The 60,007-nt window shown below is 35.9% G+C and overlaps 2 protein-coding genes, 1 non-coding gene and 2 pseudogenes across 3 annotated transcripts; 1 reads left to right on the top strand and 4 right to left on the bottom strand.

Annotated features, from left to right (window-relative positions):
- Nucleotides 1-14,871: 14,871 nt before the first annotated feature.
- On the bottom strand, nt 14,872-17,391 carry LOC107611415 (protein FAR1-RELATED SEQUENCE 5-like). The gene is made up of 2 exons (XM_016313342.1): nt 15,109-17,391; nt 14,872-14,997 (listed from the first exon to the last, which is right to left on the bottom strand). Exons 1-2 carry the CDS (start codon nt 17,389-17,391, stop codon nt 14,872-14,874), a joined length of 2,409 nt encoding a protein of 802 aa, XP_016168828.1.
- A 3,191-nt stretch (nt 17,392-20,582) lies between these two features.
- LOC107611414 (non-specific lipid transfer protein GPI-anchored 14) lies at nt 20,583-23,457 on the bottom strand. Its single transcript, XM_088496992.1, has 3 exons — nt 22,902-23,457; nt 21,670-21,762; nt 20,583-20,989 (listed from the first exon to the last, which is right to left on the bottom strand). Exons 1-3 carry the CDS (start codon nt 23,233-23,235, stop codon nt 20,826-20,828), a joined length of 591 nt encoding a protein of 196 aa, XP_088353118.1. The 5' UTR covers nt 23,236-23,457; the 3' UTR covers nt 20,583-20,825.
- An 11,397-nt stretch (nt 23,458-34,854) lies between these two features.
- LOC148549738 (protein FAR1-RELATED SEQUENCE 5-like) lies at nt 34,855-42,423 on the bottom strand (annotated as a pseudogene).
- Nucleotides 42,424-45,843: 3,420 nt separating this feature from the next.
- Nucleotides 45,844-47,685, top strand: LOC148549737 (uncharacterized; annotated as a pseudogene).
- A 4,562-nt stretch (nt 47,686-52,247) lies between these two features.
- On the bottom strand, nt 52,248-52,355 carry LOC148549736 (small nucleolar RNA R71). Its single transcript, XR_015897499.1, has one exon. It is a non-coding gene; the product is annotated as a small nucleolar RNA R71 (small nucleolar RNA).
- Nucleotides 52,356-60,007: the final 7,652 nt, after the last annotated feature.

Here is a 60,007-nt window from a genome sequence, read left to right as displayed (position 1 = left end):
TTCAGTTTCAGAAACACCTAAACTCTATGACATAGCACAATAAAGAAAAAATTGACTTTTGGAATAAAGAATTTCACAAAAAAAGTGACTATTCATTAAAGACTAACAACATTCAGAAATTAACCCACCTATAACCTTGGTGAACCTAAATTAATACACTTGTCGAACCAGAATGTGCTTATGGCTAAACAGAAATATCTATTAATAAAAACTAAAACTCGTATAATCCTCTTTTAGATAATTCATATCTGGTGCATTGTAAAGACTGGAGCTTAACTGAATCGATGATCCAGCATCTAAAAGGTTCAACTACAAAAAAGATATAATTAATTGTATATTAGCAAAATGCACAACTGAATTTTTACCTAATCGAAAGCAAGTCAATTTTACCACGCTTGGAGCTGTCTTTTTCTTTTTCTTCATGGCATTTTAGATCTTTTTTTCCAAGTTTGATCCAAGTCTGTTCTTGGGCCGGCCTCTTGTTTTGATGCGTGGCGGGCTTTGAAGGTCGTTCACATTGCTCAACGTCGTTTCTTCGTGGGATAACAAACTTTTTCCTATAATTTTTTTACAGACTCCTTTTTGCATACCGAACCGAACACATGCTCATGGTGAAATAACTCTATAATACTTACCGAATCGAAAAGTTACTCACAATGAACGAAAGATAATCCATTATACAAAACCAAATTCGAAACAACTCTGTCTACAATTTAGATATTATCAATTCAATTCAATTCAGATTCAGATCACCTCAGTCCATTCAATTCAATTCAAATAAAATTAGCAATTGCATTCCGTTGAATTTGATTCAAAATTAAATAATCCAAACCTCATCAAATTGATGCATTTCAGAAGAATAATCCAAATCGCACTCATTCAACTGATTTGAAGTTGATTCATTCATTGTTTCAACTCAGAAGTCCAGATTGAAGAAGAAAACGAAGAAGAAGAAGAATGATGAAGCTAATTACGTCAAACTCAATCCAGATCTATAATGCAGAGAAGAAAAATGCGAACAGAGGAGAACAATGAATTTTATTAGGTTGAAGAAGAAGAAGAAGAAGAAGAAGAAGAAGAAGAAGAAGAAGAAGGAGAAGAAGAAGAAGAAGAAGAAGAAGAAAAAGAAGAAGAAGAGAACAAGGTTTACGTTGAGAAAGGTTTATCACGCAGCAGAAGGTTTACATTATATACGTTATATGAGACGCGTGTATAACAAACGACTGTGAGGTTGGGGAACGCGCGTGTGGAGAAAGTTACTTGGATAACATCCATGTATTTTTTACATGGATGTAGAGCTTTTCTCAAGTAATCGGTAGTTTCAGTGCAATAATATAGTGTGTGAAAACTAGATTTTCAAAACTAGTTTATAAAAATTAATTTTTAAAAGTTATAACATCTATATTTGGTAAATGAAATTAAAAATAATTTTTAACAAGTACAAACAACTATATTCGTATTTGGTAAAATAGCTTTTAAATTTTAAAAATACTATTAATATTATAGACATAAATATAAGCCTTAAATTTGAAAATTAATTAATATATGAGATTTTATTAGACTTTTTTTAATTTTGATAAGCACAAATTAATTTCAATTAGGATTACAAATAGGATAGAGATCTGTCCTCGTGGAGACTTCTAATCACCTAATTTTTCATTCCGCAATTACACACTTTTCTCTCCTAGGGGTTTCTCCACACTATGAGCAACTAAACCTCTATTGTTAAGGTTATGAGCTCTATTTACTTTGATGGATTAATAATTATTTGTTCTTCTACTCTTGATTAATGAATTGATTCGTGTTTAAGAATTGGTTTCGTTCTTCATCCTACGGATTAGTGATTATTGGAAAATAACTTTAATCTAATTTGAATTCTCTTGAATCTTGAAAAAGTTATATCATTAGAATTACAGCTTGAAACCACTTTCTCACAACTCCTTAATTATCTGGACTTAATGTGGTACATGACATATAACTGTATCATTTTTGGGTTCTTAGGATTTTGTGTGGCTTATAAATCAGAAATTGTACTTAACTTTCTAGTACAATTGATTAATCAAGGAATTGACAGTTGGTTGGATTAGAGGAGATTGAATTGCCTAGAAATAGGAATTCAAGCACCTAGGGTTTGCTATAAACTAAATCATTGCATGAGCAGGGTAGATGACATTAAATATTAATCCGGACATCTGAGCATCTCCAAAGCCTTAAGGGTTTGCTATAAACTAAATCATGCCAGTTCTCATTTCCTTTTTTTTCCATGTTTTTAGTTTGGGTATTGAGAGATTTTGATAATTTTGGTGGTTTAGATACAATCTAACATTGGATAATTGTTGGATTTTACCCCAATCATCAATGGCTAAGAAAAGAAACCATTAACCCTTTTGAATCTTCCAGTTTTATGAGGTTAGGGTTTTGAAATTTTGAATGTGTATGAAATTATATGGAATTAGATTGAATATATGTGAAGTTGAATTCAAATTGGTAAAATTGAAACAAAATTGTAATGATTGAAGATTAATGAATTGATTTGAAACCCTTGGAAGCTTGTCAAGTGGACTTCGTAGGCTTGGAAATTGTGAAAACGAGGTTGTGTGGTGTTTTATGGCTTGGGAGGAAATCAGCTAAGGTATGATTTTAGTTTCTTGTAGTTAATTTATAATGTTGCATAAAAACTTATGTTAGTTGCCTTAGGATAGGCTTGAATGTTTGAATGGTTAGATTTTTAGTGGAATAAATGTATGTATGTAATGAGTATGATGCTGGATGTGGTAGTGAAATGGTGGGATTTATTGCAAATATTGTGTATATATATATATATATATATATATAATGAATATGATGTGGAATTGATAATAAAGTATTAGTATTTTGGGTGACTAAATGATTGATAAGTAGTGAAATTGGTATTTGGTGAGTTATGATAACTAGAATGAGACATGCGCGATGCGCGGGCGGTAAATTAATGATAGTATATAATAAATATTAAAAATGGCTATGTTTTGTAGAATTAAATTAAATATGTGTAAACTAAAGTTAAATTTAAAAGGTGTTTTGTTTAAAATAATTTGTAGTACAAAAGATTTGGATGTTGGAGTTGTACAAAGTGATATTTTTATTTGGTAGTTTCATTTTTACATTTGTTTTGGTCGATGAATTTAGTCTCCTTATTGTGCTAGTCGTCCTTTTTCTGTCGTAGATTCTTGTGAAGGCATGTTCTTTATGAATTGTTGAGTTGTATGTATTTTCTATTGTGTTGTATCTGCTTTACTTGTTATATCTGTACTCTATCTGTGCTTTCTTTATTTGATTTGTATGTGTTTGTATCTGAGAGATACCTTAGTGGTGGAGGAGTGTTGAGGGTTGTTTTACTTTTGGCAATTTGAAGTCTTGAGGGAAATAGAAAGAGAAGAGTTATATTAGAACTAAAAATTCGTAGATAGAGTACCAAATTTCTAGTTCAGTATAACCTTTAAGTTAAAATCTGAGTGTCAGAGTTCTAGGAATGCTTCTGCCTTTTCCGGGACCTTAGTTATATATTATCTATGTGGACACCTTAATCATACTGAGAACTCCCGATTCTCATTCCATACATATTTTGCTATTTTTCAGATGTAGGTCGAGAGGCACCTCGCTGAGCATTCTGGAGATCTTTTGGAAGCGAAGAACTCTTTCAAGGCTTGGTGTTTTGTATTTTGTTTTTGTATATAGATGTATATATATTCTCTTTTTTTAGGGGTTTTAACTCCTACATGTTAAAACCCTTCAAAATACCCTAAACGATGTTTATGTTCTATTTGGGTATCAAAAATAAAACGACGACGTTTTACCCGTCCAGTGTGGCTTTCAATGTGGCCTCTGTCCAACCACGTCATCATTTTGTCACTGGAAAGTATCTCAGGGATGACCGTTGTTAAGTTGGGGGACAAATTTTGGACAATTTTAAGTTTAGGGATGATATTAAGACTCGACTGCAACTTCAGGGACTACTTTGAATATTAACTCAAGTTTTTCTTTGGTTTAATTACTCTGCAGGTCCCTATAGTTTCACCGAATTTTCAATTAGGTCCCTATACTTTTTTTCTTTTCAATTGGGTCCCTGTACCTTATTTTTTTTTTCAATTAAGTCCCTGTCGTCAGTGTACCGTTTGAGATAACAGAATATTCTTCATAAAAAAGGAATATTCTTGGCAATTAGCTGTAGAGGCTTGGTGAAGTAATCTGAATTTTTTCCTAATACCCAAATAACCCCTCACATTTCATTCCTAAGAAAAAAAGAAACCCTAAGTTTCTCCTATCTTCTCCGTCTCCTGCCTCCATCGACGGCGTGTGTGTCTGCCATCGACTGGGACAGACGGTTGCTGGTGTCCCCTCCGTTGCCTTCTCTCTGCGCTGGGCCCTTGTTCGTTGTTCTTCTCTGAGGTCTGCTCCACGATTTGTCCGGCCAAGGCGTCTTCCTTCCGTCGCGGTGAAAGCCCTCGCCTGGAGTCACCGTGCCGCACGTTGAATGATAAGGACTATGTTGTTGATGGCTGTAGGGAAGGTAACGGTGTTGAGATATGTTCGAATGATAAGGACTATGGCAACGTGCGGCACGGTGACTCCAGGCGAGGGCTTTCACCGCGACGGAAGGAAGACGCCTTGGCCGGACAAATCGTGGAGCAGACCTCAGAGAAGAACAACGAACAAGGGCCCAGCGCAGAGAGAAGGCAACGGAGGGGACACCAGCAACCGTCTGTCCCAGTCGATGGCAGACACACACGCCGTCGATGGAGGCAGGAGACGGAGAAGATAGGAGAAACTTAGGGTTTCTTTTTTTCTTAGGAATGAAATGTGAGGGGTTATTTGGGTATTAGGAAAAAATTCAGATTACTTCACCAAGCCTCTACAGCTAATTGCCAAGAATATTCCTTTTTTATGAAGAATATTCTGTTATCTCAAACGGTACACTGACGACAGGGACTTAATTGAAAAAAAAAATAAGGTACAGGGACCCAATTGAAAAGAAAAAAAGTATAAGGACCTAATTGAAAATTCGGTGAAACTATAGGGACCTGCAGAGTAATTAAACCTTTTTCTTTTGATTCTTGCGTGTTTTTGAGCTGAAAAACTCCTGCAAATATAAAAATATTATTTTAACTCTTAATATTTGATTAATTATTAATTATTATAAAAAGCATAAAAATTTAATTAAAACTTAAAAAATATAAATAAAAATAAATTCTAAAAATTATTTAAGATGACGTGTTATCACGCATTACCACCCCTTCTCGTAAAATTTATTTGGAGCAAGTGCTTATAATATTGCGTGACAAGAAGGGGGTATTCGAGTATGCTTGAGCTATGCTACGGGTCTACCATGCATTGCTTTGATTTTGTTGTCCGATTTTTAACGAATTTAATGAGTTAAATCTCAGAGTGATCTCTGAACTTGCACTCGAGCCTCAAAGTCGTCCCTAGATTTGCATTGGCCCCAATATTGTTCCCGAATTTAACAAAGGTGACTCACGGTCGTCCCTGAAGTATTTTTCGGGGAATATTCCCAAACAACGTGATGACGTGTATGGAGAGCCGCCACGTTGGAATGGTAACGGCTATCTGACGTGGCTGTTATCATTTTTTAACTCAATTTAGTCCCTACATTATTTTATAACCCTAATCCCCAATTTATTATTAGAAACCACTCTGTTTCTTCTTCTCTGCTCTCTTTCATCTTTTCAGCCATTGTTGAGCTGCCATTGTTGAGCGTGATTTGAGTGGGTCATGATGGGTAGAGGCAACAACCATGTTAGTAGCTCTAGTAACCGACGATCTGAGAGAAGATATGGGTGGAGAACCGTCAGAAGTAATGACGAACGCCTTCCAGATAGGAGTGGGTGTGGTAACCGACCCGTCCTCAAATGGTCAGGAACGGAGGCGAATCCAGGGAGACCATTTTATGGTTGTCCTAACTACAATGTAAGTGATTTTTATTTATGTATACAGCTAGCGTCGTTGCTCATTCAATTTGTAACATTTCTTCTCCATGGACATGAAATGTGGTTGCAAAGTGTTGGCAAGAGGTGGTGTGGTCTCTTTATGTGGGCTAACAAAGTTTTGGATGAAGAAGAAGTAAATGACAGAGATAATCGAGGCTTTGAACTAGAGGAGTGGAGGATGAAATTAGCTTGGAAGATTGGAAGCTTGGAGTTTGAAATTAAGGCTCTAAAACTAGCATTTTGTGTGTTGTTAGTTATTGTTTTGGTGGTAATTGTGATTGTTGTTTGTGTAGCATGGAAGTAGTGAAGGCCATTGTAAGACAAAAGTTGTGACTGTTGTACCCTGTGAACAAATGAAAAGAAGTGATAACACCATATTCTATTTTATTGTTGTTGTTGCTAATTATAATTTAGAAATTAAGAAATATGAAGCTAAGGGACAATAACAACTTTTTAAACATTCCATGATAATATGCAGCTTATACTAATTATTTTCAAATTTGTCTGTGTCAAACTAGACACCATCAAAAGGCAACACAGAGTATTTAACTTACAATCCAAAACACATACACCTGACACATGGATCTAAGAAAGCATAAAGTTCAATGTCTAAAACCAAAATGTCTCAACAGAAATAGCAAATGGTCATTTCTTGAATTTTCTTGGTGGTTTGAACCTCGGGGTTGGTATAAAATGCAGGACGTTACGCAACCTTGAAGCTATAGCCGCAGATGCACCAACTATTGGATCGATACGAGCAGTTGTTTGGGGGAGTGTTTGAAACTGGAACATTGGGTGGTGGAGAAGCATTTGAAACATTTGGTAGAGGAGCACCGGTTGCTGGTGGTGGGATTGAGGCTGGTTCAGATGGTGGAAGTTGTCTTCTTTTTTGTGGGAGTTTTGGTGGTCTTGCCTGGACTTGCAGGTCAGGTGTTGCAAAAATTCACAGCTGCATATTCTCTTTCCCAAGTCTACTGCCATGTTGGTTGGCCATCCATGGACCTCGAATTGTTCATAGTCTGCATCTCTGGACCACATTGGCACCCAATTCTTTGATTCATTCTTGATCTTTTCCAAGCGGCTGCGTTGAACAAGGGGGCAGTAAGCCAACATGGTTCTTTAATTTCATTTTGTTCCGGGCTATCGGGACCCAAAATGGTCCCTCACCTTACATAAGTGACATCAAAATAGTCCCTACACATACATAAGTGACATAAAATTAGTCCCTGCATATGTATAAGTGACAGCAAATTCATCCCCACGATTTATTAAGTTCTACTCCTATCCCATTCTATCAAGACAGGCAACAACAATGTGTGAAACAAACCAGTAGATATAAAAACAGAATCATGAAAGCAAAACATGGCTACAAAAAATACATCAACCTAAGGAGTTCAACCCTTACTAAAATATAATAAACAGTAAATAGCAAAGACATCGTTACCTTTTGCATGTCCGAAATGAAACACCACCCATTTTGAAAATAGGAAATGTGTTGTCATCCTCAACTTCAGCAAATTCATCCTCTGAGTTAGCTAGGGGGTGTCTTCATTTCTTCGGAATGCCAAGAATCTGCCAAAAACGAACAATAAAAAACGCAACAAGAAGATACAAAGAAAATCCTAACAAAAATTTTAGAAAAACAACATAAGAAACATGATGAACGAATGAATATATAACGACTTAACAATGTACAAAAAGCCATGATCAATAAAAACAAAGGAGTGGACGGTAGCTATTTTGTTTCTCCTTTCTATTTGGTTACCTCTAACAATCAAGATGCTTCCCGTCAGATCACTACGTGTGTGATAGAGACGAGATAATTAGAATATGCTTGCTTTCCTTGAGAGAGAAGGTCAACAATGGCAGAGAAGACGAAGGAGAGCAGAGAAGAAGAACAGAGTGGTTTCTAATAATAAATTAGGGATTAGGATTATAAAATAATTTAGGGACTAAATTGAGTTAAAAAATGATAACAGCCACGTCAGATAACCGTTACCATTTAAAGGTGGTGCCTCTCCATACACGTCATCACGCCGTTTGGGAATATTCTCCGGAAAATGCTTCAGGGACGACCGTGAGTCACCTTTGTTAAATTCGAGAACAATATTGGGGCCAATGCAAGTTTAGGGACGACTTTGAGGCTCGAGTGCAAGTTCAGGGACCACTCTGAGATTTAACTCGAATTTAATCAACCTTGACCAGATTTAACCAAATTTTTTCTTATATAGTTTAGGCGAATTCTCCCATGCCTTTAATTTGCTGCTGAAATTGCCGAAAAGTAACAAATGGGTCCCAGTAGTTAATTTATTGGGTTAACAGGATAGCGTCGTTAACACTGTAGCAAGTTATTATTATTTTTTAATTTAAAAGTAACTCCACTAAGGACTAGGATAGATAACAAATATAATATTTTATCATGATTCGTGGATTATGAAAGTTAAAAAAAATGTTATTAACAAAATCAATAAATTGAATTTTTAATAATAATTAAAATAAATAATAATAACATCAACAATAATGTTAATAATAAAATGTAGAGAAAATTATACTTTCTTTTTATGAGAAAACTAAAGTGACATTTCCTTTTCTTTTATTTGTAAAATATACACTTTCTTTTTTTATAATTTTTAATTTTTTTTAATTTATTTTAAATTTTTTGTGTTTAAATTATTTATTACAAAAATATCCTTTAACAAAAATTTTATTTTTTGTGATTAAATTTTGTTTACCAAAATACCGTTTAATAAATTATTTTTTACTAATTAAATTGTATTTTTACCAAAATATTCTTTTAAACATTTTTAATGATTAAATTAATTTTTTCTAAGATACCTTTCAATAATTTTTAATTATTAAATTATAATTTTGTCAAAATTTTTGTTAACAATTATTTTTGTATTTTACTATTAATTTTTTATATCAATGTATATTATTGTAACATTAAATTATAAAAATCTTACCACTGTTAATATGTATAACAATTAATATTAATAAATAATTTGTTTCATAGAATTATTAAAAATTATTAACAACTTTATCAATACTTAAAAACAAGTCGAGATGGATAAATTCAAAATTTTAAAAAATTAACATCTCATTCCTTCACATCTTTACAAAATAAGTTCCATAATAATTAAAAAATTATTGAAGGGTATCTTAGAAAAAAATAATTCAATCATTAATTTTTTTAAAAAAATATGTTAATAAAATACAATTTAGTCAATAGAAAGACAATTTATTAAAGAGTATTTTGGTAGACAAAATTTTATTACAAAAATAAAACTTTTGTTAAAAAATATTTTTGTAAAAAAAATAATTTTTTTTTAAAATGGATAAAATTAATGGTAGTTAACACAAAAAATTTTAAATGGATTAACGACGAGATTTTTTAAAAATTATAAGGAAAGAAAATGTATATTTTACAAATAGAGGAGAGGAGAATGTCATTTTAATATCTCTTAGAGAAGGAGAATACAATTTTCTCTAAAATGTATTATTAACAAGAACGGCAATATAAAATTTATTATAGTGTTTTTTTATTATTTTATAATAAAACTTATTGAAAGTTTGTTAAGGATAAAAATAAATTTTAAATATTATTTTTAGTAAATAAAAATTTATTGAAAATTAAAGTGTTGAATTTAAATATTCTTAAACATGTATTTGACGATTAGAAATTAATTAGTATTGTGAAGAAGGTATTATAAAAAAGTGAGACTTTAAAATAGCGTTTGAAAAAGAGACTGAAATTTAATTAAATGTATGTGTTGTATTTGGTGTAGGATGTACATGACTGAATTATATCTCAGTATTTTATTTGGTTCAAAATAAAAATAGAGATTGAAAATACATAAAATGACTAAGTTACCATAATTGTTTTAAATGAAAAAATAAAAAACAAAGAACCCTAACTTAGGGGTGAGAAACAAGCAAAAATTTGTCGGGTCGGCTCGCATAACTCGCCAAAAAGGTAGGCTGAGTTAAAAATTTGAGACCGCTATACTAAAAAAGGCCACCTAACCTACACCGCTTAATCCATGCGTTTTGGCGCGTTTTGGCCGGACGAGGTATGTTGACCTGGGCACCTGGCAGACTTTTAGCTTTAAGGTGATACTTGAATTTAGGGTGTTGTTTTTGTGCTTGTATTTGGAATGTTTATTCGTTTTACTTTAAGTTATAATTTGGACAATGCGGCACGCACCTGAGCGAGTTGCTGACTGCTTCTGTTTAATAGAGCTAGTAAGAACGAGGCGACAAAAGCAGTAACACAGGAATTACGAGGTTGTGGTGGTCCTGCAGGCGGCGACAAAGCCGAGGCTTTCATTAGGTTTTTTAATAGGTGTACAAATTCTTGTGTCTCTACTTTTTAAAGTATTAACAGAAATAAAATTTTGTGTCTTAAAATTAAAAATTTAATTCTAATTTTTGGCTACTAAATGCAATACTAAATTTTAATTTCCTAGAGTCAGGTAACAACTTATAAGTAATTGATTAGTGTTTCAAACTCTAATTCCATGTCTCAATTATTCTTATACTTCCAATTAGCATGAAATTCTCATTCTTTGTACGTGTTTATCCAAATTTTATCTTTGAAATTTATTTAATGACTATGAATAAGAATTTAATATGATTGACAATTAAAAAAAATATATTTAAAAAAAATAAATGACGAACAATTTTCTGAAATATTTTTAATGTGGTTTTTTGGAATAATCTTTTGATGTTAATCATAATAAAAATTGCATAATAATTATATAAATTATGTTAAGTAATTTATTTTATTTTGGAAATAACGTTTTTTATTTATAAATTAAAAAAAACATTTTTAAAATCAATTGATTATATAGCAATATTAATGATAATAATGAAAAGTTTTGTCACTAATAACTTTCACATTATAAGTGTTACCTTACCTAAAATATAAGAGTAGCTTCTTCCCTCCAAATATATCCATTAAAATATCTCTTCCCTCCAAATACATCATCCGTCTTCATTATTAGAACTTAGAAACAAAACCCAAGCCCTAGCATGTTCAGTTAGAGTCAAAATGCTAATCCCAACCCCCACGAGTTTGGAGTTTCCCCAAATTTATGCTACTGGGATAAGCTCTCTGTTTGCGTCCCTCTTCGTTGCCCTTCTTCCCTTTTATTTGCTTGCTTCTTCTTCGTTTGCGTTCTTCTACACGCCTCGTCTCTGCTAGGATTGTGAAATAGTAACTTCTAGCCCTAGGTGCCACTCTGTCCGTCGTGCGGTCGCCGAAATAGGGAAGAAGAGGACGAAGGAGAAGGCCACGATACAGATAAAAGTTGTCTTCGCTGCTTCTTGCACCTCCAGCACGCTATTCTCTGCCTTGTGCTACTTGAAGAAGAGGAAGGTTTTTCCTCACTATTTAATTTAATAAATTAGTTTCAACAAATGTTTTGAGGATACAGTAGTTATTTGATTAAAAAAGAAAGAGAAATAACGTTGGTGATTTTGGGAATTTGCTTAGTTATTTGTGGGTTTGAGAATACTAGTAATCTGGTATGAATGGCTTTTCATGTTTACATTGATAATATAAAGAAGAAATCAAATTGATTTAGCCTGATTCATTTAGTTCTTAAGCATAATGTACTCCATAACTCCGGAACGAACAAACTTTTGTAGAACTTGCTAGGACCATGGAAGGATTTGCTGCAGACTTTGGACTTTATGGCAATTCGACATCTGGTTTTGCTTCATCTCGATGGGATTGGTCATTTCTCTCCAACGCATACGTCAACAACAGTGCTCCTTTAACTCGATTGGATCCAAAGTAAGTAAATCCATCTTTATCTGATTGCTGCGAACATGTGTATCCTTTGAACTATGATCCGTGCCTTACAATCTTCGTCATGCAAAACACAGAGATAAAAGTAAGACCGTGGGATTGGAAGCTGAGTCAAAAGTAGTAGCTCAAGATTGTGGGAAATGTTGCAACAATTTCATGCCCATGCAAATCGAGATACAAGGACTAAAGGAAGAAATGAAGCGACATAGTCAAAAGATGGATGAAATGGCTGTACTACTAAGATAACTTGTGTTGAAGGCTGATGCAGACCCATCCGTTGATGTCAAGACTGTTGCATCAACAACCAAGTCAAAAAGACGATCCACTTCAACTGGGACACCTAAACAAATTATCTCTGGAAAAAAAATGATAAGTTGACGGTAGTTTACTTATATCTCTTATGAAGTTGGAGACTTGGTTTCATTTTGTCAATGTACATCCTTTTGGAACCGTAATTTCTTCTTAAAATGGTTGTGTTCCAACTGAGGACTTCGTTCTCAGACAAAGATGAGGCCAAAGACCAAAAAGAAAGGACACCACAAACTAACAAAATTGGTCCATCAAGACTTGCAACATATATTGGTGAAAGACCTTATGTCGATCTAACTGTGCAGGGATTTGACCCAAACCAAGCAGAAGTAGGTGACAAAATTCCAGAGGTACGTATGTTCATGGAATGATGGTACAACTATAACTTGGAGGAATTTTGGTTGTCTCAGATTATAATTAATCGTAGAAATCTCAAGTAATTTCAAGTTGTGCATTATTTTAAATGAAGTTGTGATTTATGCCACAGAACACCATGTTCACATTTTATCCTCAAAAAGAAATGCGATTAGCAGGCACCGACCTTGCAGTAGCTGCGTACATTTTTGGAATGGTAAAAGACAAAAGGTAAGCGCATAACTCAGATAATTTTGGATTACTGCCTTATGTAATATATTTGAGGTAAAATAATATGCAATAAATAGTTAATGCTAGTGAACGGTTATATGCTTTGCACAGAGAAATCTTGGTCTCGGACCTACATTGCTACGGTGATAAGGAAGCATTCCAAACTCTGGTCCCTGGCCGAAGATTTGTAGACGATGTAAGTATCTAATAAGGGTGGCATTTAATTTTTATGCATGATTGTTTCAATCGATTAACCTCTTTGGTAAATGAACTTGTATATTTAAGTGTCGCTGTGATATTGTAAATATTCGCATAACTTTAAATGGATTTGTCACCCGTTTCATGGCTAAATTTATCCTTTTTAGATTATAATCCTTGTTGCAACGATGCTTACCTACAATTCTGGTCGCCTAATATGGTATTTGCCTCCAACGTTTGCGGTAAGAATTAATGCGTATTTTAAATCCTACTTGCATGCCTCTTATCTCAAAAAAATTACTGGATTTGGATAAATTTTAGCAATTTGCTTGTGGCCGTGGACATTTCCATGGTGTAACAGCCAAATGGATTAGGGATAAATACATGGCTAAGATAGATGAGGTGTTGAAGATATATGTGCCTATTTGGCATGACAACCATTGGTCTTTACTGATCATTGACATGTTGGCAAAGTAGCTCCTGTACTTGGACTCCGCACGTTCGGCTAAGCAAAGAGATTCACATGTCCTGCAGACTAACAAAGTGGTAAATTACTTATTGTACTAGTGCATGGATAGAGATTACCGGTCAGACTTTCAGTCTTGTTCTAAACTTGTATTATTTACAGGCCTTGTTCTTGGAAGAGATAGTCTTAGATGAGTCTTGGTATGCTTGTAAAAGGCATGAAAGGCCAACCATCTCTGAATTTAAGCTAGTGGAACCCGAGCTCAATCAGCAAGAAGTTGGAACGTAAGCTTTTTTTTTATCTTCCTAGTACAAAATAACAATCTTGTATAATACTAGATAGTGTTTGTCTTACTCTTACGTATTGGAATCACTATTTACATTGACTAAACAGAAATGATTGTGGAGTGTGGGTCTGTCAATGGATGATTTTATCTCGATTGTGGGGGTCTCACAATGTAGAGGTATCTACTCCTTTATGGTCCTTGAAAAATGTTTTGTTTACCTCAATTATACAATATTTATTTGTGGCTCACTTTGATAAAAAGGTACATTGTCTTGTATAACTATGCAGAAGGTTACTGAGTACACTAGAATGAAGTTGGCGATTGACTTGGTGCTAAAATCGCATAATGAAATCTGTCAAGATATTATCAATAAGGCAATGAAAAATTGGAGGAGACTCTCCCAAGTTTAGGAGCCTTTGCTGTCGGAAGAACTCCTACCTTAGAGCCTTTAAATTTTGCACAGATCCATGTTGAAGTGATGATAGCAACACATATTTTGTTGGGTATTTTTGTTATGCACAACTAAAACCTCAAGACTAATATAATTAGAACTTAAAATTCATTATATTTCGAATAATGTGAAATTAAATCAGAACTTGAAATTGACAGTTCACTCAAAAAACTTCTAGCATAAATAAGTGCATTATCATCAGATTATTCCAATAAAATACTTATACTAAGAAGTAAATATGAAAATGCAACCTCTCATATAGCTCCACATTTCCAATGGAAAATGGCAATAAAGATAATAATAGTTATATAATAATTAATACATGTAATTACATGATCCTCTCAGGATATAAGAGAGTAATTGATTGATAATATAATGTCTACATTACTAGCGAGCCAAAATAATAATTTGCTCAATTCTTAATAGCGTGGCATATTAACACGTGTATTCCATAGATTTGCAAAAGACATCACTTGAGTCCTCACCGATTGTTCCTTGCATGTGCCATCATATCTTAATATAGAATGCACACATTAGCAAATAGAATAAAAATAGAACACATATCAGTAAATAACGGTAAAAAACATGCAATTAAATCTTCTCAATTAGTTAAACAACCTGAAAATGCCATTGATGGCTAGGAACAAAGGAGAACACATCTGTTCCAGCATTAGAATACATGGCATTGGCAAATGGCATTACTTTAGCAATCGGAGATGTAGATGAAGATGGCATTGCATTCATAGCATGAACTTGGTTAATGTGTTGCTCTTCTAAAAAAATCTATTTTGGGACAGTAATATAATTTGGAATAGAATTTTTACAGATATTCTTCAAAGAGTCTGATGCAACTTCATCACAACCTGCGCTATACAAACCAAACTTGCTTGAAAGTGATCCTTGCTTGGCCTAAAAAGAAAATACCCAAAGAAAAAAAATTATGTAACTTAACGACATTAACCAAATTATAAGTGAAACAACATCTACTTCAATTGATCTAATGAAAAAGCATGTACTTACCGCGACATCATCATCATGACTATTATGCCGTCCTGTTTCAAACCTACTGCCATGCCCTTCGCCTTCAGAGCCATTATCTCCAGTCAAACAATGCTTTTCAGATTCTACATTATGACATGTTCTTCGGGTGTGACCAGTTTGCCCACAACGGGAGCAGTTCCTTGTCTTCAATCCCTTGAATTTCTTGTTGAGTTTTGGCGCACCCCTTATCTTCACAATCTCAAGGTCCTGAATATCTTTGACTGGCCTACTCACGTTTTCGACCAAGCATAACCTCTTCTCCAAATCCTTTATAATGCCATTAACACATCCAATTGTATGGCGATAAGTTGGTGTAGTTTTTGCGACAAGAAAGTTCATCCAAATTGACCCCGACCACAAGGAACCGTACCAGAGAGCAAACGCTCTCTTCGGGTCTTTTCCATCGTCAACTTCTTCATTTAAGTATGCATTTGCTTCTTTTCGCCATCTCTTTAAAACCAAATGTTCAGGCAATTCACAAATATCCTCATGTCTCATGACACAAAATATATGGCTGCATGGTATGCCACTTTGTTGTGAATGCTGACATTCACATTCAATCCTTTCTGAAGTATCATCATGAAGAACATGATAAAGTCTACCTAGTCGTCTAAATTTTGCAACACAATGAACAATATTACTGCCCATACCACTTTTGCCAACATGCTTTAGTGCAACAACTTTTGCTAGTTGATCCTTCACCTCTGGAAATACTTCTGCAGTGTAAACCCTTGCTGCAGCCTGCTTAATGGAGTCCAACCCAGTAGTCAGCACTGACTTACTATACATAGACTTGAATTGAGCAACAAGTTCATTGTTACGGTACTCTTTAACCACGCGCTCTAGATTTTCCACAAGCGCAAGCAAGGTTTCCTGTGACTTAATAAACCTTTTTAGGAAAGAGTTTATACCTTCACATCGAGATGTTGTTCTAACACCTGCACTAAACTTTCCGCATAGGTATGCAGTGGCCCACATTGCCTTATTGGCATATTTGGTTAAAAGCCAGTGGTCCTCATCAATATCAAATTTCTGAATCATTTCTTCCCAGTAAGCTTCAAATTGGGGTACCATCATATTAGCATACATCGATACCTTAAAAGCATCCAAAAGAGACCGATCATTGATGTGACTATTTGCATTTTTCTCAATGTGCCATGCACAATGCCTATGTGTCGTGCTAGGGAAGACCTCCTTTATTGCTTGTCGCATTTGATCGTCGCCGTCAGTCACTACAACACTTGGTTCCTTGTTCATCATGACATCCAAAAATTCCTTCAGCAACCATATGTAGGTATCTCGACTTTCATTGGCAAGCACAGCAAACCCAAATATGCAAGTCAAGCGATGATTATTTGATCCAGAGAAAATCACTACAGGTTTATTATATCTATTCTTCTTATAAGTGGAGTCAAAAGCTAACACATCTCCAAAGTATTGGTAGTCATTGATCATAAGTCCATCAGCCCAGAAAAGATTGCCCAATTTGTTACCGTTGACTAGTGTATAACGAGCAACAGACATTGGGTCCACATCTGCCTTACCCTGGAGATAACTTATTGCTGCCACAGCATCTCCGTTCTCTATCTTTGCACGCCTATCTGGATCAATAAAGTTATAAACATCCTTCTTCGTGAAATTAAGGTTACTATAGCCACTAGCAAGCTTAGCCAAAAACCCAACAATTTGAGAAGTTTGAAACCCAGATTCCTTCATGCAAACAATCCGGGCTTTGTCAGCCTCAGTCAACTTCCGATGGTTAGAAATTAAATGAACAAATTGTTCTGGGATCATTGGATGGTTGTGCTCCTCTTCTAGTGTCTTAACTCTCCATTTCATGGACAACTTATCCAAATAAATAAAACAACGTGCCTTGCAACCAGTTCTTGTCTCTGGCTTATGATTCCTCTTTCTATCAAGTAGACGATAGTGTTTTGGATCCCTTGTCCCTTGGCGATTGCAAACATAGTACTTTCTATTCAAATTCCCATCCTTATCTCTTGACAAGTCTCTTTTACGGACAGCAAAACCCATATCTCTCGCATACTTTACATAAGCTTTATAGGCATGAACCTCCTTGTCAAACTCAGAACTCCATAGCATAGTTGCAGTAACCTTGTCATCATCTTTCTCTATGCTAGATTCAACATTATCAATGTTCTCAACATCTTGATGAGAATCTTCATCCTCATAGGAAAAGCTATCGTCACTGCTGCTACTGGTCCACTCAGGAGCTTGATCACCACTGCTAAATTCATCCATTTTCAAGCCTCCAACTTAAAAGGCAGCACCTAAGAAAGAAAGGACACCCAAAAAAATTTTACAAATCACCCAGAAGCACAATTAGGATTCTGTCTTCATATATAGAAACACATCAAACTAAAATTTTTATGCTATTAAAAATAAGAACAAGGAAACATTTTCCTCTCTCAATACATGCATGGAATAAATTTGGTGATAGGGTTCTTATTCATTATTTTTTTAATAAAGCTTTTGGGTTGTTCATGATTGAAAACGTACAAACAGCAGAGCAAGAAAAAAATTCTTGAGAAAAAAAAGATCGGAGAAAAAACCCTCAAAATTTCGAAGAAATAATATTAAATATAACAATAACAACACAATAACAAAACTCAATAAAAAAAAACACCATGAACTAAAAAAAGTAAAAAATACAAAAGAAAATAAAAAAAATCCCAAATCTTACCTCAGAAATAAATGTAAAGAGGCGTATGGAAGAAATGTGAGAGGAGGGCCACAATGTCACTGTCCACAACAGCAATGGAGGCATAGTGAGGGCAATTGTAACACCAACAGTGATAGAAGAAGATGCCACACCTCGGTTTGTGGGTCTTCGATTTACTTTCAATGGAGAAAGGGTAATGACTCATGAATGGAAGAAATACAGTAACACAGATTAAAATATTGTTAGCAAACAAAGGAAGGAGGAGCAAATAAAAGTTTTGGGTAAACAGTGACTAAGTTAGAGAGAATGAAAAAATCAAGTTAATATCGTTTGTTAATTCTGCAAAACTTACTATTATCCTTGACAGTTTCATATCCACTTGTCAATATTACAATTTACCACATCTTTTCGGCAATATTTCGACAAAAATATTTAGACACCAAAGAACGTACCTATAGTTTAATGGGCAAACCGAATCGGCTAAACTTTTATTTTTTCAATTTTTTGGTCAAGTTGAATCCGATTCTAATAATTATGGGTTGAAAAATTTATCGCTCTCCTCTCTCTTCTTTTAGTTGAATAATCTAAAAAATATTATTTTTAAAATATTTAATAACATCTAAAATTTCTTGACTTAGACATTTAAAAAATCGACAATAATAACATCTATGTCACATTTTATATCTAAATAATCTCATTCTTTTAAAAGCAACAAAAATGCTGCAATATTTTTCCAATAACACATAAAAATGATACACACAACATAGCAAAATACCCAATATTCAACGATTATATCATCCAAAATCTTAATTGCAGCATTTAAAACTATTCAATTATATAAAATATTCAATTATATAAAATATGCAATATATTAGCCTGATATATAATTATATATAATACTTATCTAAAGGTAAGATAAAATTTTCCTATATATAAATTTATGGGATAAGTATTGTTTTGGTCCCTCACGTTGAGGGTTGGAATCGAACCCGTCCTCGATGTATATTTTGATTTAAAATCATACTTAACGTTTTTTTTCGTATTAAAATCGTCCTTTTAATTTTTTTTGGACAAATATACCCTCACCACTACCAGCACAATTACCTCCAACACCAACACCAACACCAATACCAACACCAACACCAACACCAACACCACAACCAGCACCACAGCCAGCACCACCACCACCACCCCACCACCACCAACACCAACACCACCACCACAACCAGCACCACAGCCAGCACCACCACAACCACCACCACCACCACCACCACCACCAAGAACACCAAACAACAACAACAACACCAAACAACACCAAACCACACCAAACAAAAAGCAGAAATAGAAACAGAAAGCAAGACCACCACCAACACCAACACCAACAACAACACCACCACCAAGAACATGAAAAACAGAAAGCAAAAAAAAAAAAAAAAACAGAAAGCAAGAAAGCAGAACGGCGGTGATGGGCTTCTGCTCAATGGGCTCGACGGCAACGGCCATGGAAGCTTCTCGGACGGCGATAGAGGCGCGAACGGCGGTGATGAGCTTCTGCTCAGTGGGCTCGACGGCGGCGCAGCGAGGACGACGACGACTGGGTGGCGCGATCCTCCTCCTCGCGGCTCTCTCTCTCTTCGTTGTTGACTTGCGATGGCGGCTCGTGGCGGATCGGCAGCGACTCCCCATAGACGGCGAAGCAGCACGGTGGCGGGGAACTGACGCGGTGGCAGGGCGCGGACAGCATCCCTTCCTCTTCCTCTCCTTCTCCTCGGCGGCGGCAAGGGCGTCTCGAGGTGGCGGCGCGCTTCTCTGCTCCCTCAACGCCACGCTCTCTCTCTCTCTCCCTCGGATCTCCCTCCTAACGGCACAGCGGCGGCGACGGTGGCAGTGATGCCCACCCTTCCCCCCTTACCCTTCCCCCTTCTCCTTCCCCCCTTCCCCCTTTCCCTCCCCCCTCCCTTCGAATACCCTTTTCTCTTCCCCCCTCACCGTGTTTTCTTTTATTTTTTTTAAATTTTATAATTTTTTCTATTATAGGGGTAGTTTAGGAATAAATAAAAAAATTTTATTAGAAAGGACGATTTTAAATTTAAATACGACTTTAAGGATGATTTTAAATCAAAATATACATCAGGGATGGGTTCGATTCCGACCCTCAACGTGAGGGACCAAAACAATACTTATCCCTAATTTTATCGACTGGCTATGTAAATAGAATGTTAAAACATTCTTTTTATTAATTAAACTCATAAATGAGTCTTCATTTAACTTTTAGATAATTATTGTGTGAGACCAATAGTATGGTTAGAATAGTATCCACTAATAAGTAATAACCTATAATGTACGACATTGACACGGATACGATATAATAAGACACGCTGACACGCGAATTTTAAAATTTTATCAGACACGGAAATACGCATATATATAAAATATAAATTATTTTTTAGATAAATCGTAATTATATTTTGATATTTATTGATATTAAAATATAAATTAATTTTTTAATTATTTTTAATATCTTATTTTAATTATATTAAGTGTTTAAAATATTTTTTTTTGTTTTAATAAATAATAATACATATTATATTTAAATTTTTTTTAAAAATATATGTTAAAAATAAGATTAGACAAATGATAGTATTTAAGTGTGTCCAAACGTATCCGAAAATTTTTTTTATTTATTATTAAAACACGGTTAGACATAACAGACATGCATATTGGTGAGTGTCGTGTTTGAAATGTGTCCGACATACAGACACGAGCAAAGTATCCGTAATAACAAAGTACAAAATCAATTTCAAAGTAAACTTGGGACCCACAGCAATAATCGTACCGAAATATTGTCCCTCCCTTTACTCCCTTCTTTTACAATATTTTTATTTTTTACACCCAACTTTTCTCTATACCATTTCGTAGATGGCATTGATACAATGACGCAAATGGCACAAAATCATTTATGCCCCCAAAGAAAGAAGTTCTCTCCCTATGAAAGAAGATAATTTTTGAAGTTTCAAAGCCGAAAAAAGAGCCCAACAATTTGAAGACCAAAACCCAAAATTGCTAAACCGAACAGCTTTTTGTCCTTCCATAGTGCCTCGTTCTTCTGAGCAGAGCTGGTTTCCTGACTACTTTTCCCTTTACTCTGTCCTTTTCCGCTTACTGGACTTACTCCATCTACCACCGCATTATAAATACACATGAATAATGCTTACTCTATGCACATGAATAATGACTGCTAATGATAGAGTAGTGACTATAATGATTATAATATTTTTAGAAGTATTATTAAAATTAAAATAATATTTTTATTATTAAATAATATTTTTTTAAAAAAGTATTGTTATAAGAAATATATTATTAGAATATAAAAAATATAATTTTACTTTTAACAACATTTTGTATAACTAGACAGTAGTATAAACATATTAAAATTCTCATATATATATATATATTTCATGCTATATAATGTAGAACAATTTTAAATGGAGAACGAAGATTATCTTTTTTTATATTGAAAAAAAATGTTCAATACACATTTAATGATAATCTTTATTTTTTTATTATTATTTAAATTTTTAAAATTTAAAATTTTTATTTTAAAAGATAAAATATTATTTTTAATCTTTAAATAAATTTTTTTATATTTTTTATTAATTTTACTTATGAAATAAATAATAAAAAATCATACTTTATCTTCTAAAGTAAAATTTAAAATTTAAAATATTCAAATCCATAATTAAATAGTAGAGAAGTTTAAATTGTGGGTGTGTGAGATTGGATCAGAATAAATCACCGTAAATTTATATACTAAACAAAATTAAACAAAATTTCATATCAATGTCACTTTTAGTTACCAAAAGGAGCGGGTGCGACAGGACTTGTTCCATTTTTCTCAGACTGATAAAATACTTGAGCCTCTGGTGATTTGGGATCCATGTGCAACAACTCTGTTACCATTGAAAGTAATAAATAAATAAATAATTATTATATATAATATATATTAGAAGTCTTAATGCCCGGATAATTTTTACATGAATAAAAAATTAAATATATGTTTTATTTCTTAAAACATAGATAGAGAAGATGGAAAAAAAATCAATGATTAGGTGGATGAACAAGGTAGTTTTAATTTTTTTTAATTTAAAAATTATTAAAAAATAATTAAAATTAAAATGATTTAAAACTCCTAACAATTGTTCTACATAAATTTGATATTCTCTACCCATTTATATAGAAGTTAGCATCTTTTATATATTATTTATAGAAAAATATCTCAATACTTATTAATCGAATAAGTAGTTAACTTTATATATATGTTATAGGATTAACTCTATGATTTTATGTTTTCATATTAATTGGAATATTTTCTTTTTGTAAGCAAAATTGAGGAGTATTTTGCATAGAAATTTGAATTGAATAAAATTCTTTTACAATCTTTATCAAAATATTTTAAAAAATAATTGACGGTCCAAATTCATTTACTTAATTATTTACTATGATGCATAGATACGGGACACGACACGACACGAGATACGGGACACGCCGATACACAAATTTTAAAATCTTATAAGACACGTGAACACACATACATATAAAATATAAAATATTTTTTAGATAAATTGTAATAATAGTTTGATATTTTATTGATATTAAAATATAAATTAATTTTTTAATTATTTTTAATGTCTTATTTTAATTATATCAAATATTTAAAATATCTTTTTGTTTAAAAAATAATAATAATATATACTATATCTAAATTTATTTCAAGAATATATGTTAAGAATAAGACTAAACATGCTGACACCTAATAGTATTTTTTTTTTTGGTGACTTGACACCTAATAGTATTTAGGTGTATCCAAATGTGTACAGAGAAGAATTTTTATCTTTTATTAAGACACGGTTGAACACAGCAGACACACATGTCGAACGAGTGTCGGTGAGTGTCGTGTCTAAAATGTGTCTGACACATGAACACGACAACTTAATGAAGTGTCCGTGCTTCATAGATTATTTCTCTAACTATTAATTAAAAAAATAAAATATATATTTAAAATATTACGATAATTAGGACCAAAATATACCTGGGCACTTGGAGATATTGGCAGGGGCATTGCAAGCTGTTGGCAGGCCCAAAGCTAAGGTCAAATTAATCTGTATTCCCCCAAGGTCTGGATCATTACGATCTTTGATAATAAAACACAAGCACTTCTTGCTGTTCTTCAGCACTTGCTTCAGACCGTTACAACAATCCGGTGTCGGAGCCTTTGCTCCACCGCCGCCGACATAAGGCAGACATGTTGCTAACCCTCCTAATTGTTGCGTGCATTCCTCTTTGTCCTTGTCATTGGTTGAATTTACCGTTGCCCTTCCTACTATCACAAATGCTAACAGCAATATGTATGCCTGGGGATTCATGCTGTGCTACAACAACTAACTTTTTCTTTCTTTTTTTTTTCACTTTTTTGGAAAGATAGACGGGAAGTGACTGAAGCAAGTATGAGATAAACCGAAGGTACTTATATATTACAAAGCAGTATGGTGTTGGTGAACAATGCTTAGCTTTCTGTGAAGCTTATAATAATTTATTTTAGAATAATGTTAGAGATCAACACTATATCAACCAATTTTAACCAACACAATAATACAGTAGATTGAATAAGTTTTTTAAGGTTTGAGTTTCGGATATTTTAAAAAAATATTATTAAATTTTATTTTATTTTAAAAATGTTTAATTTCATCAAATATATGTCTGTCCACTAATTTTTTAAAAAATTTAAAATTAATTCAGTAATAATTTTATAAAAATAATATTTTTTATAAATAAATTATTCATAATTATTATATATTATTATTAAATTAATCTTAAAATTTTAAAAAATATAATTATTAAAAATATATTTGATACAAATAAAATTTTTTTGAATAACGTAAAATAAAATTTAAAAATATTTTTTGTTGCGAGAGTTCTTCTTTAAACCCTTAATTTAATGGGGTTTTTGTATACTTTCTAATGAATAATGAGAACACATTACAATTATTCAATTAAATATGCCGCTGTGGTTGATGTTGAGACAAGCTAAGCAATAGATAATCATTACAATTATGGTTCTGCTTTGTAATCCAGTTCTTTTTTTTTTTTCTTGGTGATGTGGGATAACATTTGTTGAAAGTGCTACTCGAACACACTCTAAATTATTGTTTTCTTGAAAATTATATTTTCTTCTGCGGGGAGTAGACTGGTTAATTAGTGTGAACACGCAAAACTGAAAAGAGTGAGTGGCCTCACTTCAACAACCCACTAAGCTTAAAATAGCATGCCAAAGCCACTCCTTCATGCATAGCGACAAGTGGATGCATGTAGCTAGGAACCGATTTATGACAAGTGGGAATGAATAGCGATGATTTCATATTTAGCTTTCCATGACATCATCACAAATCTTATGCCAAAGGACGTTGCTAATTTTTAACTATCACTTTGTTATGCCATGTATTTTTTTTTTTGGGGGTCGATGTTATGCCATGTATCTTTAAGTTGCAAGTGTGATTTTTGTCTTGTAGTGTAAATGTAAATGTCTAAAGGAACCTCAAATTCGTTAGAGAAAAATCGGAAAAACCCAATAGCAGTAGCGGACTAGCGGCTTTCACAGTACGATGCAATGCAACCCATATGCAAGTATAACACAACTGAAAATGTTTAGAATAGTATATGATGGGCTGTTTCTTCGGAGGACTTGCTTCATTTTATTTGGGCTATATGCATGATGAAGTCATCGAAGAAGAGCCTTCCTCTTATGGACTCAATTTATTTTTTGAGACTACTATACCAGAAAAAAAGTGTCCTCGATAGAAGACCACAGCAAGAAAAAATTACCTTTTGAAATGGGGACTTGGAATTGACGGAGAAAAAAGCACTAGGGTTAAGGCTGAGAAGAAATTGCAGAGATGGAAGGGGTGTTAACAATGGAATGAGAAAGGTAAAGGCGGATAGCGGTAGGTGGAGATGATCGCGGAATTCTGAAGGCTAAGTAACGACGGTGGTCGGCGAATGACTCGTTGGAAAGAACAAACCTAACACTAGTCACAATGAAAAATGTTTGCGCTGTTGCAGCATTTAATGGAAAAATAATTTTTTTATGTCATAATGAGTGTGTTCTTGTTATATTGTGAGTAATTGCAGAGAGTGGAAGTCAAGATGTTCGAAGGTGATAGGAGGTTAATTGACATTGCTAAGCGGGTGGAGCATAGTTAGTTAGCATTGGAGATCTGAAGCAAATGCTCACCGCCAAGGAAGGATGCAACAGTGGGGTGCGGACGCCAACCGTGTCTCCTACTACGGCCGGGAATACCAATGTGACTAACATGGACGTGGGTCTAGCTGAATCGCTTAGGCTTGCAGCACAACCGGGCTATGCACCTCCCAAAACAGACACAGGGGCGAACGTGGATGTTATACCCACCTGATTAGCGAAATCGAAAAGGGTAAGGTTCAGCTTGATTCCAAAGTGTGTGGGTTGTTAGATGTAATCATAGTTGTCAGAATCGAACCGGTGATCGAATCGGTTAGGTTACTGGTGGGTTATTGGTTCAATCGGTAGGTCACTGGTTGAACCGATAAAACCGATCGTACGTAAATAAAAAATATAAAATAGAAAAAAATTGAATAAAGTGACAATTAGGTCTATCCTTAAAATTTTTTACTTCAAATTAATTAGCCCTTGAAAAAAAAATAAAATATCAATTTAGTCCTTTAAGATAGTAAACGATGAACACATTACGTCCCTCCATTAATTTTTCATGTGAAATTTAGTGGTGATGCTTAGATGTCCCTACTAATTAGTCTTAAGTCGAAATCTTCGAAGACCTACTAACTCAATACTCTAAAAAATTTAAAATAAATATCTTTACTAACATTTTAATATGTAAATGTAAATATTAAAATATTTGATACTTATTTTAATAATTCTATAAATTCTAAAGAATTAAAAAAAATGAGTTTAAAACAAAAATTAAATTAAATAAATAAAAAATAATTTAGTTGTGTATGTATATAATATATAGAATAATTAGCACATAAACTTCCAAATGAACACATTAGCTTAGTGGCATTCCTTATCCTTGCCTAGCAAGGAGACGCAAGTTCGAAACCCATTGCATGCATTTTTGAATATTTGAGCACCATAGAACTGGCCGGTTCACGGATTGCATCGAACTAGTCAGTTTTGATCGATTTCATCCAGTTTGTGACGAACCGCCCGGGTTTAAGCGGTTTGCTTCTTTCTTCGGTCTAAAGCTAAAATCGAACCGGCCGGTCCGGTCCGGTTCTTACCACTATGGATGTAATAATCCCGAATTCTCCTGGGCATGATGATGATGTCACCATCGACGAATCTCTCTTAACTCCTTGGCCACGTACCCAAAGCACCACTGTATCTTTTAACTCCTTGGCCACGTACCCAAAGCACCACTGTATCTTTGTCAAGTGGAGGGCTTCTTTATTGGTCCATTGGCATGTCTAAAATGGGAGTCAGCTAGGCCCCAACCATAACAGCTGTTGCCCTCATAGAAGGGAACATGGTAGTTGTGCCTTTGTCCAAGTTATTGCAATGGTATGCAGAGAATGATTTACAAATTGCATGCTGAAGTGTCTTTGTAATAACAGGTCATGACACAACTTCCAACTCTCTCCCACTTGGACACCACAAGTCAAGTTTGCAACCATTCAGCTTGGACCTTATTTGGCAAGGCCGTCAAAGGTCCCAAAGATGGGGGCAGGTGAAATTGCATGCAGGATCCCATCGCCGGCGATGTGCAATATACCACAGATATCCCCTATAGCAAATGCAACTTTTGGAGTTGGGGCTTTTAAGCCTATACCCAGGTTGTGGGCGCAGAATGCACTGACAAGAAACATAGAGTCCCCAACAATGCTAATTCCACTGGCAAGTTAATTTTCTAAATATAACAACTTATGCAGTTTCATATATGATGTTAAAATCTAACTAGAGGGTAATGATGCCAACTTCATGTGCAGGGCTACGAGATGGAGTTTCGGCCGAGGATCAGCATGTCACTCTCATACGACAAGACTGTCATGGCAGCCTATAGATTCAAAAAGCCCAAGTCCAAAGAAGATTATGAGTAAGTTTTGGTTACTTTGTAAATGGACAATGCTTTGTTACAAAATGGGTGTTCCATCGGTTGTTAAGTTTGGTACTTAACTGGTCAGAGAGATGTTATACAAGTGCCTTGAATTATAGATGCCTCGAGGGATGTTCTTGTCTCTATGCCCTAGATACATTCCTCACACAGATGTGAGTTGTAACACCCTACCACACAGAGCTTTACACCTAGCATGTAAAACAGAAGTGGTGAGGCACTACGACTTCTAAAAAAATAAAAACTTATATATATATATATATATATATATATATATATAGTTAAAAAAGAATTATTCTAGGAGGTTTTGAAGAAAAGTTTAAAATCGAAAATGGTAAAACAAAAAGCGCAACACTTACGACACATAAACGATAAACGAAAAAGATAAGAGAAGCTAACATAGATATAAACGAAAGAGAGTTCCAAGGTACAAATATCAAAGCTCAAGACTTGGCTTGCGAAGATAAACCGGCCTAAGCACATAAGTATGTATATATATATATATATATATATATATATATATATATATATATATATATATATATATAATACAGAGTTACATAACCTATTTCTCCAAAATAGCCTCTAAGAGGAAGATAATACATCAAATACATAAGTAGTGGAGATAAAAGTATCTACATATATACATATATCCAAAATAAGGCCCAAAGACAAGGATCTCCGCTATGAGAAGCTTCCAGCATGCCTCAGTGAGGTACCGCCTGACCTGCATCTGAAAACCACAAATATCCATATAGAATGAGAACCGGGAGTTCTCAGCATGGTAAAGGTGTCACATACATAAGATATAAGGTCCTGGGAATGACAAAGGCAATCCTAGAATGCCGATACTTAGATTATAAAACTTAAAGTACAAAAACAGAAACCCTAATCGGGTGGGTTTCTAAGGTTCTAACTTAATCAAAATCGAACTAGAACCCTCAATCTCTCCGCCTTTCCTCCGTTCCTCCAACTCCGATAAAATTGCACAAACAGACAAGCAAACCATGACAAACACAAGTAGAATACAAGTAATACAAATAGCAAGTATAACAATTAGCATATTATATTCACATAGGAAATCTCAATTAATGCATAATCAAACAAAATCATACAAACGCATATGATGTGTGCCTTTCCCACTGGCTGTGAGCTTACGTGTCAGTTAACTGCCCGAATCTGACACACCCGGTAGCTAACCCGGATACTGTCTCTCGACTGCGCATCTCCAGGAGGCATAAGATTGGGGGATTAGTGTCCTACCACATTCTCCTGGAGGCATACACTAGGGAAAAATAAATCGGGAGATTAGTGTCCTACCACCTTCCCCTAGTGAGGCCGTGCCATACCGGTTGGGGGATTAGTGCCCTACCACCTTAAAGAAAGAGAGAGAAAGAATGTGAGGGAATACGTCAGGAGATTAGTACCCTACTACCTTCCTCACATCCTATAAAACACAATCACAAGGAATGCGGGAGAAAAGAATCGAGGGATTAGCGCCCTACCGCCTTCCCCACATTCAACACATCCATATCATCATCATGTTCAATCATTCTCAATTTTGTCATTATTAACTCTTTACATTTATTCATAATCATTGCAATTTTATACATAATTCATCATTTCAAATCTTACTTCACCCCCAAGCTCCACCTCTTCCTAGCTCCTTCTCATTACTAGGCATGCTATTAAGATCTAGGGTTAAAAGAATAAAAATAGAGGTTTAGAAGTTCGAAATTTAGCTTTAAAACACAAAATCTAGATTTGTTGAAACAGGGGTCACGCGTACACGTGGGTGTACGTTTTTCCATGCTCGCATACGCAAGCACCTTGCTCGCGTACGCACGCACCCTGCCTGCGTACGCAATATGCCAAACCTGAAGAATTTGGTCGCGTCGTGTAACGACCCAGCTTCTAGCATGTCATGACCAATGCTAGCCGCCAGGTGCTACTTCACGGCTTTCCTTAGAGACTCTAGACCTTATATTAAAAATTTACATATGAGCCTGTAGCGCTAATCGAGATTGCGTGTCAGATATATAGATATAACGAAATAGATAATAGCTATATAGATAATATAATATGAAGCATAGAAAATACATAAAATATAACAATATCATACATATATACCCGAAGGCTCATTTAGTACATCATAATTCACATCGGGTTACATCGTTGCTTATTTATGAAAATATTTACAGACTCTATATTTATACTAACATACCTCGACTCACAAGAATCACTCTAATCTGGAACCCATTCTAACTTGTTTTTTATAGATATTTGCAAAAGCACCTAACCCTCTAAAAGTCTATACAAAGCGAGGGCAAAGATGACTACTACTACTACTACTGCTACTATTATAACTACTACTGGTCATCGATCCCTGGTAGCTGAAGAAATACAGAAGTGCTGTGTGGAAGTAAAAGAAGTCGCTCTGACCCTCCGGTAATGCTACTACTGCTCATTAGTCCCAAGGCTGGAAACTCAAAGAAGATCTCGCCGGTTTGTATCTGCGAAATAAGGAAGTAAGGGGTGAGAACCTAAGGTTCCCAGCAGGGTACTACACAAGAAAACCTAAAGGGTTCCGCAGCCTAAGTGTAAAATTTCGCGCAGTTAGGTCGGTAAATCACACAAACAAGTACAAGCACAAGTATATAGCAGAATAGTAACCAAGCACATAATACAAGAAGCAGAGACAAAATACAATCACAGGTACAAGTAAGCAATCACAAACATAGAGAATGCAACAACCAAGTATGATGCATGCCTGGTCCTATGCTGGCCTTGAGCTTATGCGTCGGTTGACTACCCACAACCCGATGTTACCTAGGAACTAGTCCTAGATATGGTTTCCCAATTGCGTCCGTCCGTGTATACGTGTCGATGTGGTTAAGCATACCACCTGTCTGTGACAACAGGCAATCGTTGCAAAGTTTGATGCCATAATATACGCACAAAGGGGAAACATAGTTTTAGCAATCAATGGGTAAATACCTGCCTCCAAACAACCTCTAGCACCTTTGGTTTACAGTTCTTTTTTCGCGACACATCTCAATAAACTTTATCTCTAAGGGACTTCTCAGCCTTTCTTTTTAAATAAAATTTGTGCACCGGTCCTTTCTTAAAATATCTCACCCTTGTCACATATTTTACCATTTTGTTCATGGAATTTTTGTATCTTTTCAATTTTACCCTTTCTATACATAACTTCGTTTTTTTCCTAGTTTTCTTTAGACTTTTAGTGACGCTTTTACCACTAGTGTTATTAATTCACCATTTTACCATCATAATTTTTTTTTTCTAATAGACCTTTCTTCTTCATTGAGTTAATTAATCATTTTTAATTTGACTTTATGCCTAAAATTACTAATATGCCCCTAAGTTCTCTAGTTTTACCATTTAACTTGATTTATCGTCAAAATGTTATCAGGTTAATCCTAATATTTTTTTATGACCAAATTATCTATAATATTTTTAATTAATGCCAATTCTACCCTTAGGGACCTAAAATATCATTTTACCCTTTATTAATTTATTTACTTATTCTAGTTATTACCTTTTTACTGTTTTACTTCTAACTTTTACTAAAACTTTTATTTAGACCTAACACTTTATTGTAATTATAATCTTAATCCAATTAATTTATATAATTACTAATTTATCCTTGATAACACTAAGTTCATAATTTTACTTATATTTCTATTAAATTATATTTTTAACCCTTTTTTTACCCAAAATGACCATAACACCTTTCTTACTTTTACACCTTTGTTCCTTGGATTAAAATCAATTTTCTATCCTTTTCTTATCCCTTATACACATGACTTTCATGATCATTTAGTGGCTGAATTTTTAGGAATGCAGTTTTTTATTTTTATCCACTTTTAGTGACTCATAAGGCTTGAAACTTAAACCCCAAGTGCTCCAAATAATTTCAGTGATTTCATACAATTTATAGAGGCAAATAAGCTTCATATATTACTTAAATAACTGTCCAAAAATAGAGAAGCATCACTAAATTTCCAGAATTAAGAATCAAGCACAAAATCACCACAAAGTGGCTCATATGAATACCAAAAACAAGCACAAACATATTCTAACTAATCCTAACCCTTACCTCTTATGAATTCAGTTATTAAACCTTTCACACACTGCAAAACGTGCACACAAGGGCAGAAGCACAGCTGATCATGGTGCAACTTCGTTTTTGGCCAAAAGTGTCGCAAAAACGTCGAAATTCAACCACTTTGAGCTCGAATCTCTCTAACTCCTTAGGCGTGCTCTATGGGTACTTCAAGAGGAGTTATCTATACACAAAGGAGAGTAGGAATTCATCATGGCTACTGTTTTCAAAAGTAGAAAAGGAAAAGAGTAAGAACAAAGGTTTACCTAGCCTAAATTTTGGTATAAATGCAAGAATTAGCGAAAACGGGCAAGAGTTTATGTTTGTATGGTTTGAGTCCTTGAAGAACACATGAAGAACAATGGAAGAAGATTTGAAATAGGGGCTGGGGCGCAGAGAATAGGTCCAAGAGTTTTCTCTCTTTCTCTCTCAAGAATTCGGTCAAAAGAGTGTAAAAATGTGTAAAGTGTTTTGTGAATTTTGTAGCCAGTGCTTCCTTAAATAAAAAAAATCAAAGTCTTGATGAATTTATGATGGTAAAAGTAGCTAAAAGTTTCGTGGTAAAGGGCTGGAATTCAATGAATAAGGGGCGTGAAAACGAGGAAGCTTGGTCAGCGCTTGCGTGTCGAGCTTATCCACAGTTAACCGCAGTTAGTTACTCGGGGTTAAAAACACAGCAGAGTGGGGGTGAAAAGCTGAGATAGTCTTGGCGCAGAGGCTGAGAAGGAGATACAAGTTACTTAAATGCCAAGTAAGAAGATTTGGGGTCTCTAGGAGTCGTTTGTAGAATACTAGTTAGAAATTCGGTTCGGGTAACTTTTACTGTGTGGTAAAATAATTAATGGCTAAGATTTATTCTTAAAGAAATAAATCATGAATGAATGGATAATATTAATCTTGGGACACAATTATTTTTACCACTAGTTTCGAAGTTTTCGATTACAAGAGGTTTTTTCGGCGCACGCAAAACCGTCACTAAAAGTGAATTTCCGGCTCAAAAAGTCTCTAGTGAGGAAAATAAACCAATGGTAAGCTAATATTTATTATTTACTAGTCAAAATTGACTTAGGGGAATTAATTACCCTCATAAAGTCAATTTTGACCATATTAATGGCCTTTTTTTTAAAATTTTTAATTTTTTTTCTTTTTCTTTCTTTTCTCTTTTTTTCTTGAATTTTCGTTTTTTTACCATTGGGCCAGCCTCACTATTTCTTATTGGGCCGGGGTTCAAAATTTTGCAAAATAAATTTTAAAATAGCTAGAAAAATATGTTTACTAAAAATCAGGTTCTTACACGTTGCGTGCAGTGATCGCGTACGCAAGCTATGCAGAACAGCTAAAATGCTGAATACTGTATAATTTTCAATTTTGCCCTCCAAACTTTCGACGTGCATAACTTTTTCGTTTTAAAACATTTTTCATCCGTTCTTCGAATGGCATAAACTTCACGAATCCAATTTTTATGTGAAATAGGTTTGAAACAACTTGGGAGTCCGAAAGTCAAGTTATGGCTTGCCGAAGTTCAGCCAAAAATCTATTTTTACACAAAATTCTCAAACCTCAATTTTCATTAAAACCCAAACTCAAATCCAACCTCTTATACATATATTCAGCCTAGCAACATATCATAGCATACCAACACAGCACTAAAATTTCCACATCATACCACATTCAATCATACTTCAATATTACACAATTTCACACCTAAATTTCTCATTTTAATCAACAAGATTATCAACAATCTATCTTACTTGCATAATTCAATATCATCAACTAGTAAATCATTATTATCCAATCACCATTTAGCATCCTATTTCTACCATAACAATGATCTCCAACACGTGCTCAAACCATATAATCAATCATTATCACAAATACTCAACATACAACATACTTAATCATTCCAACCTATCCTATGGTCATCTAACCTAAGTTTTCACAAGACATTATATATTAAATATGAGAAACCTAAACCATACGTTGGCCCTTTTCCTCGTATATCCCAAGACAACACAATTAAGCAAACTCACGAGCCTCCAACACTAATATTCAGCAACCAATACCAAATCCTAGCCTTCACTTTCCATAAATAAGCTCCACTTCACATATATACACACCTATATCATATCATAGCACCCATACATACACACTTAATACCAAAATTACAATTAACTAAGGAATTTACTAGGGTTGAGGATCCTTACCTGGTATGTGCCTCAATTAAGCTAAAACTCACTAATTCCTCAAGTCAATTTGATCCTAAAACATCAAATTAACCAAGAATCTCAACACCCAAAACTACCAAATTTTCAAATTGGAGAAGAGAAAATAGAAGCTAAGAATGCAGTTTCCTCACCTTGCAATGTACTGAGCTTTGTAGAGCTCGTCACTGCGGACGCGTGGCCGCAAACGGTGCGGTGATCGAAGCTCGGAGTGAAAAGTTATGGGAGTTAGAATCAAAACCAAGGGTTAGGGCTCTTCTTCCCTTGCTCTCCCTCTAGGAACGTGTTTCCTTGGTTTGGGGAAGAAATGAGCTTCAGCTCATTATGTTAAGGAAAAGTGGGTTGGCCCTTGGGCCCATTTTGGGTCCAGTTCGACCGGTTTGGCCTGTTTGGTCCAATCTTGGGCTAGATTCTTTAAAATTAGTGTCAAAATTCTTGTTTTAATTAGCTCTATCTTATTTTACTATAAAATTTATATTTCTAATTCCTTTTATTAAAAATTAATTTATTGATTAATTATTTGCTAATTTTACGGGGTTTACATGAATGTTAAAGAATCATACACTTTATTCGGAGTCCCGTCATAACTACCTTACGCTCCGCACACATAATGTAACTAATTTTTTGTTTTAGCAGATAGTGAACACCATTGTGTGGCTTGCCTCACTCAGAGCACATCGAACCAAATCGGTGCGTGACTGATTTTTGCCTTCCTCATTTGCGAACCACATCCTGCACCTGAAGCAGGTTGAGGCAATCCTTCAGACTTATCTCGGCCGGTGGATGCCAGAAACAAATGAATTGGAGCATGTAAGGACCAATAATTTTGAGATATGTAAGCAGAAGTTAATGGCTATTTTTTTACTGCTATGATGATTATGTAAAGTAACTTCACTTTATACTACACAAGTGTTTGTCCTGATGTTAGAACCTTCTCATAGCTGGTACATGATGGTCCTTGATGTTAAAAAATGTAAGGTATTAGCGCTTGACATTTGCAGGACTACTGAGAAATGGCTATAAGAGAGCGAAATATGAGGAATATAGTGAGTTATTGTTGTATTCCTGGAAAACAAATGTTTTGCTGCAATGCATGCCATTACTATTGGTAGCTGACATGGTCATTTTGGTTTTCATATGTATGTCTCCTTTTTCCAGCTTGTCGTGCTTGGCCAGATATTTAGACTTGATAGGAACTTGCCAAGTTTCAATGTGATCTCTCCTGATCTAACTACTTGGGGAGCCATAAAATACCCACCTACAATTAAAACCGTCTAGACAGGTACGAATACTTTCTTCCCCAAAAGCCCGCAATTTTAACATCATTTTCACTTTACTTTGCTGGCCACAGCCAGAGATTTGCTTCTGAAACCTTTTCTCTTTCACTTTTAGAGATGATGATACTCCAATTTGGTGCCTCTATTGGCTACAACATGATGGCAACTTCAACCCTGCACCACTTCTGAAGAAGGTAAATTTCATGATCTTTCTAACTTTCATCAGCTTGATAACATTTAACATGTTGACCCATCAACTTCCACCAACAACCCTAACACCAACACTCCCTTTTTGAGTGTTCAGATTAACGAAGACAAATTCAGAATGAAGACTGCAACAAACATTATCAATTCAGAAACCAATCAGAACAAGCTAGAAGTCAAAGTCAATAGTGAAATGGCATGGTGCGAACTTCTTCGCACTGTTGCCTAGCTTGCGCCCTCCCAACTTATGTCACTGTCTTTTTTGCATGGCATAAATCTTTATTTTCTCGGATGCCATGACAACTTATGTCAAGTTTCTTTTCCTTTGTTTTGTTAAGCATGTATGTGTTATCCTCGGCTCCTTGGGTCCAAGACACTTGAAGTGGCTCTGATGCCACATGTGTCTTTTCATCTGTATGACTTCTTAGCATAGTTAGGAATAAGTTTGATTGATGCTGTTGTGTTTTGTGGAGAAGCGTGGTCCCGCTTGTGAGCAGGAGCACACAATCCACATTCACCTTTTGTATGGATTATGTCAATATGAATGAATGCAAGCAGTGGTCTCTAAAGTTAGTCTGTCTTTCTTACATTGTAAGCACACCTGTGCATGGCTTACTTAACTAATGATACGCAAGTAACATGTACTCCTGTGCTAAGGCTATTTAATTTACCAAGATCTTTTGCCACTTTTCGTTGTAATTTGTTGACCCAACCATGTTGAACCCCACCATGTGCTGAAATTGTATGGATTAAATGAAAACCAACCAACATGTAGGTATTTTTTCTTTCGCACAAACTAGCTTCATCTTTTTCCTTTTTCAGTAATAGACATAGTAAAACTAAAGAATAAGTCACACATAAAATGTGTAGGTAGAAAGTAAATAAAGTTAAAAACTTACAACTTGGCAATAATTAGAATTTCATTAGTTATTGCAATAGAATTCTTGTAATAAAAATTCAAATTCTAATTTAACATTAAGAATTCTATTTTCACTTTCAAGTAAGTGTTAAAAGTAGTTTTTATAAGTAGCTGTACATCGGTAATGTTATATAAATTTAAAACATGAATGCATAGGAAGCACATGATTTAACTTGTAAGTAGGTGAAAAGTAATAATTTCTAGAAGAAATTTAGAGTACGACTTGATCTGAAATTTTTGTTTACACATGTATATAAATCATAATGAATTATCCGATCAAGTGAAAAAGGTGAGCATAATTTAATATGAATTTAATCATGGTAACAAGGAAAAACAATTGTTGCGTTGTGCCAAATTTCATATTTAGAGCATGAGTTTGGATGATCAACTGAAGTTCAGCATTAATACCTCCAATTAGGTGTGAGTATGGGATTAAGTTCAGTAAATTAATGATTTAGTTCCTATTTACAAAATAAATTTGATATAAAATCAACTCCTCGGCCACATGTAAGTAGGTTTCATCTAATACCATCAATTCAGTATAGAGTATGAATTCATGTACCATCATTTGTGAACCTAAAAGTTTTATTCGTTCTTTAGACGATAAGTAGAACATAATTTATCATCAGTATCTTGATTTTATCTCTAACAAGGTATTAATATCAAGTTCATAGCATTAAGTGACATGGTTTTTACTCCTGCATCCAAAAATATCACCAATTTTATTTTCACGACATTAAATTTGAGACCTGAATTGGATTTAATTATATGTATTAACGTCGTTAAAAGGGCCACTTAAAAAAATTTCATCATTCAACCACAAACATTATACATACTACTACCTTAATTTTCAGAAAATTAAATCAGAAATTTCAAAGGATTCAAAATAGCCACCATACATGACCATACACTCTCCAAGTACCCTCTAACAGAGTCCATATGTATAACAACTTGGAATTCTTGAAGCACATTTTCACGGTGCGGAAAAATGCCAAAATAGCAAGCAAACAACACCAAAATAAAAACATCATCACATAGTAACAGTCCATAACATGATTCATAACTTATTCGGGTTCAAATTAACGTCACAATCCTTAGTATCATCTACTCATGAAGAATAATACATCCCTCCCAATTCACTTATCACGGTAACTACTCTCTACCTGTACAAGCCTTTGACCAAAGAAAACATACACATTACAAGTGGCTTGTAAACATTGAAATTGTTCGAAATCAGAGCGACCTGGGAAAGGTCTCCAGAAGCTTGCATGTCCTTTTTCGTGACCTTGTCTGCTCCGCTGAACCTTCTGCCTACAACATTAACAACAACAATATCTTTACATAGACACACGACATTGATCTTTCAACTAACCCACATCATAATGTAAACTGACTCACTACCCAAACACAGATCATATTATTGCTAACAATATTTATTGCCAAAATGGAGACAACACATTCCAAAAGTTGCAACTCAATTTAAGTCGCTATTGCTAACCATAGCATAATACAATTAAATGCTCTTACCCAAACTGATTGGCCACTGGTGCCTGCTGTTAGGATTTGGTTGAATTAGTCCCACATTGCTTAGGATAGCAAATGGAGTGGGTGGCCTAGGCTATAAATATGAGGCTAAGTTCTCCATTTGTTTTTGCACCAGTCAGAAACACTTTAAGCTTGTATCTGATTTTTCTTTTCTTCTGTACTCTTTGATTAGAGAGTGTTGTGAGGTGTAGTTAGATATTTGCTTTGAGAGAGTGTGGGTGTACTGGGGTGCCGGTGTTAGAGAGAAAGAAGTCTATGTGTTGTAACAATTTTCACATAGTGATATTCTCTGGTTGTCATTTGACAACGGCCGTGGTTTTTTCTCCGGTAATTGGAATTTTCACGTTAAATTCTTGTGTTGTGATTGTGTCTATTTTATTTCTCTGTCAAAGGTGTTTTCTCAAGGGGGAATGGTGTCTTATTCCCAACAAGTGGTATCAAAGCTTCGGTTTGGTGGGATTTATTCTTAGTATGCTCTGTGGTTGCAGCCTAGTCTGACCTTCCACATCAGAAAAGAATTTTGTCCTGTGGCTTGAGGTTGATCTTTGGTTGCTGTTGTTGTTGCTGGAAGGCAGTGTGACATTGTGAGAGTGCAGTTTGGAAAGGTTCTGGCTAAGGAAAGACCTGGTATTTAAGTGTGTCCATTGTGACCCACTTCTCTTTCCTGGGGGACCCTTCCTAGTGCACGGTCTACAGTTGAGTTATACTATTCCAGTATACAGTTGCAACAATGTCAGGATATTCAAGTGCTGTGAAGCTTGAAATAGAGAAATTTGATGGAAGAATCAATTTTGGCTTATGGCAAATACAAGTCAAGGATGTGTTGATACAATCAGGTTTGCACAAGGCGTTGAAGGAGAAGATCTCTGGTTGCTCTCTCTATGAGAGAAGATGATGTTCTCTAGAAGACAAGAAGTATCCTCATGGTATTACCGCACTGCCATGGATAAGGATAAGTTGTGGCAATCGGGTCCACAATTGCACACGGGCATTGGTTGGCGTTGAGATGCAAGGTGTGTGGCAGAGTTAGGTCGATGGCTGAAGAACTTCTAGGAAAAGCCAATTTGGAAGTTGCACCATGAATTTTCAGCAAGGTTTCGATCTGTACCAAAGCGAAATGCTTGGAGTGGTCTAATTCCAAGTGAGTATACTTTCATGGTGGAGTATGATAGTTCTCTGAACTATGATTGTCGGTATAGACAATGGCAGCAAAGAATTGTCGGTGTTGACAATGGAAGCTGAAGATGTGTGACTATTTCAATCAAGGTGAAGATTGTTAGGATTTGGTTGAATTAGTCCCACATTGCTTAGGATAGCAAATGGAGTGGGTGGCCTAGGCTATAAATATGAGGCTAAGTTCTCCATTTGTTTTTGCACCAGTCAGAAACACTTTAAGCTTGTATCTGATTTTTCTTTTCTTCTGTACTCTTTGATTAGAGAGTGTTGTGAGGTGTAGTTAGATATTTGCTTTGAGAGAGTGTGGGTGTACTGGGGTGCTGGTGTTAGAGAGAAAGAAGTCTATGTGTTGTAACAATTTTCACATAGTGATATTCTCTGGTTGTCATTTGACAACGGCCGTGGTTTTTTCTCCGGTAATTGGAGTTTCCACGTTAAATTCTTGTGTTGTGATTGTGTCTATTTTATTTCTCTGTCAAAGGTGTTTTCTCAAGGGGGAATGGTGTCTTATTCCCAACACCTGCCTCTGCATGAAGTCTATCGCCAATTATCCCTGATGCAGCCACACCTGGGCACCTAGTCCTTTGATGGCCCAATCGACCACAACTGTTGCATTTCCATCTCTTCCTACCAGTTGATGGGGATGCTTGGTTGCCACGTCCAGTCCCTTTGGTTCTCGCACAAACCGGATCCTTCACGCCTCCTCCCTGCGCTTCATTTTAAATGGGGTTGTCCCCTCGAAGTCCATACTTCATTTCCAAAGACGTGTCGTTCACAACCTTTTGCAAAATCGATTTGAAGTCCTCGTCGCTCATGCAGGCAACCTTTTCAAGCCTCTTGCATAACTATGAGAATGCACCGAATCTAGTACGGTAAATTGTCAACGATTTCTCGGACAGACACGGGCATGTCTCTCGCTTCATATCAATATTTGCTATTTTCGACCACCGTCGCAGCACAAGGCTATCGGGAATAACCACAACATCAAGTTGCACAAGAACAACTAGTATATGTACACATGGGAGTCCGAACGACTCCATTCTCAAACAGGAGCACATGAAGGTGTTCGTTGCATTCTCGTGCTTAACCTGCCATGCCATTTCTGGTTTGTGAAACTTCTGGATGTTGAACATCTGGCCACCTTCTATCTCGACACAATCATTTATCCTCACCCGCACACACCGTTTTAGCGACTCACGATATCTCCAAAACATCTCGTGCATGAATCGCGTGGCACCAGACTTCTTTAACTCTATGAACTGAGTTTGCAACACCGGAGTCCCGTAGCACGATTGAAATTCCAACTTATCCTCATTGTCTTTAAGAAAATTCACACACCTCTGGAAGTTTGTCACAAATTCAATCACCCCAAACCTGCTTTCGACAAACTATCCCAGAGACTCGCACCGACAAGTTGTTCTAATCCCCGTAAAGAATCTTCCACTAATATAAGCAGTTTTCCATGAATACTTCTTCCTATACAACTCATGCACCCATTCAACCTCCCTCATGCCACACTCATCAAGCATTGCCCCCCACACCACCTCAAATTCATCTATCTCGATGTCTACCACTATGAAATGTTTAAAAAGTTGTATGAATCGTGGGTTAAAAATTTTTGACGTCGCATACCGAAAAAGATGCCACGCGCACAATCGGTGATGAGCAGCAGGGAAAATCCTTTGAATATCTATGCGCATTGCTGGATCGCCATTGGAGATTACCAACTTTGGTGCTACACCCCCATGCACTCCAAAAATTGTTCAAGCACCTATACATAAGATTCTTGTGACTCACAAGACACCAAAGCCGTGCCAAATATGCACGTCTGGTTGTGATGGTTAACCCCGGAAAAAACCACTACGGGTAGATTATATTTGTTCAGTCTATAGGTCACATTGAGTGCCAGCACGTCACCAAATACCCCATAATTATACTGACTGCGCCCATCACTCCAAAACAGGTTGCACAAGTGTTATCCAGGACCCAATCTATGCCTCCAAAACATTTTTCCATCAACACAACCAACACCTTCTAGGAACCGAATTACTGCATTCACATCTCCATCCTACAATGCTCTTTGCCTCCTCACCTCGTTATACATATCTTGCTTTGTAAACGTGATCATGTTGAAGCCAGCAAGCTGGGCTACAAACGATTCATAGATTTTAGGAATGCTAATTCCTATATCCCGCATGCTTGTTAGATGAGCAATATCAACCTCTGAAATTTTCTTGTGTGATCTCAAGAAATCCACAAACTTCCCCAAAACAAGCTCGTGATTGTACTCATCGACAAATTGTGAGACATGCCACTTTCTGCTACCATCTTTCCTCTTAATTCTCATCACACCCACGCAACCACAACGAGTTATTACTTTATGTTCCTTCTTTCTATCAGTCTTCTCCAACCATTTCTTCTCTTTGAACCCCTCTCTATTGCAGACCCCTTAATGCGGCTAACAATCTCTCTGACAATATTTATTACCTTCTTTCCTTGTCTTGTTGCAAATCCCTTAATGCGGCTATAGATATTATAGAAACCGATTGCTTCCTCGGGCGTGTTAAATTCCATTAGAAGAACGTCTTCTGATCTAAGCCCACCCATATCTATATATCCATGCGATCCCCCACCCTCGCACTCCAAATTCCTACCCTCATCTTCAGCCTCATTGCCTAGGTCAAACAATACTTCCTGCAAAAAAATCAACAAAACCATGACGGCAAAATCATATATACCTTACAAACTTGGGAAAGTATTTGACGGAGCTCTTGTAGAAAGGTCCATCAAATAAAGTTGACTAAAATATTTGTATGTTGGGAACAAAACTCTCAAGAATTGATTAACGACTCTTTCTATTTCATTGTTGCAATTCTCACCATACTTTATTTTATCCACACACTCCACAGGTTGCAAATGTGACTCAACTTTATTCATCTATGAATATTAATTTAGTTAAATTGTTAAATTGTTCACAATACAAAGGTAATGAGAGGTACATTTATATATTAATATTATCAATTATTTCATATTTATTGTCATTCTTTATACATATCTTTGATGTAGGATATAGATAAAAAATTTATAATTAATAGTATACGTGTTTCTCCTTTAAGGTTAGGGTTCTACGGATTGGCAAATGAAACATTAGTTGGTACAATTCATATTTAACTGAATAAGAATATTTGTACGCTTCGGTGAAAGTTTTATTTAATTTAAAACAAATGCCAACTATTATATTGTAAAATGTAACAAGTTATTTAATTTTCATAACGTGTATAATAGTTAACATTTAGTTTATATTCGTAACATTGTTGTCAAACTCTCGAGTTAACTCGTAAACTCGTACGAGTTTACGAATTTAGGTAGTGAAATCGAGTTAACTCGAACACAAACTCGTTTTTGAGTAAACTCGGGTAGACTCGCATAAACTCGGTCAAACTCGCGAGTTTGAGAGCGAGTTAGCGAGTTTGCGTTAGGTGCCCATTTTGGCCAAAAATGACGTCATTTTGGCATTCTGGCCCAAAAAAAAACGAAAAAATGCTACCCACTTATCCTAAATCCCTAATTGGCTCAGTGACTCCCTCTTACCTCACTCTTTGATGTTCTCCCTCTCTCCCGCACTCATTGTTCTGACTTCACTCATTTGCCTTCATCGCCGTTCTTCGCCGGCTGGCACTCTTGCTCCTTTGTCTACTCAGCTTCGCGCACAACCCCGCGTCTTACTCTCTGCTCTGCTTCTCGCCTTCTCCTTATCTTGCTCTCTATTCTCTTTTATGCACGTCGAGCCTCTGCCGTGTCTACCGTGCTGTCGTTGAGCCTCTACCGTCGCGCAGAGTTGTATACGTTCGTCGAGCCTTTGCTACTTCTATTGATCTGCTCTGCTTTGCTGCCACCGTTCACCGTTTCTCTACCTCCACTGCTACACAACCTTGCCGCTTCTCTTCCTGCATGACCGCGCCACTTCACTACCTTCATTCAGGTATGTTTTTTTAAAAAGATTTCATAGTTGTTACTTGAGTTTATTATTGACTTCCTGAATTTTCTAGTTGTTACTTATTACTAATTTTAATTTTTTAGTTGTTCTGGTCTCTGGAATTGTATAAATTATGAATGTTTGAATTTTAATCATTGTTAATTCATTCTTTTGAATATCTAAATTCTGATCATTGAAAGCTATTGCAGTTACAAATTTAGTAAATTACAGTGTTATTGTGTGTCTATGTTAGTATATGATATGGTTCAATGTTCATAGTTGATTATTTGATTTAGGAGAAGAATTTTTATTTAGGGACAAACTTACTAATTTGATTATTTATTATTGTTGATTTAGGGATAAAATATTTGAAACTGTTGGTTTAAGGACAAAATGGTGAAGATGAGGATATTGATACCATGGAAGATGAAGATATTGAAGGATTTCAGTTCGACTTTTAGTTTATTAGGCCATTTACTTGTTATTTTGTTGTTTTCTTTTTTCCGGTTGTGTTATTTGAAGCTTTGATTGTGTGTGGGTTCAATGTTAAACTAGATGCATACTTGTGAAGAATTTGAATGTGTGTTCTAAAGTACCTGTTGTAATTGTGGTACTATTTTAATTTATTATATGTTTTGAAGTTGAACTTATTAATTTTGAATGCCTAAATTTAAGTATATATATATATATATATATATATATATATATATTAAAAAAATTCATAACAGGTAAACTCGTACGAGTCTATGAGTCGAGTTTAGGTCAGCTCCACGAGTTTACTTAGACTCGCGAGTTTGACAACCTTGATTTGTAATGTATAGAATAATTAATATCCACTTAGGAAGTTATTTCAATTTCCAATACTATACCAATCTTACTTTATTTTATGCAGATCCCAAATTATTAATTTATATTTTTATTATGTCTCTTAATTGCTTTACACACTGGTATTATTTAGGTGTAATTATTTTGTTGGTTCTTATAGTTTTGCCAAATTTTTAATTAAGTCCCTATACTTTTTTTTAATTGAGTCTTTGCACCAAATTGTTTTTTAATTGGGTTCCTAATTTTTTTTCTTTTATTTAGGTTCTTGCACTAATTTTTTTTTTACTTGAGTCCCTATACAATTAAACTAATTATTGTCAAGGAGGACCTAATTGAAAAAAAAAATTTGGTACAAGGACCAAATTAAGAGAAAAAAAAGTATATAAATCTAATTGAAAATTTTACAAAAGTATAAGGATCAACAGAATAATTAAACCTATTTTTTATTATTATTACTCTCCATATATGTATCTACCATTATCATTCAGATTTTTTTTCTTAAATTATCAAAATTTAATGCTAGTAATCCTTAAATACAATATCAAAATATATTATTTTTCTCTAGCATAAACAAAAATGTACTATTGTAAGTTTTCAGCTAACAATTACAAATTTAACTTGCAATCTTTTTTTTTGGTGACTATTTAACTTGCAATCTAACATAGTGTAAGAACATTATAGTTTATTATTTTATTATATTATCTTTGTACCACATAATATAACATAAAGTAGAATTCTATATTTTACCACATCTTTAACATTATGTATCAATCTAATATATGTTAATTTATATGTTTATCGGGTTACCAAGTTATTTAAAAAATTAATTAATAAATATTCTTATCTTACTACATCTTTAACATTATATGTCAATCTAATAATTAGTAAAAAAAATACTACTAACTAACATAGAATTGATTAGAAATTCAAAAAAGAATTAGCAAAATATCTATGAGAATTTTTTACTCTACCATTAGTAGGTATAAATAATCTTGTGTCTTATATATGCCAATCAAATGATCAGTACCATATGCCAAATGAATAATATTAAATTAATAAATTTTTTGAATTATAATTTTTTATTTTAATTTAATTATAAACAAATTTGCATGTACTTAACTGTCAGTACTCTACAAAAGCAAAACAACAACATTCATAAAAAATTATTTATCAACACTGATTACACACTTCCTTGTATCCTAATTATTCTTTTCCTCCTCTCATACACGGCGCCAACAACTAACCTTTGTCATTGTCACTATCTAGTTCAGGAAATCACAAAAACTCATCCAAATAGTTGTGCCATATAAAATTGGGAAGACAAGTAAGAAAAATTGAAAAATGGTTAAAAATAATGAAAGCGTAGGATTATTGGACTAAAGAATTCAAGAAGAGGTTAAAGGTTTCTATAAGGGTTAAGTACAATTTTGGTCTCTAAGGTATAGGTCAAAAAAAATTTTCATCCCTAACCTTTTTTTGCATACAAAATCGTCCCTAAGGTTCAGCTAAACTTTTAAACCGTCCTTTGGAGTAAAATACCTTTCTCCTTCTTCACCAAAATAATCAGTTTTCATTCTTCTTTCTCTTCTCTGTCACACAACAGCATCTCATCTTCTTTTTCTTCTTTGTCGTCACAGAATCAAGAACAACAGCAATGAAGTAGAAATAAAGAAAGAAAAGAACAACAACAATTCATTAGAAGAGAAGAAAAAAAGAGCAACCATCACCATCTCTCTCAACTCTGGAGAACAACAACAAAGAAAGAAACTTTCAATACCATTTACTCTCAGCATTCTCATTTTCTTTCTCTATTTTCCTTCCCTATTCAGAATCAGAAGAAACAGAAGCAGAACAACAATAAAATCAAAATAAAATCAGAATCAACAACAACAATAGAATCAGAATTAATGTAATTAATAATAGAGTAAAGTATCATTTATGTCCCCAACATTTGGAGTAAGTCTCAAACCTATCCCTAACGTTTTAAATGTCCTATTTGTGTCATAGACGTTTCTAAATCGAATCAATGTTGTCCTACCGTCCAAATGACTAACATTTGGTTAACGGCGTTACACACGTGGACATTAAGTGAGTAAGCCCAAAGGTTGAGATACACACGTCTGCCTCTTTGCGCCCAATATATCGTTCATTATAGCAAATACGAAACGTCGAAGAATCAGAGCACCTCTACCCAACGTTTTTGATTCCAGTTCTCGTTACCATACACGTTTTTTCTCTTCATCGAGGCTGATCGTAGGGAGGGGCTGGAAGGTAGTTGGCGGATCGTTCTTGGGAGTTTTGCATGAAAGCTTACACCTTTGTTGTGGTGACAGAGTTTGATCGTGCGACGAGGTATGTAGTTGAAAAAAATTTTGTTTTTTGGGGTTTTATTGAGTAGTTCCACGAAGAAAAGATGGCCGGCAATGTATGAGATTGCGTGCATTTTTAGGGTTTAGTTGGTTTTTTGTATTCTCAGCAAAATGTTCGTTGCTTATGTTAGTTAGGGCATGAATTTACGTTTTTTGGTGATTGAATGTGTGCCTGCGATTATGTTGTTTTGTTATGTTTGCCTGTTGTAACAGGGTCTGTTGGTTAGGATGAGTTATTTTAGTGTCAAAGTTTACCACCAAGGTAGCTTTGGACTTCAACGAGGGTAATTGAAGTATTTGGGTGGGGAGACAACTGTCATAGACTACTGCAATGAAGATGAATGGAGCCTGATTGAGGTTTATGACATAGTGAGCAGACAAAGGTATTTGAAGAAAGATATTGCTGCAATGTGGTACAAATCACAGGATCAGAATACAGAAGAAGGCTTAAGGATGCTGCGAACTGATAAAGATGCAATGAATATGGCTAACATTGGGGTTAGGGAGGATATGGTGGAGCTGTTTGTAGTTCACAAAACAAGTGATATCTATGAGGTGGTTGAAGATGTACACTTGTTAGGGAGTACTGAAAGTAACATGCAAGTGAAGGGTGGTGGATCTGATGGGCAGGGCCCAATGGTTACAAGTGAGGCCCAAACAGTTGGACAGGTGGAGAAAAATTCTGGACCAAATGTGGAGGAAGAAATTCTGGGTAACAAAGATGAATCAGATGAGGAAGGAGAGGGTAGTGATGGCAGTGAGGACGAGGACTATGAACCCAAGGGTGGTGAATATGATAGTTGTGATTCATGGAGTTCTGATTCGAGAAATGGTGATGGTTCAGAAGATAGTGCTGCCGAAGTTGTGTTTGGTGACAGTGATGATGATAAGGAATGGGCAGAGGGCTTAGTAGATGTCAACATCAGGGTAGGGGATAGATTCGAGGCTGCATCAACTGAAACCCAAACAGATGCAGCAAAAGCTAGTGGGAGTGCCAAAGGTAAGGAGAAGGTTGTTGCAGGTTTAGGTGATGAGAAAGAAGGATATGATTCTGAAGAATTCCTAGATATGCCTATTACTGATGATGATGAGAATGGAAATAGTGTTGCCAAGAAGTATCCATTGCACAAGCAGCTAAAGGATATGAGTGAGTACAAGTGGGAGGTTGGAACTCTTTATGTCTCAAGAGAAGAGTTCAAGGATTGTGCCACTGCCTATGCTGTACACACTGGGAGGGATTTAAGGTTTGATAAGGTTGATCTTCGGAGAGTGAAGGTCACTTGTGTGGAGGGTTGTAACTGATTTGCATACTGTGGGAAGATTAAGAATGAGCAAACATGGCAATTAACCAGTTGCCATAACAAGCATAGCTGTTCTAGAGAGTTGAAAATTGGAATTATGCATGCAAACTGGTTGAGCAAGGTGTTTCTAAAAACGATCGCTGAGAATCCAAAAATAAAGCTCTCCACACTAATGAAGAAAGCATACAGCAAGTGGAATGTAGAGCTAACTAAGTCTAAAGCTGCCCGGGTTAAGCAGTTTGCACTTGATGAGTTACAAGGAACGTACATAGAGCAGTATTGGAGACTCTATGACTATTGTCATGAATTGCTGAGGTCTAACCCGGGTTCTACAGTTAAGTTGCAAGTGGAGAGACCACCTGAGTTTGCTTCTGAGAGACCAAAACCGGGTGTGGATTTAAGGCCAAAGTTCCAAAGACTTTATGTGTGCCTTGATGCATGCAAGAAGAGTTTTATGGTTTGCAGACCAATAATTTGCCTTGATGAGTGCTTCATCAAGACACCATATGAAGGTCAACTTCTCACGGCTATTGGCTGGGACCCGAACGACCAGATACTGCCGATAGCCTACGCAGTGGTTGAAGCAGAGACTAAGGACACATGGACTTGGTTTCTCACCAATCTGTGTGATGACTTTGGTAGTGACAAGATAAGGAGATGCACCTTCATTTCTAACCAACAAAAGGTACTTATTTCTCTACTCACTTCATTCATAGTGTTAGTTTTAGTGTTAGACTTGCTGATAGCTACGTTATTGATCCTAGTTTAGTGTTAGAGTTGTTGCCTATAGTGAACCTAGTGATTGAAATGTATGACTTGTAGTATGAATTGTGCATGTCCATACTACAAGTAAAACTGATTAATTGTGATAATAGATTCTGTGATTAATTGAAATGTATGTACTTGGTTAATTGTCATTATCACATATCATGCTGATTTAATTACTACTTCAAGTAAAACTGATTTACTATGGATTTAGGGCTTAGTTCCAACCTTTGATGAGCTCATTCCCAGAGTAGATCATAGATTCTGTGTTAGACATCTTTATAGCAATTTCAGGAAGAGATTCCCAGGGCTGCAACTAAAACTGATGATGTGGAATGCTGCAAAAGCCACTTATTTACAAGAGTAGGAGAGAAACATGGCTGAAATCCAAAAGGTTGATAATGGAGCCTACAACCACCTTATGGAGATACCAACCAAATATTGGTGCCGGCATAAGTTTGGGACTTGGTCTAAGTGTGATACCTTGGTTAACAACATGTGTGAAGTATTTAACTCTGTGATTGTGGACGCCCGGGAGAAGCCTATAGTCAGTATGCTTGAAGACATCAGAGTATACATAATGAGGCGTTGGGCTGATAATAGGGATCGGATAATTGAATACCAAAGAGAGGTGTTGCCCCGTATCAGGACTAAGGTTGAAAAACAAGCTGATTGATGAGCGGATAATTTATACGCTTTTTGACATTGTTTTTAGTATGTTTTTAGTAGGATCTAGTTACTTTTAGGGATGTTTTTAATAGATTTTATGTTAAATTCACATTTCTGGACTTTACTATGAGTTTGTGTGTTTTTCTGTGATTTCAGGTATTTTCTGGCTGAAATTGAGGGACTTGAGCAGAAATCAGATTCAGAGGTTCAAAAAGGACTGCTGATGCTGTTGGATTCTGACCTCCCTGCACTCAAAGTGGATTATCTGGAGCTACAAAACTCGAAATGGCGCGCTTCCAATTGTGTTGGAAAGTAGACATCCAGGGCTTTCCAGCAATATATAATAGTCCATACTTTGGCCAAGAATTGATGACGTAAACTGGCGTTCAACGCCAGCTCTCTGCCCAAATCTGGCGTCCAGCGCCAGAAAAGGATCCAAAACCAGAGTTGAACGCCCAAACTGGCACAAAAACTGGCGTTCAACTCCACAAATGGCCTCTGCACGTGCTACACTTAAGCTCAGCCCAAACACACACCAAGTGGGCCCAGGAAGTGGATTTATGCATCAATTACTCACTCATGTAAACCCTAGTAGCTAGTTTATTATAAATAGGACCTCTTACTATTGTATTTGACATCTTTGGATGCCTGGTTCTTAGATCAGAGGGGCTGGCCTCTCGGCCATGCCTGGATCTTTCACTTATGTATTTTTAACGGTAGAGTTTCTACACTTCATAGATTAAGGTGTGGAGCTCTGCTGTTCCTCAAAGATTAATGCAAAGTACTACTATTTTCTATTCAATTCTTCTTATTTCGCTTCTAAGATATCCATTCGCACCCAAGAACGTGATGAAGGTGATGATTATGTGTGACGCTCATCATCCTTCTCCCTTATGAACGCGTGCCTGACAAACACTTCTGTTCTACATGAATTAAGCTAGAATGAGTATCTCTTAGATCTCCTAACCAGAATCTTCGTGGCGTAAGCTAGAATGATGGCGGCATTCAAGAGAATCCGGAAAGTCTAAACCTTGTCTGTGGTATTCCGAGTAGGATTCAATGATTGAATGACTGTGACGAGCTTCAAACTCGCGAGTGCTGGGCGTTAGTGACAGACGCAAAAGGAGGGTGAATCCTATTCCAGCATGATCGGGAACCGACAGATGAATAGCCGTGCCGTGACAGGGTGCGTGAGCATATTATTCACTGAGAGGAGGGGATGTAGCCACTGACAACGGTGATGCCCTTGCATACAGCCAGCCATGGAAAGGAGTAAGACAGATTGGATGAAGATAGCAGGAAAGCAGAGGTTCAGAGGAACGAAAAGCATCTCCATTCGCTTATCTGAAATTCCTACCAATGATTTACATAAGTATCTCTATCCCTATTTTATTATATTAAATTCGAAAACACCATTATCACTTTATATCTGCCTGACTGAGATTTACAAGGTGACCATAGCTTGCTTCATACCAACAATCTCCGTGGGATTCGACTCTTACTCACGTAAGGTATTACTTGGACGACCCAGTGCACTTGCTGGTTAGTTGTATCGAAGTTGTGACAGACAATAAAACTAGATCAGAGCACTAGGCCTTTGAAGCCATGGATATGTATCACAATTTCGTGCACCAAGTTTTTGGCGCCGTTGCCGGGGATTGTTCGAGTTTGGACAACTGACGGTTCATCTTGTTGCTCAGATTGGGTAATTTTCTTTTCGTTTTGTTTTCAAAAATCTCTCAAAAATATTTTCAAAAATCTCTCATCTGTTTTCGAAAAAAAATAAAAATGTTTTCAAAAATATATTTTTCTTCAAAATTTTTGAGAATGAATTCTAGTGTCTCATATAACATGTTTTAGCTTGGCTGGCTATTAAGCCATGTCTAATTCCCAGGATTTTGATTGAGGACTATGAATTCATTGCTTCCTTTTTCCCAAATATTTTCGAAAAAATTAAAAGAAAATACAAAAAAAAAAAATTAGAAAATCATAAAAATCAAAAATATTTTTCTGTTTCTTGTTTGAGTCATGTGTCATGTTATAAGTTTGGTGTCAATTGCATATGCATCTTGCAATATTTTCGAAAAATCATGCATTTATAGTGTTCTTCATGATCTTCAAGTTGTTCTTGGTAAGTCCTCTTGTTTGATCTTGATGATTTTTTGTTTTGTGTCTTTTCATGTTTATCATATGCATTCTTGAATTCTTAGTGCGTAAGCATTAAAGAATTCTAAGTTTGGTGTCTTGCATGTTTTCTTTGCATTAAAAGTTTTTCAAAATTGTGTCTATGATGTTCATCTTGGCATTCAAAGTGTTCTTGGTGTTCATCTTGACATTCATAGCATTCTTACATGCATCACATGTTTTGATCTAAAAATTTCATGCATTGCATATTTTTCATGTTTTTCATAAAAATTTCAAAAATAAAAAAAAAAATATCTTTCCCTTTTTCTCTCATCAAATTTGAAAATTTGAGTTGACTTTTTCAAAAATTTTTAAAAATTAAGTTGTTGCCAATGAGTCAAATCAAATTTTCAATTTGAAAATCTTATCTTTTTCAAAATCTTTTTCAAAAATCAAATCTTTTTCAAAATCCTTAGTTATTTTCGAAAATTCCAAAAATATTTTTCAAAAATCTTTTTCTTATTTTTATATAAAATTTTCGAAAATAACTAATCAATTAATGTTTTGATTCAAAAATTTGAAGTTTGTTACTTGCTTGTTAAGAAAGATTCAAACTTTAAGTCCTAGAATCATATCTTGTGATTTCTTATGAATCAAGTCATTAATTGTGATTTTAAAAATCAAATCTTTTTCAAAAACTAATTTCTATCATATCTTTTTAAAAATATCTTCTTATCTTATCTTTTTCAAAAATATCTTTTCAAAATATCTTTTCTAACCTCCTAACTTCTTATCTTTTCAAAATTTGTTTCAACTAACTAACTAACTTTTTGTTTGTTTCTTAACTTTTTCAAAACTACCTAACTAACTCTCTCTCTCTAATTTTCGAAAATATCTCCCCTTTTTCAAAAATTCCTTTTTTATTAACTAATTATTTTTATTTTTTATTTTTATTTCAAAAATTTTCGAAAAATACTAACAAATTTTCAAAAACCAATTTTCAAAAATCACTAACTCCTTTTCAAAATAATTTTCGAAAATTATACCTCCCACATCCTATTCTATTTATTCATTCATATCCTAACATCTCATCTCACATCTCTTCCATTCTCACAGTTGTGTTTCTTCCTTTACATCACATTCTTTATCTCCCCCTCTTCTTCCATTTGTGATCCCTATACTATGGTATAAAGGATCCCTATTATTATTATCATTTTTCTGTCCATTCTTCCTTGTATTATGAGCAGGAGCAAGGATAAGAACATTCTTGTGGAAGCAGATCCAGAACCTGAAAGGACTCTGAAGAGAAAATTAAGAGAAGCTAAAATACAACAATCCAGAGATAATCTTTCAGAAATTTTCGAACAGGCAGAGGAGATGGCAGCCGAAAATAATAATAATGTAAGGAAGATGCTTGGTGACTTTACTGCACCTAATTCCAATTTACATGGAAGAAGCATCTCCATTCCTGCCATTGGAGAAAACAACTTTGAGCTGAAACCTCAGTTAGTTTCTCTAATGCAGCAGAACTGCAAGTTTCATGGACTTCCATCTGAAGATCCTTTTCAGTTCTTAACTGAATTCTTGCAGATATGTGATACTGTTAAGACTAGTGGAATAGATCCTGAAGTCTACAGGCTCATGCTTTTCCCTTTTGCTGTAAGAGACAGAGCTAGATTATGGTTGGATTCTCAACCCAAAGATAGCCTGAACTCTTGGGATAAGCTGGTCACGGCTTTCTTAGCCAAGTACTTTCCTCCTCAAAAGCTGAGCAAGCTTAGAGCTGATGTTCAAACCTTCAGACAGAAAGAAGGTGAATCCCTCTATGAAGCTTGGGAAAGATACAAACAGTTGACCAAAAAGTGTCCTTCTGACATGCTTTCAGAATGGACCATCCTGGATATATTCTATGATGGTTTATCTGAGCTATCAAAGATGTCACTGGACACTTCTGCAGGTGGATCCATTCACCTAAAGAAAACGCCTGCAGAAGCTCAAGAACTCATTGACATGGTTGCTAATAACCAGTTCATGTACACTTCTGAAAGGAATCCTGTGAGTAATGGGACGCCTATGAAGAAGGGAGTTCTTGAAGTTGATACTCTGAATGCCATATTGGCTCAGAACAAAATATTGACTCAGCAAGTCAATATGATTTCTCAGAGTCTGCATGGAATGCAAGCTGCATCCAACAGTACTCAAGAGGCATCTTCTGAAGAAGAAGCCTATGATCCTGAGAACCCTGCAATAGCAGAGGTGACTTATTTAGGTGAACCTTATGGAAACACCTATAACTCATCATGGAGAAATCATCCAAATCTCTCATGGAAGGATCAAAAGCCTCAACAAGGCTTTAATAATGGTGGAAGAAACAGGTTTAGCAATAGCAAGCCTTTTCCATCATCCACTCAGCAACAGACAGAGAACTCTGAACAAAATACTTCTAATTTAGCAAACTTAGTCTCTGATCTATCTAAGGCCACTGTAAGTTTCATGAATGAAACAAGATCTTCCATTAGAAATCTGGAAGCACAAGTGGGCCAGCTGAGTAAAAGGATCACTGAACTCCCTCCTAGTACTCTCCCAAACAATGCAGAAGAGAATCCAAAAGGAGAGTGCAAGGCCATTGACATAAGCGCCATGGCCGAACCTGTGAGGAGAGGAGAGGACGTGAATCCCAAGGAGGAAGACATCCTGAGACATCCAGTGATCAATAAGGAGCTTCCCTCTGAGGAACCAAAGGACTCTGAGGCTCATCTAGAGACCATAGAGATTCCATTGAACCTCCTTATACCCTTCATGAGCTCTGATGAGTATTCCTCTTCTGCAGAGAATGAGGATGTCACTGAAGAGCAAACTGCCAAGTTTCTTGGTGCAATCATGAAGCTGAATGCCAAATTATTTGGCATTGATGCTTGGGAAGTTGAACCTCCCTTGTTCATCAATGAACTAAGTGATCTGGATCAACTGACATTGCCTCAGAAGAGACAGGATCCTGGAAAGTTCATAATACCCGGTACCATAGGCACCATGATCTTTAAGGCTCTGTGTGACCTTGGTTCAGGAATAAACCTCATGCCCCTCTCTGTAATAGAGAAACTGGGAATCTATGGGGTGCAAGCTGCTAAAATCTCATTAGAGATGGCAGACAGCTCAAGAAAACAGGCTTATGGACAAGTAGAGGATGTGTTAGTAAAGGTTGAAAGCCTTTACATCCCTGCTGATTTCATAGTCCTGGATACTGGAAAGGAAGAGGATGAATCCATCATCCTAGGAAGACCTTTCCTGGCCACAGCAAGAGCTGTGATTGATGTTGACAGAGGTGAAATATTCCTTCAATGGAATGAGAACTCCCTTGTGTTTAAAACTCAAGGATCTCCCTCTGCAACCATGGGGAGGAAGCAGAAAAAGCTTCTCTCCAAGCAGAGTCAACTAGAGCCCCCACAGTCAAACTCTAAGTTTGGTGTTAGGAGGCCACAACCAAACTCTAAGTTTGGTGTTGAACTCCCATATCCAAACTCTAGGTTTGGTGTTGGAAAGTCTCAACAAAGCTCTGCACATCTGTGAGGCTCCATGAGAGCCCACTGTCAAGCTATTGACATTAAAGAAGCGCTTGTTGGGAGGCAACCCAATGTTTATTTATCTAACTATATTTTTCTTAGTTATGTATCTTTATAGGTTCATGATCATGAGGAGTCACAAAATAAATATAAAAATTGAAAACGGAATCAAAAACAGCAGAAGAAAAATCACACCCTGGAGGAGCATCTGTCTGGCGTTCAAACGCCAGAACAGAGCATAGTTCTGGCGTTCAACGCCAGAAATGGCAGCAAATGGGCGTTGAACGCCCAAAATGGGCACCAACCTGGCGCTGAACACCCAGAGTTGTGTGCAAGGGCATTTTGCATGCCTAAATTGGTGCAGGGATGTAAATGCCTTGACACCTCAAGATCTGTGGACCTCACAGGATCACCTCAGGATCTGTGGACCCCACAGGATCCCCACCTACCTCATCATCTCTCTTCCCATTCATGATCATCCCTTCTACTTTCCAATTACCACTCATATCCATACACCCACTACCTTCAAAATTCAACATCTCTCTCCCACCCAATCCCACCCATATGGCCGAACACACACTCCCATCCATCTCCTCCATATCTTCTTCTTATTCTTCAGTCTTTCTTCTTTTGCTCGAGGGCGAGCAACATTCTAAGTTTGGTGTGGTAAAAAGCATAGCTTTTTTGTTTTTTTTCCATAACCATTGATGGCACCTAAGGCCAGAGAAGCCTCTAGAAAGAAGAAAAGGGAAGACAAAAGCTTCCATCAAGGGTCTATAGCTCAGTGGTAGAACATTTGACTGCAAATCAAGAGATCCCTGAGATACCTCAGGGGATACATCTTCTTCCACACAATTATTGGAAGCAACTAAGGGTGGAATATCAAGAGCACTCCATCATCCTTCATGAAATCAGAGAAGATCTAAAAGCAATGAAGGAGGAGCAGCAAAGACAAGGAAGAGACATAGAAGAGCTCAAGGACATCACCAAGGTGGACTCATTCCTTGTTCTTACTTTCTCTGTTTTTTCGTTTTCTATGTGCTTATCTGTGTTTGTGTCTTCATTACATGATCATTAGTAGTTAGTAACTCTGTCTTAAAGATATGAATGTCCTATGAATCCATCACCTCTCTTAAATGAAAAATGTTTTAATTCAAAAGAACAAGAAGTACATGAGTTTCGAATTTATCTTTGAACTCAGTTTAATTATATTGATGTGGTGACAATGCTTTTTGTTTTCTGAATGTATGCTTGAACAGTGCATATGTCTTTTGAAGTTGTTGTTTAAGAATGTTAAATATGTTGGCTCTTGAAAGAATGATGACTAGGAGACATGTTATTTAATAATCTGAAAAATCATAAAAATGATTCTTGAAGCAAGAAAAAGTAGCAAAGAACAAAGCTTGCAGAAAAAAAAATAGGCGAAAAAAAAATGTAGAAGAAAAAAAAATAGAAAGAAAAAGAAAAAGCAAGCAGAAAAAGCCAATAACCCTTAAAACCAAAAGGCAAGGGCAAATAAAAAGGATCCCAAGGCTTTGAGCATCAGTGGATAGGAGGGCCTAAAGGAATAAAATCCTGGTCTAAGCGGCTAAACCAAGCTGTCCCTAACCATGTGCTTGTGGCGTGTAGGTGTCAAGTGAAAACTTGAGACTGAGCGGTTAAAGTCAAGGTCCAAAGCAAAAGAAGAGTGTGCTTAAGAACCCTGGACACCTCTAATTGGGGACTTTAGCAAAGCTGAGTCACAATCTGAAAAGGTTCACCCAATTATGTGTCTGTGGCATTTATGTATCCGGTGGTAATACTGGAAAACAAAGTGCTTAGGGCCACGGCCAAGACTCATGAAGAAGCTGTGTTCGAGAATCATCATACTGAACTAGGAGAGTCAATAACACTATCTGAAATCTGAGTTCCTATAGATGCCAATCATTCTGAACCTCAATGGATAAAGTGAGATGCCAAAACTATTCAAGAGGCAAAAAGCTATAAGTCCCGCTCATATGATTGAAGCTCTGTTTCATTGATAGTTTGGAATTTATAGTATATTCTATTCTTTTTATCCTATTTTGATTTTCAGTTGCTTGGGGACAAGCAACAATTTAAGTTTGGTGTTGTGATGAGCGGATAATTTATACGCTTTTTGACATTATTTTTAGTATGTTTTTAGTAGGATCTAGTTACTTTTAGGGATGTTTTTAATAGATTTTATGTTAAATTCACATTTCTGGACTTTACTATGAGTTTGTGTGTTTTTCTATGATTTCAGGTATTTTCTGGCTGAAATTGAGGGACTTGAGCAGAAATCAGATTCAGAGGTTCAAAAAGGACTGCTGATGCTGTTGGATTCTGACCTCCCTGCACTCAAAGTGGATTATCTGGAGCTACAAAACTCGAAATGGCGCGCTTCCAATTGTGTTGGAAAGTAGACATCCAGGGCTTTCCAGCAATATATAATAGTCCATACTTTGGCCAAGAATTGATGACGTAAACTGGCGTTCAACGCCAGCTCTCTGCCCAAATCTGGCGTCCAGCGCCAGAAAAGGATCCAAAACCAGAGTTGAACGCCCAAACTGGCACAAAAACTGGCGTTCAACTCCACAAATGGCCTCTGCACGTGCTACACTTAAGCTCAGCCCAAACACACACCAAGTGGGCCCAGGAAGTGGATTTATGCATCAATTACTCACTCATGTAAACCCTAGTAGCTAGTTTATTATAAATAGGACCTCTTACTATTGTATTTGACATCTTTGGATGCCTGGTTCTTAGATCAGAGGGGCTGGCCTCTCGGCCATGCCTGGATCTTTCACTTATGTATTTTTAACGGTAGAGTTTCTACACTTCATAGATTAAGGTGTGGAGCTCTGCTGTTCCTCAAAGATTAATGCAAAGTACTACTATTTTCTATTCAATTCTTCTTATTTCGCTTCTAAGATATCCATTCGCACCCAAGAACGTGATGAAGGTGATGATTATGTGTGACGCTCATCATCCTTCTCCCTTATGAACGCGTGCCTGACAAACACTTCTGTTCTACATGAATTAAGCTAGAATGAGTATCTCTTAGATCTCCTAACCAGAATCTTCGTGGCGTAAGCTAGAATGATGGCGGCATTCAAGAGAATCCGGAAAGTCTAAACCTTGTCTGTGGTATTCCGAGTAGGATTCAATGATTGAATGACTGTGACGAGCTTCAAACTCGCGAGTGCTGGGCGTTAGTGACAGACGCAAAAGGAGGGTGAATCCTATTCCAGCATGATCGGGAACCGACAGATGAATAGCCGTGCCGTGACAGGGTGCGTGAGCATATTATTCACTGAGAGGAGGGGATGTAGCCACTGACAACGGTGATGCCCTTGCATACAGCCAGCCATGGAAAGGAGTAAGACAGATTGGATGAAGATAGCAGGAAAGCAGAGGTTCAGAGGAACGAAAAGCATCTCCATTCGCTTATCTGAAATTCCTACCAATGATTTACATAAGTATCTCTATCCCTATTTTATTATATTAAATTCGAAAACACCATTATCACTTTATATCTGCCTGACTGAGATTTACAAGGTGACCATAGCTTGCTTCATACCAACAATCTCCGTGGGATTCGACCCTTACTCACGTAAGGTATTACTTGGACGACCCAGTGCACTTGCTGGTTAGTTGTATCGAAGTTGTGACAGACAATAAAACTAGATCAGAGCACTAGGCCTTTGAAGCCATGGATATGTATCACAATTTCGTGCACCACTGATGCAAGTGGTAAGTGGGTGAGCATCTATGCTGGTCGTGACAAATATGAGGTAACTAGCATCCATGGAGGCAAAGAGAAGTTCGTGGTTGACTTGAAGAATCACGAGTGTTCGTGCAGGAAGTTTCAGTTGTCCGGAATCCCCTGTGCCCATGCCATGACCTGCATTAGGAAGATGTGCTTCAATGTGGACAACTTTGTTGCAAACTGTTACAAGAAAGAAACTTACTCTGAGTGCTACCAACATGTGGTGTATCCAGTAAATGGCCCCAACCTGTGGGTGAAGACACAATTTGATGACGTTTTGCCACCAGTCTATAGAAAACCCATTGGAAGGCCTAAACTGAAACGGATGGCTAAAACTCACCCCAAAGTTAACGCAACCCCAGAACCTCCGCCCGGGATTTTCTACCGTTGATGAGGTGGCGAGCACAGGCCGTTCCCCACAGTAGCAAATTGTCCTCCTTCGACGTGCCTGGTTTCTATTTCGTGTCGCATGCTTGCTGCCGTATGTCACTTCAGATTGGCTTACATCAGCCTCCATCCTTTTTCAACCAGAGAAGTCGAGCTTCGCAGAAGGTGCAGCATCAAAGAAGAGAGAAGATTTGTAGAATTAGGGTTTCGAAGAGGACCATTCTTTGCTGTTTATCTGTTTCTTTTTTCTTTTATTTTTAATTCAATAACGGTCACATAAAAATGCCCTGCCACTGTGTACAGTAATGTCCATGTATGCAACACCGTTAACCAAATGTTAGTCATTTGGACGGTAGGACAACATTGATTCGATTTAGAAACGTTTGGGACACAAATAGGACGTTTAAAACGTTAGGGATAGGTTTGAAACTTACCCCAAACGTTAGGGACATAAATGATACTTTACTCTTAATAAAATCAATAAATCAACAATGTAATTAACCAAAGAAGTAGAAGCAGAAGAATCAATAATGTAATTAACAAAATCAACAAATTAGAAGCAAAATTAGAACTCTAGGGAGGAACAACGGTGACTGTCGAGGAGCAGCGGCGGGCGATGTAAGAACCGGAGTTTTCACGTAAAACCGTTTTAATAAAATAATTTTAGTGCCTGGAATAAATTCAAATCTAGAAGTTTTAAATTGAAAATATAAAGGTGAAATTTGGTTTCAATAAATTTTTCTGAGCCAGAAAATGTATTTTCTGCGAAAAACCGAGAAAAATCACAAACCGACAGCTGAACTGGTCGAACCGGTTCAAAACTATCCGGTACTGTGTTTTGAGAAAAATAAGATTTTGAAAAAAAAATTTGATTTATTGTTTTAAAAAGGCAAAGATGAATTGGAATTGAAAACCGGGCACTAATCTTAAAGGTTTTGGCCCAAAATGGGCCAAACGGATTAAAATCGTTAACGGGTTAGACCGGACCTAAGTTGGGTCCAAGTCCAACATATAAAAGGAAGTTATGAGGCCATTCGGCCTCATTTTTCAGAAAAAAAAGAGAGAGGGACGGTGAGAAGAGAGAAGAGAAGGGAGTTGGGGTTTTACTCTTCACCCTCACCTTCATTTGCTTGTAACTTGAGCTATGGACCTCCGATTGACGAGCCTTTTGTGGCCACGCGAAGCTCTTGACGAGCTCTTCCTTTCTATCTAAAGAAATCTAGTAAGAGCTTGCAACCCAAACACCAGTTTCCTTCCCTAACTTTCTGCGCATTTTTTGGTGTGGTTTTTGAGCAAGTTTTGTGGTTTTGGTTGTTTAGATGACCTCTAGTAGCGGGTAATTGTTAAAAATTGCCCCACCCCTCTTTGGACAAGGTAAGTTGCTCATAAATCCTTGCAGTGTTGTATGATGTGGTTTTCAGGTTTTGATTTTGGTGATATATGTGATGTTAGTTTGAGCTTTGGTCCTTGTTGGAGTTGGCTTGATCTTCTGGAAGCTTGTTTGGACTCAAAGTGGTGGTTGTGCATATTAGGAATCGGTCAAGGTATGGTTTCTATTTTCTTTATGTAACATGTAATGTTTCTGGACACTTAGGCTAGTTAACCCTAAGATAGGATTGGATGTTATTGGCCTATGAATAATTATTTGTGAATTGATGTATTTGTTGGTTGTATTGAATTAGTGTGGTTGATGGTGATTGTTGGGAATTATGGGTATTGATAAATATTTATGGTGATTAGTTATATTGGTGAATAATGAGGATTATGAGAATTTAAGGTAATAAGTTAATGTAAAAGGTTTGTGGTGGTTTGGAATA

The sequence above is a fragment of the Arachis ipaensis genome, chromosome B8, assembly GCF_059453495.1.
Source record: "Arachis ipaensis isolate K30076 ecotype BB chromosome B8, ASM5945349v1, whole genome shotgun sequence".
Classification (NCBI taxonomy): domain Eukaryota; kingdom Viridiplantae; phylum Streptophyta; class Magnoliopsida; order Fabales; family Fabaceae; genus Arachis; species Arachis ipaensis.
The sequence above is the reverse complement of the archived record's forward strand: the minus strand, read 5'-3'. Positions and strand labels throughout refer to the sequence as shown.

Coding starts and splice junctions, on each gene's coding strand:
- LOC107611414 (XM_088496992.1), bottom strand. CDS start 23,235: ATGAATCCCCAGGCATACATATTGCTGTTAGCATTTGTGATAGTAGGA. Junction 21,763..22,901: donor CAATATCTCCAAGTGCCCAG/GTATATTTTGGT, acceptor CAATGGTAACAG/AGTTGTTGCACATGGATCCC. Junction 20,990..21,669: donor TGTCGCACCCGCTCCTTTTG/GTAACTAAAAGT, acceptor ATGCGGTGGTAG/ATGGAGTAAGTCCAGTAAGC.
- LOC107611415 (XM_016313342.1), bottom strand. CDS start 17,391: ATGGATGAATTTAGCAGTGGTGATCAAGCTCCTGAGTGGACCAGTAGC. Junction 14,998..15,108: donor GTCATGATGATGATGTCGCG/GTAAGTACATGC, acceptor TTTTCTTTTTAG/GCCAAGCAAGGATCACTTTC.